Raw genomic sequence first — 72,089 nt, forward strand, 5'->3', positions numbered from 1 at the left:
AGAGATACCTGTAGTGCACCTTTATAGTCACCCAGTTACGTTGTGACGTTTCGTACACCCAAAGCACTCCTACGGTATCCGGGAATTACACGATCTCATGGTCTAAGGAAGAGATACTTGACATTGGAAAAGCTCTAGCAAAACGAACTACACGATCTTGTGCTATGCTTAGGATTGGGTCTTGTCCATCACATCATTCTCCTAATGATGTGATCCCGTTGTCAACGACATCTAATGTCCATAGTCAGGAAACCATGACTATCTGTTGACCAACGAGCTAGTCATCTAGAGGCTCACTAGGGACGTATTGTGGTCTATGTATTCACACGTGTAACACGATTTCCGGATAATACAATTATAGCATGAATAAAAGACAATTATCATGAACAAGGAAATATAATAATAATGCTTTTATTATTGCCTCTAGGGCATATTTCCAACAGTCTCCCACTTGCACTAGAGTCAATAATCTAGTTACATTGTGATGAATCGAACACCCATAGAGTTCTGGTGTTGATCATGTTTTGCTCGCGAGAGAGGTTTAGTCAACGGATCTGCGACATTCATATCCGTATGTACTTTGCAAATATCTATGTCTCCATCTTGAACATTTTCACGGATGGAGTTAAAATGATGCTTGATGTGCCTGGTCTTCTTGTGAAACCTGGGCTCCTTGGCAAGGGCAATAGCTCCAGTGTTGTCACAGAAGAGTTTGGTCGGCCCTGACGCATTGGGTATGACTCCTAGGTCGGTGATGAACCCCTTCACCCAAATAGCTTCATGCGCTGCCTCCGAGGCTGCCATGTACTCCACTTCACATGTAGATCCTGCCACGATGCTCTGCTTGCAGTTGCACCAGCTTACTGCACCACCATTCAACATATACACGTATCCAGTTTGTGACTTAGAGTCATCCAGATCTGTGTCGAAGCTAGCGTCGACGTAACCCTTTACGGTGAGCTCTTCGTCACCTCCATAAACGAGAAACATGTCCTTTGTCCTTTTCAGGTAATTCAGGATATTCTTGACCGCTGTCCAGTGCTCCTTGCCGGGATTACTTTGGTACCTTCCTACCAAACTCACGGCAAGGTTTACATCAGGTCTGGTACACCGCATGGCATACATAATAGATCCTATGGCTGAAGCATAGGGATGACACTAATCTCTTCTTTATCTTTTGCCGTGGTCGGGCATTGAGCCGAGCTCAATCTCACACCTTGCAATACAGGCAAGAACCCCTTCTTGGACTGATCCATTTTGAACTTCTTCAAAATTTTATCAAGGTATGTGCTTTGTGAAAGACCTATGAGGCGTCTCGATCTATCTCTGTAGATCTTGATGCCTAATATATAAGCACCTTCTCCAAGGTCCTTCATTGAAAAACACTTATTCAAGTAGGCCTTAATGCTGTCCAAAAGTTCTGTATCATTTCCCATCAAAAGTATGTCATCTACATATAATATGAGAAATGCTACAGAGCTCCCACTCACTTTCTTGTAAACGCAGGCTTCTCCATAAGTCTGCATAAACCCAAACGCCTTGATCATCTCATCAAAGAGAATGTTCCAACTCAGAGATGCTTGCACCAGCCCATAAATGGATCGCTGGAGCTTGTATACTTTGTTAGCATTCTTAGGATCGACAAAACCCTCCGGCTGCATCATATACAGTTCTTCCTTAAGATGCCCGTTAAGGAATGTCGTTTTGACGTCCATCTGCCATATCTCATAATCATAGTATGCGGCAATTGCTAACATGATTCGGACGGACTTAAGCTTCGCTACGGGACAGAAAGTCTCATCGTAGTCAATCCCTTGAACTTGCCGATAACCCTTAGCGACAAGTCGAGCTTTATAGATGGTGACATTACCATCCGCGTCCGTCTTCTTCTTAAAGATCCATTTGTTTTCTATCGCTCGCCGATCATCGGGCAAGTCAGTCAAAGTCCATACTTTGTTTTCATACATGGATTCTATCTCGGATTTCATGGCTTCTAGCCATTTGTTGGAATCTGGGCCCGCCATTGCTTCTTCATAGTTCGAAGGTTCACCGTTGTCCAACAACATGATTTCTAGGACAGGGTTGCCGTACCACTCTGGTGTGGAACGTGTCCTTGTGGACCTACGAAGTTCAGTAGCAACTTGATCCGAAGTACCTTGATCATTATTATTTTCCTCTTCAGCTGGTGTAGGCATCACAGGAACATTTTCCTGAGCTGCACTACTATCCCGTTCAAGAGGTAGTACTTCGTCGAGTTCTACTTTCCTCCCACTTACTACTTTCGAGAGAAACTCTTTTTCCAGAAAGGATCCATTCTTGGCAACAAAGATCTTGCCCTCGGATCTTAAGTAGAAGGTATACCCAATGGTTTCTTTCGGGTATCCTATGAAGACGCGTTTTTTCGACTTGGGTTCGAGTTTTTCAGGTTGAAGTTTCTTGACATAAGCATCGCATCCCCAAACTTTTAGAAACGACAGCTTAGGTTTCTTCCCAAACCATAATTCATACGGTGTCGTCTCAACGGATTTAGACGGTGCCGTATTTAAAGTGAATGTAGCTGTCTCTAGAGCGTATACCCAAAATGATAGCGGTAAATCGGTAAGAGACATCATAGATCACACCATATCCAATAGAGTGCAATTACGACGTTCGGACACACCGTTACGCTAAGGTGTTCTAGGCGGCGTGAGTTGTGAAACGATTCCACATTTTCTTAAGTGTGTACCAAATTCATGACTTAAATATTCTCCTCCACGATCCGATCGTAAGAATTTTATCTTTCGGTCACGTTGATTCTCTACTTCATTCTGGAATTCCTTGAACTTTTCAAAGGTCTCGGACTTGTGTTTCATCAAGTAGACATACCCATATCTACTTAAGTCATCAGTGAGAGTGAGAACATAACGATATCCTCCGCGAGCCTCAACGCTCATTGGACCGCACACATCGGTATGTATGATTTCCAACAAGTTGGTTGCTCGCTCCATTGTTCCAGAGAACGGAGTCTTTGTCTTTTTTCCCATGAGGCATGGTTCGCATGTGTCAAATGATTAATAATCGAGAGACTCTAAAAGCCCATCAGCATGGAGCTTCTTCATGCGCTTGACACAAATGTGACCAAGGCGGCAGTGCCACAAGTATGTGGGACTATCGTTATCAACTTTACATCTTTTGGTACTCACGCTATGAATATGTGTAACATTACGTTCGAGATTCATTAAGAATACACCATTGACCATCGGGGCATGACCATAAAACATATCTCTCATATAAATAGAACAACCATTATTCTCGGATTTAAATCAGTAGCCATCTCGTATTAAATGAGATCCAGATACAATGTTCATGCTCAAACTTGGCACCAAATAACAATTATTGAGGTTTAAAACTAATCCCGTAGGTAAATGTAGAGGTAGCGTGCCGACGGCGATCACATCGACCTTGGAACCATTCCCGACGCGCATCGTCACCTCGTCCTTCGCCAGTCTTCGCTTATTCCACAGCTCCTGATGTGAGTTACAAATATGAGCAACGGCACCGGTATCAAATACCCAGGAGTTACTACGAGTACTGGTAAGGTACACATCAATTACATGTATATCAAATATACCTTTAGTGTTGCCGGCCTTCTTGTCTGCTAAGTATTTGGGGCAGTTCTGCTTCCAGTGATCCTTCCCCTTGCAATAGAAGCACTCAGTTTCAGGCTTGGGTCCATTCTTTGACTTCTTCCCGGCAACTGGCTTACCGGGCACGACAACATCTTTGCCGTCCTTCTTGAAGTTCTTCTTCCCCTTGCCCTTCTTGAACTTAGTGGTCTTATTGACCATCAACACTTGATCTTCTTTCTTGATTTCAACCTCTGCTGACTTCAGCGTTGAAAATACTTCAGGAATGGTCTTCACCATCCCCTGCATATTGTATTTCATCACAAAGCTCTTGTAGCTCGGTGGGAGTGACTGAAGGATTCTGTCAATGACCGCCTCATCTGGGAGGTTAATGTCCAGCTGGGACAGGCGGTTGTGCAACCCAGACATTTTGAGTATGTGCTCACTGACAGAACTGTTTTCCTCCATCTTACAACTATAGAACTTGTCGGAGACTTCATATCTCTCGACCCGGGCATGAGCTTGGAAAACTAGCTTCAGCTCCTCGAACATCTCATATGCTCCGTGTTGCTCAAAATGCTTTTGGAGGCCCGGTTCTAAGCTATAAAGCATGCCGCACTGAACGAGGGAGTAATCATCAGCACGAGACTGCCAAGCATTCATAATGTCTTGGTTCTCTGGGACGGGAGCGTCACCTAGCGGTCCTTCTAGGACATATTGTTTCCTGGCAGCTATGAGGATGATCCTCAGGTTCCGGACCCAGTCCGTATAGTTGCTGCCATCATCTTTCAGCTTGGTTTTCTCTAAGAACGCGTTGAAGTTCATGTTGACATGAGCGTTGGACATTTGATCTACAAGACATATTTTGCAAAAAGTTTTAGACTAAGTTCATGATAATTAAGTTCATCTAATCAAATTATTTTAATGAACTCCCACTCAGATTAGACATCCCTCTAGTCATCTAAGTGTTACACGATCTGAGTCGACTAAGCCGTGTCCGATCATCACGTGAGACGGACTAGTCATCGTCGGTGAACATCTCCATGTTGATCGTATCTTCCATACGACTCATGTTCGACCTTTCGGTCTCTTGTGTTCCGAGGCCATGTCTGTACATGCTAGGCTCGTCAAGCTAACCCTAAGTGTTCTGCATGTGTAAATCTGTCTTACACCCGTTGTATGTGAACGTAAGGATCTATCACACCCGATCATCACTTGGTGCTTCGAAACGACGAACTTTAGCAACGGTGCACGGTTAGGGGGAACACTTTCTTGAAATTATTATAAGGGATCATCTTATTTACAACCGTCGTTCTAAGTAAACAAGATGCATAAACATAATAAACATCAGATGCAATTATATAATAGTGACATGATATGGCCAATATCATATAGCTCCTTCGATCTCCATCTTCGGGGCTCCATGATCATCTTCGTCACCGGCATGACACCATGATCTCCATCATTGTGTCTTCATGAAGTTGTCACGCCAACGACTACTTCTACTTCTATGGCTAACGCGTTCAGCAATAAAGTAAAGTAATTTACATGGCGTTCTTCACTGAAATGCAGGTCATACAAAAAATGAAGACAACTCCTATGGCTCCTGCCGGTTGTCATACTCATCGACATGCAAGTCGTGATTCCTATTACAAGAACATGATCTCATACATCAAAATATATCATTCATCATTCATCACAACTTCTGGCCATATCACATCACATGACAATTGCTGCAAAAACAAGTTAGACGTCCTCTAATTGTTGTTGCATCTTTTACGTGGCTGCAATTGGGTTCTAGCAAGAACGTTTTCTTACCTACGAATAACCACAATGTGATTTTGTCAACTTCTATTTACCCTTCATAAGGACCCTTTTCATCGAATCTGCTCCAACTAAAGTGGGAGGGACAAACACCCGCCAGCCACCTTATGCAACTAGTGCATGTTAGTCGGTGGAACCAGTCTCACGTAAGAGTACGTGTAAGGTTGGTCCGGGCCGCTTCATCCCACAATACCGCTGAAGCAAGATAAGACTAGTAGCGGCAAGCAAGTTGACAAGATCTACGCCCACAACAAAATTGTGTTCTACTCGTGCAATAGAGAACTACGCATAGACCTAGCTCATGATGCCACTGTTGGAGAACGTTGCAAAAAATTAAACTTTTTCCTACGGTTTCACCAAGATCCATCTATGAGTTCATCTAAGCAACGAGTCAAGGGAGTGAGTTTGCATCTACATACCACTTGTAGATCGCGTGCAGAAGCGTTTGAGGGAACGGTGATGATGGAGTCGTACTCGACGTGATTCAGATCACCGCTGACCAAGTGTCGAACGGACAGCACCTCCGCGTTCAACACACGTACGGAACGGACGAAGTCTCCTCCGTCTTGATCCAGCAAGGAGGAAGGAGAGGTTGAGGAAGACAGCTCCAATGGCAGCACGACGGCGTGGTGTTGGTGGAGAAGCAGTACTCCGGCAGGGCTTCGCCAAGCACGTGACGGAGGAGGAGAGGTGTTGGGGAGGGGAGGGGCTGCGCCTTGGTTGTGTGTTGCAGCCCTCCCCTCACCGATCTATTTATAGGGGAAGGGGCAAGGGGGGCCGGCCCCTCTAGATGGGATCTAGAGGGGGGGGCGGCCAGGGAGGGGGGACTTGCCCCCCAAGCAAAGGGGGCGCCCCCTCTAGGGTTCCCCCCCCAACCCTAGCCGCATGGGCCCAAGGGGGGGAGGCGCGCCCAGCCCTCCAAGGGCTGGTGCCCTGCCCTACGCAGCCCATGTAGCCCACCAAGAGGGGTGGCCCCTCCCGGTGGACCCCCGGAACCCCTCCGGTGGCCCCGGTACAATACCGATATGCCCCGAAACTTTCCGGTGTCCCCATGATAACTTCCCATATACAAATCTTCACCTCCGGACCATTTCGGAACTCCTCGTGACGTCCGGGATCTCATCCTTTGGACTCCGAACAACATTCGCTAATCACATACAAGTCTTCCTAATAACCCTAGCGTCACCGAACCTTAAGTGTGTAGACCCTACGGGTTCGGGAGACATGCAGACATGACCGAGATGGCTCTCCGGTCAATAACCAACAGCGGGATCTGGATACCCATGTTGGCTCCCACATGCTCCTCGATGATGTCATCAGATGAACCACGATGTCGAGGATTCAAGCAACCCCGTATACTATTCCTTTTGTCAATCGGTACGTTACAAGCCCGAGACTCGATCGTCGGTATCCCAATACCTCGTTCGGTCTCGTTACCGGCAAGTCACTTTACTCGTACCGTACTACATGATCCCGTGACCAAACACTTGGTCACTTTGAGCTCAATATGATGATGCATTACGGAGTGGGCCCAGAGATACCTCTCCATCATACAGAGTGACAAATCCCAGTCTCGATCCGTGTCAACCCAACAGACACTTTGGGAGATACCTGTAGTGCACCTTTATAGTCACCCAGTTACGTTGTGACGTTTGGTACACCCAAAGCACTCCTAAGGTAGCCGGAGTTACACGATCTCATGGTCTAAGGAAGAGATACTTGACATTGGAAAAGCTCTAGCAAAACGAACTACACGATCTTGTGCTATCCTTAGGATTGGGTCTTGTCCATCACATCATTCTCCTAATGATGTGATCCCATTGTCAACGACATCTAATGTCCATAGTCAGGAAACCATGACTATCTGTTGACCAACGAGCTAGTCAACTAGAGGCTCACTAGGGACGTATTGTGGTCTATGTATTCACACGTGTAACACGATTTCCGGATAATACAATTATAGGAGAAACAGCCACCTGCCAACCACCTTTATGCAAAACAAGTTGCATGTCAATTGGTTGAACCGGTCCCCCGAACGTGGTCAGTAAGGTTGGTCCGGGCCTCTTCATTCGACAATACTGCCCAATCAAAATAATACATTGGTTATAAGCAGTATGATGATCACTGCCCACAACTCATTTTTTTCTACTCGTGCATATCATCTACGCATAAACCTTGCTCACGATGCCACTGTTGAGGAACGTAGCATGCAATTTCAAAAAAATTCCTACGCTCACGCAATATCTATCCAGGAGATACATAGCAACGAGGGGGGAGAGTGTGTCTACATACCCTCGGAGATCGTAAGTAGAAGCATTTCACAACGCGGTTGATGTAGTCGAACTTTCTTCACGATCCACCGATCGAGTACTGAACGTACGACACCTCCGAGTTCTGCACACGTTCAGCTCGGTGGCGTCCCTCGCCTTCTTCATCCAGCAAGACGTCGAGTTAGTAGATGAGTTTCATCAGTATGCCGGTGTGGTGAAGGTAATGGTGAAGTGATCTCCGAAGGGCTTCGCCTAAGCACTACAAAAAAATGACCGAGGGAGTAAACTGTGGAGGGGGCGCTGCACACGGCTAGTCAATTGTTTGGGTGTTCTAGGTACCCCCGCTCCCACATATATATAGATGGGGGGAGGAGGGAGCATCCAGGAGGGCGCCTCAAGTAGGCCGAATCCTACTTGGGGTTCCTTCCCAATTCGCCCCCCCCGACCATATTTATCAAAGGGGGAAGGAAAGAGGGGGAACGCGGTAGGAAGGGGGAATCCTATTCCCTATCTTTCATTTCCTCCTTCCCCTTTCCTTCTCCACATTGGTCGTCCCATATGGGGGGCGCACCAGATGCTTGTGGCTGGTGCGTTTCCACTCTTGGCCCATAAGGCCCATATCTTTGGCCGGGGCTGCCCAAAACCCCTTCCGGTGATCCGATATGTACCCGGTACCCTCCGGAATACTTCCGATGTGCGAATACCATCATCCTCTATACCAATCTTTACCTCTCAACCATTTTGAGACTCCTTATCATGTCTGTGATCTCATCCGGGACTCTGAACAACATTCGGTCACCAAATCACATAACTCATATAATATTATATCGTCATCGAACGTTAAGCATGTGGACCCTACAGGTTCGAGAACTATGTAGACATGACCGAGACATCTCTCCGGTCAATAACCAATAGCAGAACTTGGATGCTCATATTGGCTCCCACATATTCTACGAAGATCTTTATCGGTCGAACTGTTATGACAACATACGCAATTCCCTTGTGTCCATCGGTATGTTACTTTCCCGAGATTCCATCGTCGGCATCTTCATACATAGTTCAATCTCGTTATGGGAAAGTTTCTTTACTCATTCCTAATTCCTTAGTCGTTTACTTGCAAGCTTTGATGTGTATTACCGAGAGGGCCCAAAGATACCTCTCCGATGCTCGGAGTGAGAAATCCTAATCTCAATCTACGCTAACTCAACAAATACCTTTGGAGATACATGTAGCACATCTTTATAATCACCCAGTTACGTTGTGACGTTTGATAGAACATAAGGCATTCCTCCGATATTCAGGAGTTGCATAATCTCAAAGTCGAAGGAATATGTATTTGACATCAACGAATATCCTAAGCTAACGGATGGGTCTTGAACATCACATGATTCTCCTAATGATGTGATACCGGTATCAAATGACGACACATGTCCATGGTTAGGAAACCTTAACCATATTTGATCAACGAGCTAGTCTGGTAGAGGCTTACTAGGGACACGATGTTTGTTTATGTATTAACACGTGTATTTAAGTTTCCGATCAATACAATTCTAGCATGAATATTAAACCGTTATCATGAATAAGCAAATATTAAATAAAAACTTTATTATTGCCTCTAGGGTATATTTTCTTCAATAACAATGTACTAAATAGATCATACTACTACAAATAAAACTGACGACATATATAATAGGCACAAATGAATCTTACCACTCACCTACATCTCCCACGCCTATAGAGAATTACTCAGACATCATGACAGAGGAAACAATCACAACAGAGATAAAACCCATGAACACAATATCTATACTACTCACAATAAGATGAAATGGATCATTCAAATAGTATTGACTCCAGATGGGATTGAATAGAGTTACAATTATTCTCACAAATTAGAATTCTTCTTGCAATAGTAAGGGGGTTATGATGATGATGGAGATGAAAGGACCAAAACTACGAAAATCTCCGAAGGTTCTCCGAATCCCTTTGTCTCCTGTCGTGGATGTGGTGGCGGCGGCTAGGGTTCTCTTGACCCCATGGTCCCTTCATGAAAGTGTCTTGTACAAACGTGATGTAGCTGTTGGCAGTCCATACGGCGGCCCATACGAGCTCTCGCTGTCGTGTCTAACACCGTCTTTTAGTCTGCTATGTCTGATGACTTGGGTTTCTTTCTAGAAGTTGCTCCAATTGGCTTATTTTGTAGTAATCCTCCTTGGTTTCCTTCCATATATTGTATTTTGTCAAACATTGGAAAATGGATTTTCTTATCTTTCGATGGATTGGCGCTAGAAATATCGGAAGAGTGGTAGATATCCGATGAAAACCAGACAAGAATCTATAGGAAAACATCACGAATTCTTGAGCCATCAGCGCGCCTGCACAGCAGCAGGCTGGATATAGTGCACCTCGTTCTGGCGCCCTGGTTCGGCTCTCAAGCATGGCCAGTGGAGCTGCAGGTTGTGTTCCAGCAAGGTGGCTCCAAATCTAAAGACGGGGTCCGCTCAGGGAAATGTCCCGGCGTAGGTGTGCAATATATCCGCATGAAATTACTGCTCATGGTCGGTGATGACAATGCTTGAGTGTGTAGTTTCCTTGCTTGAGGTGTCATCGAGGAGATTCAGCCCCTCTCCTGTCCTCGAGCTCTACTTTCGGTTGAAAACTAAGATCTGCTTTGTTAGATAGGCAATGGTGGCGCCCTTCGTGTCGTTTCTTTGATGGAAGCATCATTGTAGGAGACTTGGCCTTTCAGCAGGAGCACCTGGTTTGCGGTAAATAGTTGGTCGGATGCTAGTGGTTGTGAGGTGAGGGTGGTGTCTTAGGTTGCGCATTCATCGATGGCCGACGGTGGTGGGCACTTGAAGCACACTTGACATGCTTGCAACGTCTGACGAGTTGTCGGGGAAACCGATCAACTATGGGGTCACTAGGATCCCTTCTATGTTCGGCGAGGGATTAGTTGCACGAAGAGTAGGTCGAGTTGTTAGCACACAGAAGGTTTTTATCCAGGTTCGGGCCACAGAGATGCGTAATACCCTAGTCCTGCTTTATCTGGTTATATGAGTGTTTTTGAGCTTTTGAACTAGCTACAGGATGTGCTTTGTCCAAAAGTATGAATCCTCTCGCTATGTGCCTCGGGCCTCCTTTTATACACAAAGGGGTTGCCATAGTGGCACACAGGACGTGGCAAGCTACAGTGGTACGAGCTTATCCCTCGATCAACGTAGGACAGGCGCATTTAATGTGATGCCTACGTGTCCACTCGCTTTATCAGTGATGGTAATATAGGCCATCCCGTCCTTCCCCGCATCCCCTCGCCTTGCCACGCGTCTGGGCCGACCAGGCATGCAGCGCCACGCTGGCTGACCAGATGCTGTGTTGGCAAAGTGATAGGCTTCTGCAAAGATCTGCATGCCGCCAGGCAGGCGCTTGCTTTGCTGGCGTGCTTACGGTCGCGTTGGAGTGGTGGTGAGGTGGCGGAAACCTGCCAAGCGCGGGCCTAGCTAGAGCCCAACAATCGTCCCCGGCAAGGGTCTTGCCGGGGGTCTTCATTATTTGATCCCACGTGGACCTGTGGGTCGTCGATCTTCGTGAGGATCCACATGCTACCATGCATGTGCTCTTCAAATCTTGGACTTTAATATTGTCGATGGTGTCAGTGCTCTCAAGCCCAAGAGTGGTGGCCTTGCTGGCTGATGACCCACAAGTATAGGGGATCTATCGTAGTCCTTTCGATAAGTAAGAGTGTCGAACCCAACGAGGAGCAGAAGGAAATGGAAAGCGGTTTTCAGTACGGTATTCTCTGCAAGCAATGAAATTGTTGGTAATAGATAGTTTTGTGATAAGATAATTCATAACAGGTAACAAGCAATGAAATTAAATAAGGTGCAGGAAGGTGGCCCAATCCTTTTTGTAGCAAAGGACAAGCCTGGAAAATTTCTTATAATGAGAAAAGCGCTCTCGAGGACACATGGAAATTATCGTCAAGCTAGTTTCATCACGCTCATATGATCCGCGTTCGGTACTTTGATATTCGATATGTGGGTGGACCGGTGCTTGGGTACCGCCCTTACTTGGACAAGCATCCGACTTACGATTAACCCCTATTGCAAGCATCAGCAAGTACAAAAGAACTATTAATGTAAACCCAACCATAGCATCAAACATATGGATCCAAATCTGTCACTCTAGCAACCTTACGAAGCAACGCATAAACTATGGTTTAAGCATCTGTCACTCTAGCAACCCATCATCAACTTATTACTTCTCAATGCCTTCCTCTAGGCCCAAATAATGGTGAAGTGTCATGTAGTCGACGTTCACATAACACCACTAGAGGAGAGACAACAATCATCTCATCAAAATATCGAACGAATACCAAATTCACAAGACTACTAATAGCAAGACATCGTCCATGTCCTCAGGAACAAACGTAACTACTCACAAAGCATATTCATGTTCATAATCAGAGGGGTATTAATATGCATTAAGGATCTGAACATATGATCTTCCTCCAAGTAAACTAATTAGCGTCAACTACAAGGAGTAATCAACACTACTAGCAACCCACAGGTACCAATTTGTGGTTTTGATACAAGATTGGATACAAGAGATAAACTAGGGTATGGAGAGGAGATGGTGCTGGTGAAGATGTTGATGGAGATTGATCAACTCCGGATGAGAGGATCGTTGGTGATGATGATGGTGATGATTTCCCCCTCTCGGCTGGAAGTTTCCCAGGCAGAACAGCTCCGCCGGAGCACTAGGTTGGTTACGCCAAGGTTCCACCTCGTGGCAGCGGAGTTTCGTCCTGTGAGCTTCCTTATGATTTTTTTCAAGGGTAAAAGACCTCATCTAGTAGAAGATGGGCACCGGAGGGCCACTAGGGGGCCTAGGAGACAGGGGGCGCGCCCAGTAGGGGGGGCAACCTCCTGGCCAGGGTGTGGGCCCCCTTAGGTACTTTATTTGCTCATAAATTCTTATTAAATCCAAAAATGACTTTCACGGAGTTATGGGACTTTTTGAGCTGTGCAGAATAGGTTTCCAATATTTACTCCTTTTCCAGCCAGAATCCCAGCTGCCGGCATTCCCCCTCTTCATGGTAAACCTTGTAAAATAAGAGAGAATAGCCATAAGTATTGTGACATAATGTGTAATATCAGCCCATAATGCAATAAATATTGATATAAAAGCATGATGCAAAATGGACGTATCAACTCCCCCAAGCTTAGACCTCGCTTATCCTCAAGCAGAAGCCGAAATCGAAAAATATGTCCACATGTTTGGAGATAGAGGTGTCGATAAAAATAAAATACGGATATGAGGGCATCATGATCATTCTCATAACAGCAACATATATAGATTTTGTCATATGATTTCTTATGCTCAAGTAACAATCTATTCACAATGTCAAGTATGGAACATAAACTTCATTGGGAACATAAACTTCATTAGTCACTGAAGCAAATGCAATTTATCATAATGTCAGAAAGAGTCAAGAATAGAGCTTTTCAGCAAGTCCACATACTCAACTATCATATACTCTTCTACAATTGCTAACAGTCACGCAATACTTATGGTTTTGGAGTTTTAATCGGACACTGAGAAATATAGGGGCTTATAATGTTGCCTCCCAACATTTTACCTCAAGGGTAATGTCAACAATAATAGTTCAGGCTAACGAACATCCAGTTGGATATATGTATCAGGATCTTTCCAACACGAGGTGCTTGCAACGGATAAAATGGAAAAGGGAAAGGTGGAGATCACCTTGACTCTTGCATAAAGTAAAAGACATAAAGTAAAAGATAGGCCCTTCGCAGAGGGAAGCAGAGGTTGTCATGCGCCTTTAGGGTTGGATACACAAAATCTTTATACGAAAGAACGTCACTTTATATTTCCACTTGTATATGGACCTTTATTATGCAGCCTGTCCCTTTTATTGCTTCCATAACAAGACCATATAAAGCTTATTTTCTTCGCAATAATAATTCATGCATATTTAGAGAGCAATTTTATTGCCTGCACCGATGACAACTTACTTGAAGGATCTTACTCAATCCATAGGTGGATATGGTGGACTCTCATGGCAAAACCAAGTTTAAGGATATTTGGAAGCACAATTAGTATCTCTACTTGGTGCTAGGAATTTGTCTAGCATGAGGGGGAAAGGCAAGCTCAACATGTTAGGAAGATCCATGACAATATACTTTAACTCGAATGTGAGAAAACATAAACAATTACGTTGTCTTCCTTGTCCAACATCAACTCTTTAGCATGTCATACTTTAATGAGTGCTCACAATCATAAAATATGTCCAAGATAGTATGTTTATATGTGAAAACCTCTCTTTCCTTACTACTTCCTATTAATTGCAACGCTGACCAAAACTATGTTTGTCAACTCTCAACAACTTTTAAGCCTCATACTTTCTATGTGTGAAGTCATTACTATCCACAAGATCAATATGAACTCTTTTATTCTTTTTATTCTTTCTACTTTTCTCAAGATCATAGTTAGATAGCAAAGCCCTTGACTCAACAATAATCTTTATTAGAGATAACTCATGGACTCGATTATATAGAGTGATCACAAAGCAAAACTCAAAACTAATTCATACCAAAACTTCAATCTACTAGATCACGATATTACTAAAAGGATCGAACTAAGTAAAACGGTAAAGATAGGAGTGTGATGGTGATACGATACCGGGCCACCTCCCCCAAGCTTGGCAGTTGCCAAGGGGAGTGCCCATACCCATGTGATTTCGTCTTCGGAGGTGGTGAAGTACGAGTTGTCGATGATGTAGGCTTGTCGTCCATCTTCCAAGGCATTGGTTCACCATCATAAAAGGATGATCGAGTCTCCGGGATCTTCAAATCTGCAGCCAAACTCATCCTTTTGAATCTATATTCATACTCATAGTTTTGGTTTTGCGGGTCATAGATCTAAGCTTGGAGGTGCTCGATTTTCTCTTGAAGCTTGAAGATAGTCTCCCCAATGATCTTGGCATCCAGCTTATGGTTTTTGGTAAACTCTGTGATCATCATATGGCTGGCGTTGAGTCCACACTCCACCATCCCTTGACACTTGAAAACTTGTTGCTCAATGGCCTCGAGCTTTGTCTCCACGCTTCCGGCACGCCTTGGTCCCTCCACATCGCGGATGTGCAGCACCCCCTCACGCATCTCAATGGCTTGAGGGTGTTGCAGCACCTCCGCGAGATAGGGGTTGATAACTCTCTCGAAAAACTTGTCCTTGGGAGCGCTAGGAGACATCATGGTGCTCTAGATCTGTTAGAAAAATAGCTCAAAACAAAGACAGAAGATTTTTGAATGATACGGTGGTAAAAACTTTCGGGAGATTATATAATGAACTTTTACCGACAAAAATACGTAACGTGCAAGAAAACGGAGTCCGGGAGGCACACGAGGTGTCCACGAGACAGGGGGGCGCGCCCAGTACGGGGGGGGGCCTCCACCCTCATGGAGGCCTCGTGTCCTTCTCAGACTACTTCTTTCTTCCCCAAATTCTTAAATATTCCAAAACAGAGAAAAATTGCCATTAGAACTGTTTTGGAGTCAGTTTACTTACCGTACCACATACCTATTCCTTTTCGGAGTCTGGAACATTCTGGAAAGTGTCCCTTATGTATTCCTCTGAGGTTACGGTTTCAATAATATTAGTTTCAACATTAATAGGGTTACCTGAGATATAATGTTTGATTCTTTGACCGTTCACCACCCTCGGACTTGTGCCTTCGAAGTTGTTGATTTTTGTGGCACTGTAACGATAGATCTCCTCGATAACGTAAGGACCTTCCCATTTAGAGAGAAGTTTTCCTGCAAAAAATCTTAAACGAGAGTTGAATAGCAACACATAATCACCTACGTTAAATTCTCGCTTTTGTATCCTTTTTTCATGCCATCTTTAACATTTTCTTTAAACAGCTTGGCCTTCTCATATGCTTGGGTTCTCCATTCATTAAGTGAGGTAATGTCAAATAACCTCTTCTCACCGGCAAGTTGAAGTCATAATTGAGCTCTTTAATAGCCAACTATGCTTTATGTTCAAGTTCAAGAGGTAAGTGACATGCTTTTCCATAAACCATCTTATATAGAGACATACCCATAATGCATCATCAAGTTTCTTGGACCAATTCTTTCTAGATCTATTAACAGTCTTTTGCGAAATTAATTTGAGCTCTCTATTGCTCAACTCTACCTGACCGCTAGACAGTGGGTGATAAGGAGATGCAATTCTATGATCAACAGCATACTTAGCAAGCATTTTACGGAAAGCACAACGAATAAAATGTGAACCACCATTAGTCATGAGATATCTAGGGACTCCAAACCTTTGAAAAATAACTTCTTTAAGCATCTTAATAGAGGTGTTATGATCAGCACTACTAGTTGGAATAGCTTCTACCCACTTAGTAACATAATCAACAGCAACTAAAATATGTGTATATCCATTAGAGGCAGGAAAAGGTCCCATATAATCAAAGCCCCAAACATGAAATGGTTCAATAACAATAGAATAATTCATAGGCATTTCTTGACGTCTACTAATATTACCAATTCTTTGACATTCATCACAAGACAAGACAAACTTACGGGCATCTTTGAAGAGAGTAGGCCAATAAAAACCGGATTGCAACACCTGATGTGCGGTTCTGTCTCCAGCGTGGTGTCCTCCATATGGTTCAAAGTGACCCTTGCGTAGGATATGTTCCTATTCATGCTCAGGTATAAAACGTCTAATAACACGATCTACTCCTTCTTTATAAAGGTGTGGGTCATCGAAGAAGTAATGCCTTAAATCATAAAAGAACTTTTTCTTTTGCTAGTATGTGAAACTAGGTGGTATAAATTTAGCGAAAATGTAATTAGCATGATCAGCATACCATGGAGCAGTACGAGAAGCATTAATGACCGCTAATTGTTCATCAGGAAAGCTATCATCAATAGGTAGTGGGTCATCAAAAACATTCTCTAGCCTAGACAAGTTGTCTGCACCGGGGTTCTCAGCTCCCTTTCTATCAATAATATGTAAATCAAGTTCTTGAAGCAAGAGTACCCATCTAATAATTCTAGGTTTAGCATTTTTCTTTTCCATAAGATATTTAATAGCAGCATGATTAGTGTGAATAGTGACTTTAGAATCAACAATGTAAGGTCTAAACTTATCACAAGCAAATACAACTGCTAAGAATTCTTTTTCAGTAGTAGCATAATTTCTTTGGGAAGCATCAAGAGTCTTACTAGCATATTGAATAACATTTAATTTCTTAACAACTCTCTGCCCTAGAACAACACCTACAACATAATCACTTGCATCACACATAATTTCAAAGGGTAAATTCCAATCAGGTAGCTGAAAAATAGGTGCAGTGATCAAAGCTTTCTTAAGTACTTCAAATGCTTCTACACAATAATCATCAAATACAAAAGGAATATCTTTTTGCAATAAATTAGTCAGAGGCCTAGAGATTTTAGAAAATTCCTTAATGAACCTCCTATAAAAACCGGCATGACCAAGGAAACTTCTTATAACTTTAATGTCCTTGGGACATGGCATCATTTCAATAGCATCAACTTTAGCTTTATCAACTTCAATACCTCTCTCAGAAATTTTATGCCCCAAGACAATGCCTTCATTAACCATAAAGTGACACTTCTCCCAATTCAGGACGAGGCTAGTGTCTTCACATCACTGCAAAACTCGATCAAGGTTTCTCAAGCAATCATGAAAAGAGGATCCATAGACTGACAAGTCGTCCATGAATACCTCACAAATCTTTTCACAAAAGTCAGAGAATATAGCCATCATGCATCTTTGAAAGGTAGCAGGTGCATTACATAAACCAAAAGGCATACGTCTATAAGCAAAACTACCGAAAGGGCAAGTAAAAGTAGTTTTTGATTGATATTTCGCTGACACAAGTATTTGAGAGAAACCAGAATAACCATCTAGAAAGCAGAAATATGTATCTTTGGATAGTCTTTCTAGCATTTGATTAATAAAAGGTAAATGGTAATGATCTTTCTTAGTAGGTTTATTTAATTTACGGAAATCGATTACCATCCTCTAACCTGTAATAATTCTTTGCGAAATCAATTCATCTTTATCATTAGGAACAATAGTAATACCTCCCTTTTGAGGGACACAATGGATAGGGCTTACCCATTCACTATCAGGAACGGGATAAATTATACCTGCCTCAAGGAGCTTTAGTATCTCATTTCTTACCACTTCTTTCATCTTAGGGTTTAATCGTCGTTGAGGATATCTAACTGGTTTGGCATCTTTCTCCACTTTAATTTTGTGTTGGCATAAAGTGGGACTAATGCCCTTAAGATCATCCAGAGTATATCCAATAGTAGCACGGTACTTCTTCAGAGTTTTCAATAATCTTTCCTCTTCCTGCTCTGAAAGGTTAGCACTAATAATAATAGGATATGTCTTCTTTTCATCAATATAAGCATATTTAAGATTATCGGGTAATATTTTTAACTCAAACACGGGATCACCCTTGGGTGGAGGGGGATCCCCTAGGATTTCAATAGGTAAATTGTGTTTCAAAATAGGAACCTGTTGAAGGAATACTTCTTCTATTCCCCTTCTTTCATTCATAAACATATCATTTTCATGGTCTAGCAAATATTGTTCTAACGGATCAGTAGGAGGCACGACAATAGAAGCAAGACCAATTATTTCATCTTTATTAGTAAATCTTTATCACGGGGTTGTCTACGAAATTTAGCAAAATTAAACTCATGAGTCATATCATCCAAGCCAATTGTAACAACATCCTTTTTGCAATAAATCTTAGCATTAACAGTATTCAAGAAGGGTCTACAAAATATAATGGGACAAAAGTCATCTTGTGGGGAACCCAGAACAAGGAAATCAGCAGGATATTTAACTTTCCCACACAAGACTTCAACATCTCTAACAATCCCAACTGGTGAAATAGTATCTCTATTGGCAAGCTTAATTGTAACATCTATTTCTTCTAACTCAGCAGGTGCAATATCATGCATGACTTCATTATATAAGGAAAAAGGTATTACACTAGCACTAGCACCCATATTACATAAGCCATGATAACAATGATCTCCTATTTTAACAGAAATAATAGGCATGCCTACAACAGGTCTATGTATCTTAGCATCTGGTTTAACAATATTAGCAGTTTCTCCATAGAAATAAATAACATGCTCGTCTATATTATCATCCAAGAGATCTTTAACCATAGCAATACTAGGTTCAACTTTAATTTGCTCAGGAGGTGTATAAGTTCAAGTATTACTCTTACCAACAACAGTTGATGCTTTAGCATGATCCTTCATTCTAACAGGAAAAGGTGGTTTCTCAACATAAGCAGTAGGAACAATAGGATCATTATAAGTGATAGTCTTTTCATCAACTGTAATAGGTGCAACTACTTTCACTTCAAGGGAGGATTATATTTGAACCACTTCTCCTTAGGGAGATCAACGTTAGAAGCAAAAGATTCACACAAAGAAGCTACTATCTTAGAGTCAAGTCCATATTAAGTGCTAAATCCACGAAAAGCATCGGTATCCATAAAAGATTTAACACAATCAAACTTAGGTGTTATACCTGACTCCTTACCATCGTCGGAACCCCAGTCATCAGAGTTGCATTTAATTCTTTCCAATAAGTCCCACTTGAATTCAGTAGTCTTCAGCATATAAGAACCAGCACAGGAAGTATCGAGCATCGTGCGATCATTGAGAGAAAGCCAAATATAAATTTTTTGAATAATCATTTCTCTTGAGAGCTCATGATTTTGGCATGAGTATAATATTGACTTAAGCCTCCCACAAACTTGAGCGATGATTTCTCCTTCACGAGGCCAGAAATTATATATGTAATTACGATCACGGTGAACAAGATGCATAGGATAGAACTTCTGGTGAAATTCCAACTTAAATCGTTTATAGTTCCAAGATTCTGTATCATCACATAGCCTATACCATGTTAATGCATCTCCCTTCAAAGATAAAGGGAAAACCTTCCTCTTAGCAACATCATCGGGAATACCTGCAAGCTTAAATAATCCACAAACTTCATCCACAAAGATAAATTGTAAATCGGGATGCAATGTTCTATCTCCCGCAAAGGGATTAGCTAGCAGTTTCTCTATCATACCCGAAGGAATTTCAAAGTAAACATTTTCAGTAGGTTCAGTAGGTTGAGGAGCAACTCTTTGCTCTACTGGTCGGGGCGATGATACCCCGAACAAGCCCCTCAAAGGATTAGTTTCCATAGTAACAAGTGACAGAAAATTTCATCACACTATATAAATGTTTCCTTACCAAGTTCCACTCACCAAAGGCGCTTCACTCCCCGGCAACAGCACCAGGAAAGAGTCTTGATGACCCACAAGTATAGGGTGTCTATCGTAGTCCTTTCGATAAGTAAGAGTGTCGAACCCAACGAGGAGCAGAAGGAAATGACAAGCAGTTTTCAGTAAGGTATTCTCTGCAAGCACTGAAATTGTAGGTAACAGACAGTTTTGTGATAAGATAATTCGGAACGGGTAACAAGAAAGGAAATTAAATAAGGTGCAGCAAGGTGGCCCAATCCTTTTTGTAGAAAAGGACAAGCCTGGACAATTTCTTATAATGAGAAAAGCGCTCCCGAGGACACATGGGAATTATCGTCAAACTAGTTTCATCATGCTCATATGATTCCCGTTCGGTACTTTGATAATTTGATATGTGGGTGGACCGGTACTTGGGTACTTCCCTTACTTGGGCAAGCATCCCACTTATGATTAACCCCTATTGCAAGCATCCGCAACTACAAAAGAAGTATTAAGGTAAACCTAACCATAGCATGAAACATATGGATCCAAATCAGCCCCTTATGAAGCAATGCATAAACTAGGGCCTAAGCTCCTGTCACTCTAGCAACCCATCATCTACTTATTACTTCCCAATGACTTCATCTAAGCCAAAATAATGAAGTGTCATGTAGTCGATGTTCACATAACACCACTAGAGGAGAGACAACATACATCTCATCAAAATATCGAACGAATACCAAATTCACATGGCCACTAATAGCAGGACTTCACCCATGTCCTCAGGAACAAACGTAACTACTCACAAAGAATATTCATCTTCATAATCAGAGGGGCACTAATATGCATTAAGGATCTGAACATATGATCTTCCACCAAGTAAACCAATTGGCATCAACTAGAAGGAGTACTCAACACTACTAGCAACCCACAGGTACCAATTTGTGGTTTTGATACAAGATTGGATACAAGAGATGAACTAGGGTTTGGAGAGGATATGGTGTTGGTGAAGATGTTGATGGAGATTGATCCCCTCCCGATGAGAGGATCGTTGGTGATGATTTCCCCCTCCCAGAGGGAAGTTTCCCCGGCAGAACAGCTCCGCCGGAGCCCTAGATTGGTTCCGCCAAGGTTCCGCCTTGTGGTGGCGGAGTTTCGTCCCGTGAGCTTCCTTATGATTTTTTCCAGGGTAAAAGACCTCATATATAGATGGGCACCGGAGGGCCAACAGGGGGACCAGGAGACAGGGGGCGCGCCTAGTAGGGGGGGGGGGGTGGCACCCTCCTTGCCAGGGTGTGGGCCCCCTCAGGTACTTTCTTTGCTCATAAATTCTTATTAAATCCAAATATGACTTCCGTGGAGTTACAGGTCTTTTGGAGCTGTGCAGAATAGGTTTCCAATATTTGTTCCTTTTCCAGCCAGAATCCCAGCTGCCGGCATTCCCCCTCTTCATGTTAAACCTTGTAAAATAAGAGAGAATATCCATAAGTATTGTGACATAATGTGTAATATCAGCCTATAATGCAATAAATATTGATATAAAAGTATGATGCAAAATGCACGTATCACTGGCCTCTTCGCAAGTTGCCCTGGCAAGGGGCTTGCCGGGGGGCCACTCAGGTCACCTCTGCAAGGCTTGTTGCCGGGCGTGGCCCTGGTTGCCTCTTGCCGCTTGCTACTCTAGGAAGTTGTCTTGATTTTCTTTGTACCTGTCTTGCCTTCTGCTGTCTTCCTCTGCCTCGCCAAGCCTTGCTGCAGGGGTGGCTGCGACCGTCCGTGCACAACTAAGGGGTAGAGAATTACCCATACTTTTGTACACCGACACGAGCCCCCGGGCCTGGGCCACACATAAGCGCAAGGCGTTTTTTGGTGAGGCCCAAAGCAGTGCGCGGGCGGGTGTGGCTGAGGCGAACCACCACGATTTCTCTGGTAGATGCACTTCCCAACACATCGCATCGAGTGCATGACATGAGGGTCATGCGTGGGATGGCCTTAGCATGCTCACGTCATCTTGCAGTCAATAGCAAAGAGGCGGTCCATGCTTCCCTTATTACAAAGGAAGGATCTGCAGGGGCGCTACTCATTTACTAAGTGGACTCGTGTCGCAGCTTGCATGGCACCGCTCCCCGCGATCACGGGGTGGCAATTGGTTGCCCCACCTGTCCTCACGCCCCCTCCTTCTTCGCCATGTACCCTCCATGCGTTGGGAGGGGCAGGCCGCGGGCGAGGAGAATGTGGGCATTACTGCCGAGGTGGAAAATTAGGCTCTTGTGGATTGGGGGACCGGGTCGGTTCTAATTCCCCACGCTTCAAGAGGCTGCATTGGTTGTGCGGGGTGGTCGCCCCTTGGGCTGGGTAGCCAGGCCCCAGCCTCGCTCCTATAAATGGGGGAGAGGGACGGTGCTTCTCCATACTTGCCCTCCTTTGCCCCTCTTGCTTCCTATCTTCTTCCGACTCTCCATGGTGAAACGGCGCGCTAGCGCCTCGATGGCGGCGACGAAGGCTCCTGCTTGACAATGCGTCCCTCCTTGCTCAGAGCCTCCGACGGTGGAGCTCGCTGTGAGGGGGAGAGGAAGGGGAAGGTGTCGAGGTCGTCACGGTGCTCGGGGAGGAGGCGGATGGGGCGGCGTATCCGTTGTGCTCCCGCTGGCGGCCCCTCCTCCGATGGGCAGCCACATCAGGGACCAACCCTATGAGTTCTTCATCAGGTTGCATAAGCTTGTGTGTAGTCGCCTCCGGCTTTCTACTCTGTTCGCTCGGGTGATGGAGGAGGAGGCCCCACGGACCTTGAGGCTTCACATGAGGGACTGCGGGAACGACAGCATTTGGGCTGACGTCGACTTTCCCCGCCCTCACGTCATGTATCTTTGTCAGGGGCGGAAGACATTCGCACGTGCCCACAGCTTGACGGAGGGGCACATTCTCTATTTTAAGTTAATGGAGAGAGGCCTCCTCTCCATCAAGGTCTTTGGGAACTCCGGAATTCGCCTAGGGTGCTGCGTGGAGAGCTCCACTAACAACGAAAGCTCCTCCTCAAGCAAAAGTGGCGAGGAGTACAACGCTATCGACGATGACGGCAACGGGTGGGAGGACGACGACTCCAATTCCGGCTGACCGCCAGTGGCCACATCATCGTCTGGCCCGCTCCCTCCCCTGGCAACACGCCTTTCTAGGGGCCTCTTCCTGCTGTCCCTGGCGACAGTAGTTGGCGGGCTTCCCCGTCGAGCTCCCTGTCGCCCAATTTGCCATGCACGTCACCTTGTGCAGCCTGCCGTGCCTGGAGTGGAATGGGGCAAGAACGGGGATTACGGGACACTTATCTTTTTCTCAATTCGTAGGCATTTGCCAAATCTTATCTTTCTAGGAAATGTACTCTACTGAGCCCATGCTTATGCTCTATAATATATGTACTTGCATCAGCATATCAATGAAAAAGATGAGCTTCTGCCGGGAACTCATGCATGTGTACGCTCGTGCAGAGGCAAACTGCCTCTTTAATTAAAAATAAATGATTCTCCCCGGCAAACTACCTTGCCGACACTCCTGTGCCTGCTGGAGAATCACATCTGCCGGGTTACAGGCGCAGGGCCCAGCCCCCTGCTAAACTCTTGTTTTGCCCATGGTTATTGCAATTACCCCGATCGAAGCAGCGTTCGAGTCAAGGATGGTGAGGGAGTCCTGGATTAGGGGGTGTCTAGATGGCCGGACTATGACCTTTGGCTGGACTCCCGGACTATGAAGATACAAGATTGAAGACTTCGTCCCGTGTCCGGATAGGACTTTCCTTGGCGTGGAAGGCAAGCTTGGTGATACGATATGTAGATCTCCTCCCATTGTAACCGAGTCTGTGTAACCCTAGCCTTCTTCGGTGTCTATATAAACCGGAGAGGTTTAGTCCGTAGGACGAACAACAATCATACCATAGGCTAGCTTCGAGGGTTTAGCCTCTCTGATCTCGTGGTAGATCAACTCTTGTACTACCCATATCATCAATATTAATCAAGCAGGAGTAGGGTTTTACCTCCATCGAGAGGGCCCGAACCTGGGTAAAAACATTGTGTCCCTTGTCTCCTATTACCATCCGCCTAGACGCACAATTCGGGACCCCCTACCCGAGATCCGCTGGTTTTCACACCGACATTGGTGTTTTCATTGTGGGTTCCTCTGTGTCATCACCTTTAGGCCCAATGGCTTCTCCGATCATCAACAACGATGCAGTCCAGGGTGAGACCTTTCTCCCCGGACAGAACTTCATATTCGGCGGCTTTGCACGGTGGGCCAAGTCGCTTGGCCATCTGGAGTAGATCGAAAGCTACGCCCCTGGCCATCAGGTCAGATTTGGAAGTTTAAACTACATGGCTGCATCCGCGCAGACTTGATCTTCGACGGATTCGAACCACAGCCGAGCGCGCCACACTGTCACGATGGGCATGATCTAGCTCTGCTGCCGGACAGTGCCCAGAGCGCCGCTCAGGTGTCGGCTCCAACCCTTAGCTCGGAGCCGACTGAGCCGGTCAAGGACGTGTGGCTAGATGCCGTCTCGGGGGCTGCAATCTCTACCGCGATCGAGCCGAACACCAATCTTGTCCTTCACGGAGCTCGTGACTCCAAGGTGCCGGACTCCTTGCTGGAATCCGAATATTCCGCACCCCTCCCAATCAAACACAATTGGGCTCCGATCATGGAGTTCACCGGCGCAGACATCTTTCAACACTCGCCCTTTGGCGACACCCTGAATTCACTAAAGTCTTTCTCTTTATCAGGAGAGCCTTGCGGCTGGACTATGGTCAGCAAGGTTGGGATGCGGACGACGAAGAAATTTGAAACCCACCCACCACCCACTTCGTAGCCATTGTCGACGATTTAACCGACATGCTCGACTTCGACTCAGAAGACATCGACGGTATGGATATCGATGAAGGAGACGGCCAAGAATCAGCGCCTATAGGGCACTGGAAAGCCACCTCGTCATATGACATATACATGGTGGACACCCCAAAAGAAGGGAATGGCGATGGAACAACGGAGGATGACCACTCCAAGAAACAGCCTAAGCGCCGGCGTCAGCGGCGCCGCTCTAAATCCCGCAAAGCATAAACGGCGAGTCCGGCACCTGAGACAATAACAACCCGGATAGTGCCGAAGACAACCCCCTCCGGCAGGATTCAGCGTAGGAGGATGGAGAAGCCAGCCCTCATGAGAGAGCGGCAGACAGAGAGGTCGAGGACGACAATTATATGCCTCCCTCTGAAGACGAGGCAAGCCTCGACGATGACGAATTTGTTGTGCCTGAGGATCTCGTCGAACAAGAGCGTTTCAAACGCAGGCTTATGGCCACGGCAAGCAGCCTCAAGAAAAAACAGCAGCAGCTTAGAGCTAACCAAGATTTGCTAGCCGACAGATGGACTGAAGTCCTAGCGGCCGAAGAGTACAAACTCGAACGCCCCTCCAAGAGCTACCCAAAGCGCAGGCTGCTACCCCAACTGGAGGAGGAAGCAACTAAACCTACATCACCAGCGTATGATGCGGCCGATCGGCCACCCCGTGGCTGCGACAGAGAGGCCTTTCGGCCCTCAACTCAAGCCGCACCCTGGCGCCGCTCAAAAAGTACCAAGGCACGGGGAAATGCGCCAGACCTGCGAGAAATATTGGAGGACAAGGCAAGGCAAACAAGATCGATCTACGGATCACGTGGGTGCCCCACGACACATGACAGATACGGCCAGGCTGAACACGACAGGCAAGGCTCATATGAGCTATGACGTGATATAGCCCAGTACAGAGGCGCCGCACACCCACTATGCTTCATAGATGAAGTAATGGATCATCAAATCCCCGAAGGGTTTAAACCCGTAAACATCCAATCGTATGATGGCTCAACAGATCCTGCGGTATGGATCGAGGGTTATCTCCTTCATATCCACATGTCCCGCGGCGATGATCTACACGCTATCAAATACCTCCCGCTCAATCTTAAAGGACCAACTCGGCATTGGCTTAACAACTTGCCAGCAGAGTCAATTGGTTGTCGGGAGGACCTGGAATCCGCATTCCTTGACAACTTCCAGGGCACTTATGTGTGACCACCAGACACCGATGACCTAAGCCACATAACTCAGCAGCCATAGGAATTGGCCAGACAATTGTGGACACGGTTCCTAACCAAGAAAAATCAAATAGTCGACTGTCCGGATGCAGAGGCCCTTGCAGCCTTCAAACATAACATCTGTGATGAATGGCTTGCCCGGCACCTTAGACAGGAAAAGCCGAAATCCATGGCAGCCCTCACGACACTCATGACCCACTTTTGCGCTGGAGAAGACAACTGGCTAGCTTGTAGCAATAACATGGCCAAGAGCTCTGGTAATTCGGATACCAAGGACAACAATGGCACGTCGCGTCGCAACAAGCACAAGCGCCCCATTAACGGCGACAACACTGAGGATACGGCAGTTAATGCCCGATTCAGAGGCTCTAAACCCGGTCAGCGGAAAAATCCATTCAAAAGAAATACTCCGGGCCCATCCAGTTTAGACCGGATACTCGATCGCTCGTGCCAAATACACGGCACCCCCGACAACCAGCCAATCACACCAACAGGGATTGTTGGGTGTTCAAGCAGTCAGGCAAGTTAAGTGCCGAAAACAGAGACAAGGGGCTGCATAGCGATGACGAGGAGGAGCCCCGGCCGCCGAACAACAGAGGACAGAAGGGCTTTCCCCCACAAGTGCGGACGGTGAACATGATATACGCAACCCACATCCCCAAAAGGGAACGGAAGCATGCGCTCAGGGACGTATATGCGTTGGAGCCAGTCGCCCCAAAGTTCAACCCATGGTCCTCCTGCCCGATCACTCTTGATCGAAGGGACCACCCCACTAGCGTTCGTCACGGCGAATTCGCCGCATTGGTCCTAGACCCAATCATTGATGGATTTCACCTCACTAGAGTCCTCATGGACGGTGGCAGCAGCCTAAACCTGCTTTATCAGGATATAGTGCAGAAAATGGGCATAGATCCCTCAAGGATTAAACCCACAAAGACAACCTTTAAAGGCGTCATACCAGGTGTAGAAGCCAGTTGTATAGGCTCAGTTACACTCGAAGTGGTCTTCGGATCACTGGATAATTTCCGAAGCGAGGAGTTAATCTTCGATATAGTCCCGTTCCGTAGTGGCTATCACGCCCTGCTCGGGCGAACCGCATTTGCAAAGTTCAATGCTGTAACGCACTACGCATACCTCAAGCTCAAGATGCCAGGCCCTCGAGGAGTCATTACGGTCAATGGAAACACCGAACGCTCTCTCCGAACAGAGGAGCACACGGCGGCCCTCGCTGCGGAAGTACAAAGTAGCCTCTCAAGGCAATTCTCTAGTCTGGCTGTTAAACGTCTGGACACCGTCAAGCGTGCCCGGAGTAACCCACAACAAGAGCGTCTGGCATGTTCCGAGCAAGCATAGCAGTGCGGCCCCAACCCCAGCCCTCACGAGATTGCGAAACCAGTACCACACGTACATAATTACGCTTTGGAAATACCATGGGCATAAGGGGAGGGGCACAACCAGGGCATGCCAAGAATGCGGCTCAACCACACTAGGGGCCCCCGATTTTATCATTTCTTTTTTCTTACTCTTAGGACTCCACTCTTCGGAAGGCCTGTCCGGCAGTACACTCGCCGAACACACGATGCAACAGCCAGGGAGATAGCAAGCCACGTCGAAAGTCCAGGTGGTCTCTATAACGAGCTAAATACCTGTCTTACTTAACCTCTCGCAGCTTGCCCCTGGAGGGGGACATGTTAAGAAATCCCATCTCTTGCTTATCGCACTATTTGTATCGTTCTGCTTTCATAGCAGTCCTTTAATACACAATACATAGCTCTTGTCTATTATTGCATTCATTTTTCATGTAAATATGTTCAATTATGACATTATGCAACCGTACACTTTGGTACGCCCAATACACCAGGGGCTTAAGTACCCTAGAATATGGTGTGAGAAGACCGAACACTCTCATGAGTGCGGCACCCCGAACTTATAGCATTATATGCATCGGCTCCGAATCATGTCTTGGTTTAATAGTTGGGTTTGCCCGGCTCCCATGTTTTGGTACCTTACGTTCCGCTATGTCGGCTAAGGTAGCGCTGGGAGAACTACTGCGATTGTGCCCCAGTTGAGCTGGGTTAACACCTTAGTAGAGAAAGCTAAAACTGACCTTCATGATAGGGCGAGAGACCGGTCGCTGTTCGAGAGGTTTTTCGAGTCCTTAAAGACTTATAGCGCTTAGAGCGAGGAGCTGGCTTTGTCCGGCCTAGGCGTGGATAGCGCCCCGAACTCAATCTTCCGAATACTAAGGGCTTCGCCGAAATTTAAAATTATAGAATTCTATGGCTAAGTGAGAGTGATAAAGCATTATAAGTCTGATTGCCTTGTTCGTTGTGCTGAGCGCCTCCCTCGATGGACCCAAGAATGGGAACAAGAGCGCTCAGGTTTATCCAGAACACCCCAGCACTCGTGGCATGGGGGTAGAAGCCGACGACTTGCATCTCTCAGATTTAATAAACGGCCACACAGAAGGTAATATTTTAAATTCATAAAGCATTGCTTAGTGCATATGAACCAGTTTTCAGTGCACAGGATAAACACGAGCGAGTTTAATAAAAAATTACATCCCTGGTACATTTATTCGCCGCAAGACGGGAACCCTTCAGGACACCCTCATAATACATCTCGGGCCTGCGATGCTCCTTCCCCTTCGGTGGCCCTTCTGTCACCAGCTTCTCAGCATCCAGCTTGCCCCAGTGCACTTTAGCACGGGCAAAAGCCCTACGGGCGCCTTCGATGCATATGGAGTGCTTGATGATTTCAAGCCGCAGACAGGCATCCACCAGCCGCCTCACCAGCCCGAAGTAGCTCTCAGGCAGGACCTCCCCAGGCCACAGCCGGCCTATAAGGCCCTTCATAGACTGTTCGGCCACCTTATGGAGCTCAACCAGCTGCTTCAGCTGGTCGCTCAAGGGCACCGGGCGTCCGGCCTCAGTACACTGGGACCAGAACACCTTCTCCGTCGATCTCCCTTCTGCGGCTCGGTAGAAAGCGGCGGCGGCGGACACACTGCGGGGCGGATCTGTGAATGATCCCGGAGAGCTCCGGATTCGGGTAAGTAACACGTAATTCACTTTCACATGCTTGCTTTGCATAAAGAATTCCTTACCAGCCACTATCTTTTTCATCGCCTCAATCTCCTGGTGGGCTTTTTCGGTTTAGGCCTTGGCAGACTTGGCTCTTTCAAGTGCCGAGGCAAGCTTGGACTCTCGCGTCTTTCACTCAAGCTCTAAACTCTCGTGTTTCTTCATGAGAGCATCGAGCTCTTGCTGCATCTCCGCCACCCGCGCCTCTTGTTTCTCTCGGTCGGTGCACTCCATGGCCGCATTGTCTCTGGCCTTGGACAACGCTTCCTTCAGGGTCGCCACCTCGGTTGTGGCCCCTGTAACATTCACGTTGGTCCTGTCATTATTTGCAACTAGGTATTTTCATATATACATACATAAGGTACAACTTACCTTCCCTGTCCTCGAGCTGCTTCTTGGAACGGCCGAGCTCATTCTCGGACCGTTCGAGGCTCTGCTTTAATGCATCGACCTCCGCAGTCAGTGCGGCAGAGGTCAGCAGCGCAGCCTGCATTCCCATTTTCACATATTCATGTTAGACTCCTGCGTATACCTTTTAAGATCCTCAGTCCGGCTTTTCTTTCCGAACACCAAACTGAGCATCAGGGGCTACTGTCTATGCGGTAACATTTTTATATGTTTTAAATACATACCTCGAAACCTCTTAGAAGGCTGGTATAGGCTTCTGTCAGTCCGCTCTTGGTAGACTGAAGCTTCTGGATCGCCGCACTCATAATAGTGCGGTGCTTCTCGTCGATGGAGGCGCCGTTAAGTACCTCCAGCAAATTGTCCGGCGCCTCCGGTTGGACGGAGGCCGCCAGTGTCATAGGCTTGCCCTTCTTGTGAGCGGGCCGCCTACCGGACTCCAGAATCACTGAAGGTTCCGAAGCCGTGTCTGGCCCAGGGCCGGACTTAGATCCCTCTGGGGCTTCATCCCCTTTGGGACTGGATTCCGGGAGGTCGCCTTGTGGCGCCTCCAGGACCACCTCCTCCTGGTTTAGCCCCTTTTGGGACTCCACCTCGGCATCGTCCGTAGGGCGAGGGGAGGTAGCAGTCGGGAGTGAAGCACTATTCACATCCGACGAATCCAAGGAACCGCTCGACGAATCGTCGAGCTGAGCCTTGGGCGGACTTCATGATTAAATTCGGCGTCAGAAGGTACTATACAATAAAGGAACGCCATGAGTTATTCTGGTATCTGGATACTTAAAATTTTGCCAGGGGCTTGGTCCTGGATGTCCACTCCTCTCCTCCGTCTTCGGTGTCGGTGGCGTAGTCCCGGAGAAGGGTCTTCCCCTTGTTGGACCCTCCGGCCTCCCTAGTTGGGCTGGCCTTCCTTTTCTTTCCTCCCCCTGTTGGAGGGGTGAGGATTCTTCTTCCTGCTCCTCGTCCTCGGAGGCGGAGTGCGCTTTGGGGTAGTCGGGCGATGAATCCGACACCACCAGGCGCCGGGAACTCTTTCGAGTCCCCGTGGCCTTCTTCTTGGCCTTCTTCTCCGGCACCACGTGAGGTGCCGGAACCAGCAGCTTTGCCAAGCGGGCGTCTGCTGGGCCTTCGGGGAAAGGGGCCGGACAGTCGATCTGTCCGGCTTTCTTCTGCCAGTCCTGTCAAACTATGAAAAACAAGTACCCTGTAATGAGTAAACTAAGCTTACCGCGCTGGCTTGGCGCTTCGCGCAGAATCCGCGATCCTCGATAATGGGAGGGTGAACCTCGGAGCTCTTGGAAAGCACCTTCCAGGCATCTTCGTGCGTTGTGTCGAAGAGCCTGGACAAAGTTTGGTGCTGGGCCGGGTCGAATTCCCACAAATTAAAAGCGCGTCGTTGACACGGGAGGATCCGGCGGAAGAGCATGACCTGGAGTACGGTGACAAGTTTAACCTTCTTGTCGATCAGGTTTTGACGCAGGTTTGGAGTCCGGTCACCTATGCCGAATTACCCCACGATAGGCCCGCCTATTTCCATGAGGTGAGCCGTGTGGGGATACCAGATCAAAATTCGGGGGCCGCTGCCCATTCAGGGTCACACGGCTCGGTGATGTAGAACCACCCCGATTGCCACCCTTTGATGGTTTCCACGAAGGCGCCCTTGAGCCATGTGACGTTGTCCATCTTGCCCACCATGGCGCCTCCGAACTCCACTTGTCGGCCACCCACGACCTTCGGCTTGACATTGAAGGTCTTCAGCCATAAGCCGAAGTGGGGCTGGATGCGGAGGAAGACCTCACACACGACGAAAAACGCCGAGATGTTGAGGATGAAGTTTGGGGCCAGATCGTGGAAATCCAGGCCATATTAGAACATGAGCCCTCGGACAAATGGGTGAAGAGGAAAGCCCAGTCCGTGGAGGAAATGGGGGAGAAACACGACCCTCTCATGGGGCCTGGGGGTGGGGATGAGCTGCCCCTTATCTGGGAGCCGGTGCGCAATGTCGTAAGACAGGTATCCAGCCTTCCTCAACTTTTTGATGTGCCTCTCCGTTACGGAGGAGGCCATCCACCTGTCTCCCGCTCCGGACATGATTGGACAAGGTTGAGGTGGGAAGTGCGGACTTGGGCGCTGGAGCTCGAGTGCGCAGGAATAGATAAGTGAAGGAGGAGGAAGGCGTAGATGGAAAGAGTGGATTCTTATCCCCTTATATGGGCGGCCGAAACTATGTGCCCCCTCCAGCCTAGTAGAACTCGCTTATCTCCCAAGCGCCACGATTAATGGCGCGATTGGGTTACCCACGCCCGTATTGATGAGAATCCTGGAATGAGGGGACATGATCTCTGGTTTGACAAGACGTGCCAAGGAAACCGCCTCGCTAAATACGCTGATGTGGGACAGTAAAACGATTCGAATAAAGGCTTGGCTGTGGCATGATGTCACGCTACAGAATACGTCAGCAGATTAGATTTGTGCGAATATTATTCTCTCTATGGTGGTATGTGGAAACTATTTCGCAGAGCCGGACACTATCCTTGTGTTCAACATCTTCTATGAAGTATTCGGAGGAGGAACTCGCCTTGCAATGCTGAAGACAATTTGCGTGCCGGACTCGTCGTCATTGAAGCCTGGTTCAGGGGCTACTGAGGGAGTCCTGGATTAGGGGGTGTCCGGATGGCCGGACTATGACCTTTGGCAGGACTCCGGACTACGAAGATACAAGATTGAAGACTTTGTCCCGTGTCCGGATAGGACTTTCCTTGGCGTGTAAGGCAAGCTTGGAGATACGATATGTAGATCTCCTCCCATTGTAACCGACTCTGTGTAACCCTAGCTTTCTCCGGTGTCTATATAAACCGGAGAGGTTTAGTCCGTAGGACGAACAACAATCATACAATAGGCTAGCTTCTAGGATTTAGCCTCACTGATCTCGTGGTAGATCAACTCTTGTACTACCCATATCATCAATATTAATCAAGCACGAGTAGGGTTTTACCTCCATCGAGAGGGCCCGAACCTGGGTAAAAACATCGTGTCCCTTGTCTCCTATTACCATCCGCCTAGACGCACAGTTCAGGACCCCCTACCCGAGATCCGCCGGTTTTGATACCAACAGATGGGAGCACCCAAGTCTAGATAGAGTGGCAAGGTTTTATAATGCGCAAGTCACAAATTACGAACATGAATGGGAAGGGGAGGAACTTTATCTGATTAGGTTGTTGATGGAGACGCCACGCCAAGCACACTTCTCAATCTCTTGCCGGGGTGTTGCCACTACGGCCGGAGGGAATAGATGACATGGACATGGAATCTTCGTGATTTCCCAACACCTGTTAGAATCTAAGGTAGCACAATATGCTAGACAAGTACGCATGCATACATATATAAACATGGAAACTAGCAGGAAACCGTACAAGTTAAAAACTATCTCGTTGCGTGCACGGCACCTGGCTCTCTACATAGGGTTACATGCCTTGCCGGCAAGGCTAGTACAAAAAGGGGGTTGCCGGAGCTCTGGGCAACCGCGCCCTATGGGTAAAACTAGCAAAGATGTTCGATGCTCCAGGGGTTGATCACTGGAAAGCCATCTTCAGTCTCCAGGCGGACTATGTCGAGCCTGGTGACTCGTATTACCCGATAGGGGCCTTCCCAATTTGGCATCAACTTGTTTGAATTCTCGGCTGATTGAATGCGCCCAAGAACAAGGTTTCCTTCCTCAAGGCTTCGAGCGTGATCCTTGCGGCTATGATAGCGGTGCAATGCTTGTGGTAGCGAGCGGCTCGCATAGAAGCTTGCTACGTCTTGAGCTTGCGTTGGTTTTTCTTGAACAGGAAAGGGTGATGCAGCATAGTAGCGTAAGTATTTCCCTCAGTTTTTGAGAACCAAGGTATCAATCTAGTAGGAGGCTCCTCACAAGTCCCACGCACCTAAACAAACAAACAAAGAACTCGCAACCGACGCGATAAAGGGGTTGTCAATCCCTTCACGGCCACTTGCGAAAGTGAGATCTGATAGAGATAATATGATAAGATAAATATATTTTTGGTATTTTATGATATAGATTGGAAAAGTAAAGATGCAAATAAAAGTAGATTGAAAGCTTATATGATAAAAGATAGACCCGGGGGCCATAGGTTTCACTAGAGGCTTCTCTCAAGATAGCATAAGTATTACAGTGGGTGAACAAATTACTGTCGAGCAATTGATAGAAAAGCAAATAATTATGAGATTATCTAGGCATGCTCATGTATATAGCCATCACGTCCGTGACAAGCAGACCGACTCCTGCCTGCATCTACCACTATTACTCCACACATCGACCGCTATCCAGCATGCATCTAGAGTATTTAGTTCATAAGAACAGAGTAACGCTTTAAGAAAGATGACATGATGTAGAGGGATAAACTCATGCAATATGATATAAGCCCCATCTTTTTATTCTCGATGGCAACAATAAAATACGTGCCATGCTGCACCTGCTGTCACTTGGAAAGGACACCGCAAGATAGAACCCAAAGCTAAGCACTTCTCCCATGGCAAGAAAGATCAATCTAGTAGGACAAACCAAACCGATAATACGAAGAGACTTGCAAAGATAACTCAATCATACATAAAATAATTCAGAGGAGATTCAAATATTTCTCATAGATAAACTTGATCATAAACCCACAATTCATCGGATCTCGACAAACACACTGCAAAAAGAGTTACATCGAATAGATATCCAAAAAGAGGAAGGAGAACATGGTACTGAGATTCAAAGAGAGAGAAGAAGCCCTCTAGCTAATAACTATGGACCCGAAGGTCTGTGGTAAACTACTCACAACTCATCGGAGAGGCCTTGGAGTTCATGTAGAGGCCCTCCATGGTAGATTCCCCATCCGGCAGAGCGCCGGCGATGGCTCCAGGATGGGATCTCGCGGATACAGAAGGTTACGATGGCGGAAATAGTTTTTTGGTGGCTTCCCTGATGGTTTTGGGGTACATGGGTATATGTAGGAGGAAGAAGTACGTCGGTGGACGCCCGAGGGGCCCATGAGATAGGGGGGTGCCCAGTAGGGGAGGGCGCGCCCTCCACCCTTGTGGCTTCATCGATTGCTTCTTGACTTGCACTCCAAGTCCTCTGGATCACGTTTGTTCCAAAAATCACGCTCCCAAAGGTTTCATTCCGTTTGGACTCCGTTTGATATTCCTTTTCTTCGAAACACTGAAATAGGCAAAAAAAAAACAGCAATACGGGTTGGGCCTCCAGTTAGTAGGTTAGTCCCAAAAATGATATAAAAGAGTAAAGTAAAGCCCATAAACATCCAAAACAGGTAATATAATAGCATGGAACAATCAAAGATTATAGATACGTTGGAGACGTATCACAGCTCGAAGATGGTCTTCCTCAAGGGGCATTGCATCATCTTGGCGCAACTGCTCTTGCTAAAGCTCATCATAAGCGAGCACTCAAGGTGACCCGTATATGAGTTCAGTGGGGAGAACTGCTTCTGCCCCATAAACCAGGGCAAAGGGTGTCTGGCCAGTCTCTCGATTTGGTGTCGTTCTGATTGACCAAAGAACCATTGGCAACTCATCAATCTAGCGCCTTCCACACTTGTGCAGCTTGTCTAAAGTCCTTGTTCTGAGGCCTCACATTGGATGGAGTTATTTCGAGATCGTATGGTGCATGACGAAAAAAACTATCAAAGTATGCTTTCTGCTCATACTCTAATTTTGAGCCCTTCATTTTGAACTCTTCTATCATGGTATTTAGTTCAATTTGCATCTTCATTTGGTCAAGTCAATTGCAAGAGTTGAATTAGCTACTCCACCTAGGATTCCACTGTGCTTTAGTTGTAAATTTGTATTTAATGAATTACTCAATGTAACATTTCTTATGTTAGAGAAATTTTTTTTAATCAAAATATACAATCTTATAATTTTCTTTGATTGGAGGCTTTGAGCCTAGGATAATTTTTGAGGCCTCACAACACTTCAGCATTTGCTCTTTCTGCTTGGCCGTTGCTCCTTGGATGAGCAACAGAAGCAAAACATACCTTGCTGCCAAGGTCCTGGATATACTGCATGAAGGTGCGGCTCGTGAACTGTGTGTCGTTGTTTGTGATGACTCTATTTGGCACACCCAAACAGCAAACGAGTCCCTTAAAGAACTTGACAGCTAATTGTGCTGTCACCTTCCTCACTGGCTCCACTTCTGGCCACTTTGTGAACTTGTCAATTGCGATGTACAAGTATTCAAAGCCCCCGACAGTGTGGGGAAAGGGGCCCAGTATGTTGATCCCCCAGACTGAAAATGGCCAAGAGAGAGGGATTGTCTGAAGGGCTTGAGCTGGTTGCATCCTGGAGGGCAGTGGGCCATAAGAAACCTTGCTGGAATGCTTTAACGACAAGGGCTCTTGACCCTATGTGGGAGCCACATATGCCTCCGTGTATCTCTGCTAACAACTCCAATCCGTCCTCCCAAGGAATACACTTCAATTTCATGATGTTTGGCCTTCTTCTGTAAAGATCATCATCCACAAACTGGTACATGCTAGACCGGCGGGCTACTTTCTCTGCTTCCTCCTGCTCCTTGGGGAGCTCCCCTATTTGGAGGAAACGAACTATATGTTGTGCCCATGCCGGAGCCTGGGGCTCGACGGCAAGGACCAAAGGCATGTTTTCTGCTGTGGGGGCAGTTACCTCGACGGCAAGGGCCTGGGCCCTTGCCGGGGCTGCTTCTCTTCACCCTCGTGGACGCCTCATGTCCTTCTCGGACTACTTCTTATTTTACTATTTTCTTAAATATGCCAAAATGGTGAAAATTTGTTGTTAGAATTTTTTTGGAGTCGGTTTACTTACCGCACCACGTACCTATTCCTTTTTGGAGTCTGGAACATTCTGGAAAGTGTCCTTATGTATTCCTCCGGGGTTACGGTTTCAATAACGTTAGTTTCAACATTTATTGGATTACCTGAGATACAATGTTTGACTTTTTGACCGTTCACCACCTTCCGATTTGTGCCTTCGAAGTTGTTGATTTTTATGGAACCGGAACGATAAACTTCCTCGATAACGTAAGGGCCTTCCCATTTATAGAGAAGTTTTCCTGCAAAAAATCTTAAACGAGAGTTGAAAAGCAACACATAGTCACCTACATTGAACTCACGCTTTTGTATCCTTTTTTCATGCCATCTTTTAACCTTGTCCATAAATGGTTTGGCATTTTCATAAGCTAGGGTTCTCCATTCATCAAGTGAGCTAATGTCAAATAACCTCTTCTCATCGGCAAGTTTGAAATCATAATTGAGCTCTTTAATAGCCCAATATGCCTTATGTTCTAGTTCAAGAGGTAAATGACATGCTTTTCCGTAAACCATTTTATATGGAGACATACCCATAGGATTTTTATATGCAGTTATGTAAGCCCATAATGCATCATCAAATTTCTTGGACCGTTTTTTTCTAGATCTATTAACAGTCTTGTGTAAATTTAATTTAAGCTCTCTGTTACTCAGCTCTACTTGGCCACTAGACTGTGGGTGATAAGGAGATGCAATTCTATGATTAACATCATACTTAGCAAGCATTTTACGGAAAGCACCATGAATAAAATGTGAACCGCCATCAGTCATTTAGTATCTAGGGACTCCAAACCTCAGAAAAATAACTTCTTTAAGCATCTTAATAGAGGTGTTATGATCAACACTACTAGTTGGAATAGCTTCTACCCACTTAGTAACGTAATCAACAGCAACTAAAATATGTGTGTACCCATTAGAGGCAGGAAAAGGTCCCATATAATTAAAGCCCTAAACATCAAATGGCTCAATAACAAGAGAATAGTTCATAGGCATTTCTTGACGTCTACTAATATTACTAATAATTTGACATTCATCACAAGACAAGACAAACTTACGGTCATCTTTGAAGAGAGTAGGCCAATAAAAACCAGATTGCAATACCTTATGTGCAAGTCTATCTCCAGCGTAGTGTCCTCCATATGCCTCGGAGTGACACTTGCGTTGGATCATACTCTGATGTTGAGCCCTTCATTTTGAACTCTTCTATCATGGTATTCAGTTCAATTTGCATCTTCATTTGGTCAAGTCAATTGCAAGAGTTGAATTAGCTACTCCACATAGGATTCCACTATGCTTTAGTTGTAAATTTGTATTTAATGAATTACTCAATGTAACATTTCTTATGTTAGAGAAGATTTTTTAATCAAAATATACAATCTTATAATTTTCTCTGATTGGAGGCTTCGAGCCTAGGATAATTTTTGAGGCCTCACAACACTTCAGCATTTGCTATTTCTGCTTGGCCGTTGCTCCTTGGATGAGCAACAGAAGCAAAACATACCTTGCTGCCAAGGTCCTGGATATACTGCATGAAGGTGCTGTTGGAAATATGCCCTAGAGGCAATAATAAATTGATTATTATTATATTTCCTTGTTCATGATAATCGTTTATTATCCATGCTAGAATTGTATTGATAGGAAACTCAGATACATGTGTGGATACATAGACAACACCATGTCCCTAGTAAGCCTCTAGTTGACTAGCTCGTTAATCAATACATGGTTACGGTTTCCTGACCATGGACATTGGATGTCGTTGATAACGGGATCACATCATTAGGAGAATGATGTGATGGACAAGACCCAATCCTAAGCCTAGCACAAGATCATGTAGTTCGTATGCTAAAGCTTTTCTAATGTCAAGTATCATTTCCTTAGACCATGAGATTGTGCAACTCCCGGATACCGTAGGAGTGCTTTGGGTGTGCCAAACGTCACAATGTAACTGGGTGGCTATAAAGGTACACTACGGGTATCTCTGAAAGTGTCTGTTGGGTTGGCACAAATCGAGATTGGGATTTTGTCACTCCGTGTAAACGGAGAGGTATCTCTGGGCCCACTTGGTAGGACATCATCATAATGTGCACAATGTGACCAAGGGGTTGATCACAGGATGATGTGTTACGGAACGAGTAAAGAGACTTGCCGGTAACGAGATTGAACAAGGTATCGGTATACCGACGATCGAATCTCGGGCAAGTACCATACCGCTAGACAAAGGGAATTGTATACGGGATTGATTGAGTCCTTGACATCGTGGTTCATCCGATGAGATCATCGTGGAACATGTGGGAGCCAACATGGGTATCCAGATCCCGCTGTTGGTTATTGACCGGAGAACATCTCGGTCATGTCTGCATGTCTCCCGAACCCGTAGGGTCTACACACTTAAGGTTCGATGACGCTAGGGTTATAAAGGAAGCTTGTATGTGGTTACCGAATGTTGTTTGGAGTCCAGGATGAGATCCCGGACGTCACGAGGACTTCCGGAATGGTCCGGAGGTAAAGATTTATATATAGGAAGTCCTGTTTCGGCCATCGGGACAAGTTTCGGGGTCATCGGTATTGTACCGGGACCACCGGAAGGGTCCCGGGGGCCCACCGGGTGGGGCCACCTGCCCCGGGGGGCCACATGGGCTGTAGGGGGTGCGCCTTGGCCTACATGGGCCAAGGGCACCAGCCCCTAGAGGCCCATGCGCCAAGATATAGGAAAAAGGGGAGAGTCCTAAAGGGGGAAGGCACCTCCGAGGTGCCTTGGGGAGGATGGACTCCTCCCCCCCTCTTAGCCGCACCCCTTTCTTGGAGGAAGGGGCAAGGCTGCGCCTCCCCCCTCTCCCCTGCCCCTATATATAGTGGAGGGGAGGGATGGCATCCATACCTGAGCCCTTGGCGCCTCCCTCCCTCCCGTGACACCTCCTCCTCTCCCGTAGGTGCTTGGCGAAGCCCTGCAGGATTGCCACGCTCCTCCATCACCACCACGCCATTGTGCTGCTGCTGGATGGAGTCTTCCTCAACCTCTCCCTCTCTCCTTGCTGGATCAAGGCGTGGGAGACATCGTCGAGCTGTACGTGTGTTGAACGCGGAGGTGCCGTCCGTTCGGCACTAGGATCATCGGTGATCTGAATCACGACGAGTACGACTCCATCAACCCCGTTCACTTGAACGCTTCCGCTTAGCGATCTACAAGGGTATGTAGATGCACTCTCCTTTCTACTCGTTGCTGGTTTCTCCATAGATAGATCTTGGTGACGCGTAGGAAAATTTTGAATTTCTGCTACGTTCCCCAACAGTGGCATCATGAGCTAGGTCTATTGCGTAGATTCTTTGCACGAGCAGAACACAAAGTAGTTGTGGGCGTCGATATTGTTCAATATGCTTGCCGTTACTAGTCTTATCTTGATTCGGCGGCATCGTGGGATGAAGCGGCCCGGACCAACCTTACACGTATGCTTACGTGAGACCGGTTCCACTGACAAACATGCACTAGTTGCATAAGGTGGCTGGCGGGTGTCTGTCTCTCCCACTTTAGTCGGATCGGATTCGATGAAAAGGGTCCTTATGAAGGGTAAATAGCAATTGGCATATCACGTTGTGGTTCATGCGTAGGTAAGAAACGTTCTTGCTAGAAACCCATAGCAGCCACGTAAAACATGCAAACAACAATTAGAGGACGTCTAACTTGTTTTTGCAGGGTATGCTATGTGATGTGATATGGCCAAAAGGATGTGATGAATGATATATGTGATGTATGAGATTGATCATGTTCTTGTAATAGGAATCACGACTTGCATGTCGATGAGTATGACAACCGGCAGGAGCCATAGGAGTTGTCTTTATTTATTTGTGACCTGCGTGTCAACTTAAACGTCATGTAATTACTTTACTTTATTGCTAACCGTTAGCCATAGTAGTAGAAGTAATAGTTGGCAAGGCAACTTCATGAAGACACGATGATGGAGATCATGATGATGGAGATCATGGTGTCATGCCGGTGACGATGATGATCATGGAGCCCCGAAGATGGAGATCAAAAGGAGCAAAGTGATGATGGCCATATCATGTCACTATTTGATTGCATGTGATGTTTATCATGTTTATACATCTTATTTTCTTAGAACGACGGTAGTAAATAAGATGATCCCTTACAACAATTTCAAGAAGTGTTCTCCCCTAACTGTGCACCGTTGCGACAGCTCGTGTTTCGAAGCACCACGTGATTATCGGGTGTTAGATTCTAGCGTTCACATACAACGGGTGTAAGACAGATTCACACACGCAAAACACTTAGGGTTAACTTTACAAGCCTAGCATGTACAGACATGGCCTCGGAACACGGAGACCGAAAGGTCGAACATGAGTCGTATAGAAGATACGATCAACATGAAGGTGTTCACCGATGATGACTAGTCCGTCTCACGTGATGATCGGACACGGCCTAGTTTGACTCGGATCATGTAATCACTTAGATGACTAGAGGGATGTCTATCTGAGTGGGAGTTCATAAGATGAACTTAATTATCCTGAACATAGTCAAAAGGTTTTTGCAAATTATGTCGTAGCTCACGCTATAGTTCTACTGTTTAGATATGTTCCTAGAGAAAAATTAGTTGAAAGTTGATAGTAGCAATTATGCGGACTAGGTCCGTAAACAGAGGATTGTCCTCATTGCTTCATAGAAGGCTTATGTCCTTAATGCACCGCTCAGTGTGCTGAACCTCGAACGTTGTCTGTGGTTGTTGCGAACATCTGACATACACGTTTTGATAACTACGTGATAGTTCAGTTAAACGGTTTAGAGTTGAGGCACCAAAGACGTTTTTGAAACATCGCGGAACATATGAGATGTTTTGAGGGCTGAAATTGGGATTTCAGGCTCGTGCCCATGTCAAGAGGTATAAGACCTCCGATGACTTTCTTAACCTGCAAACTAAGGAGAAAAGCTCAATTGTTGAGCTTGTGCTCAGATTGTCTGAGTACAACAATCATTTGAATCGAGTGGGAGTTGATCTTCCAGATAAGACAGTGATGGTTCTCCAAAGTCATTGCCACCAAGCTGTTAGAGCTTCGTGATGAACTATAACATATCAGGGCTAGACATGATGATCCTTGAGGTATTCGTGATGTATGACACCACGAAAGTAGAAATCAAGAAGGAGCATCAATTGTTGATGGTTGGTGAAACCACTAGTTTCAAGAAGGGCAAGGGCAAGAAGGGATACTTCATGAAACGGCAAATCAGCTGCTGCTCTAGTGAAGAAACCCAAGGTAAAACCCAAACCCGAGACTAAGTGCTTCTGTAATAAGGGGAACAACCACTAGAGCAGAATTACCCTAGATACTTGGTAGATAAGAAGGCTGGCAAGGTCGATAGAAGTATATTAGATATACATTGTGTTAATGTGTACTTTGCTAGTACTCCTAGTAGCACCAGGGTATTAGATACCGGTTCGGTTGCTAAGTGTTAGTAACTCGAAACAAAAGGCTACGGAATAAACGGAGACTAGCTAAAGGTGAGCTGACGATATGTGTTGGAAGTTTTTCCAAGCTTGATATGATCAAGCATCGCACGCTCCCTCTACCAAAGAGATTGGTGTTAAACCTAAATAATTGTTATTTGGTGTTTGCGTTGAGCATAGACATGATTGGATTACGTCTATCGCAATACGGTTATTCATTTAAGGAGAATAATGGTTACTCTGTTTATTTGAATAATACCTTCAATGGTCTTACACCTAAAATGAATGGTTTATTAAATCTCGATCGTAGTGATACACATGTTCATGCCAAAAGATAGTCATGATAGTACCACCTACTTGTGGCACTGCCACGTAAGTCATATCGGTATAAAATGCATGAAGAAGCTCCATATTGATGGATCTTTGGGCTCACTCGTTTTTGAAAAGTTTGAGACATGCGAACCATGTCTATTGGTGTATATGCATGAAGAAACTCCATGCAAATGAACCGTTTGACTCACTTGATTTTGAATCACTTGGGACATGCAAATCATACCACATGGGCAAGATGACTGAAAAGCCTCGTTTTCAGTAAGATGGAACAAGATAGCAACTTGTTGGAAGTAACACATTTTGATGTGTGCAGTCCAATGAGTGCTGAGGCATGCAGTGAATATCGTTATGTTCTTACTTCACAGATGATTCGAGTAGATGTTGAGTATATTTACTTGATGAATCACGAGTCTGAATTATTGGAAGGTTCAAGTAATTTCAGTGTGAAGTTGAAACATCGTTGTGACAAGAGGATAAAAGATCTATGATATGATCATAGAGATGAATATCTGAATCACGAGTTTGGCACAGAATTAAGATATTGTGGAAATTGTTTCACAACTGATACAGCCTGGAACACCATAGTGTGATGGTGTGTCCAAACGTCATAGTTGCACCCTATTGGATATGGTGCATACCATGATGTCTCTTATCAAATTAACACTATCGATCATGGGTTAGGCATTAGAGACAACCACATTCACTTTAAATAGGGCACCAAATAATTTCATTGAGACGACACCGTATGAACTATGGTTTGGAGAAACCTAAGTTGCCGTTTCTTGAAAGTTTGGGGCTGCGACGCTTATGTGAAAAGGTTTCAGGTTGATAAGCTCAAACCCAAAGCAGATAAAATGCATCTTCATAGGACACCCAAAAACAGTTGGGTATACCTCATAATTCAGATACGAAAGCAATAGGGATTGTTTCTTGAATCGGGTCCTTTTTCGAGGAAAGGTTTCTCTCGAAAAGTTGAGTGGGAGGATGGTGGAGACTTGATGAGGTTATTGAACCGTCACTTCAACAAGTGTGTAGCAGGGCACAGGAAGTTGTTCCTGTGGCACGTACACCAACTAAAGTGGAAGCTTATGATAGTGATCATGAAACTTCGGATCGAGTCACTACCAAACCTCGTGGGATGACAAGGATGCGTACTACTTCAGAGTGGTACGTAATCCTGTCTTGGAAGTCATCTTGCTAGACAACAATGAACCTACGAGCTATGGAGAAGCGATGGTGGGCCCGGATTCCGATAAATGGCTCAAGGCCATAAAACCCGAGAGAGGATCCATGTATGAAAACAAAGTGTAGACTTTGGAAGAGCTACTTGATGGTCGTAAGGCTGTTAGGTACATATGGATTTTGAAAGGAAGACAGACAATGATGGTAAGTGTCACCATTAAAGCTCGACTTGTCGTTAAGATGTTTTTCGACAAGTTCAAGGAGTTGACTACGATGAGACTTTCTCACTCGTAGCGATGCTAAGAGTCTGTTGGAATTATATTAGCAATTACTGCATTATTTAGGAAATCTTGCAGATAGGATGTCAAAACATTGTTTCCTCGACGATTCTTGAGGAAAGGTTGTATGTGATACAACCGGAAGGTTTTGTCTATCCTGAAATATGCTAATAAGTATGCAAAGCTCCAGCAATCCTTCTGAGGTCTGGAGTGAGCATCTCGGAGTTGGAATGTATGCTTTGATGATGATCAAAGATTTTGGGTGTATACAAAGTTTATGAGAAACTTGTATTTCCAAAGAAGTGAGTGGGAGCACTATAGAATTTCTGATGAGTATATGTTGTTGACATATTAATGATCAGAAATGACGTAGAATTTCTGGAAAGCATATAGGGTTATTTGGAAAGTGTTTTCAATGGAAAACCTGGATTAAGCTACTTGAACATTGAGCATCAAGATCTATAAGGATAGATCAAAACGCTTAATAGTACTTTCAAATGAGCACATGCCTTGACGTGATCTTGAAGGTGTTCAAGATGGATCAGTCAAAGAAGGAGTTCTTGCCTGAGTTGTAAGGTATGAAGTTAAGACTTAAAGCTCGACCATGGCAGAATAGAGAGAAAGGAACAAAGGTCGTCCCCTATGCTTAAGACATAGGCTCTACAGTATGCTATGCTGTGTACCGCACCTGAAGTGTGCTTTACCATGAGTCAGTCAAGGGGTACAAGAGTGATCCAAGAATGGATCACAGGACAGCGGTCAAAGTTATCCTTGGTAACTAGTGGACTAAGGAATTTTCTCAATTATGGAGGTGGTAAAAGAGTTCGTCGTAAAGGGTTACGTCGATGCAAGCATAACACCTATCCGGATAGCTCTGAGTAGAGATACCGGATACGTATAATGGAGCAACAATTTAGAATAGCTCCAAGTAGAACAGTTATTTGGAATAGCTCCAAATAGAACGTGGTAGCTGCATCTAGGAGATGACATAGAGATTTGTAAAGCACACACGGATCTGAAAGGTTCAGACCCGTTGACTATAACCTCTCTCACAAGCATAACATGATCAAACCCAGAACTCATCGAGTGTTAATCACATGGTAAATGTGAACTAGATTATTGACTCTAGTAAACTCTTTGGGTGTTAGTCACATGGGGATGTGACCTTGAGTGTTAATCACATATCGATGTGAACTAGATTATTGACTCTAGTGCAAGTGGGAGACTGTTGGAAATATGCCCTAGAGGCAATAACAAATTGATTATTATTATATTTCCTTGTTCATGATAATCGTTTTATTATCCATGCTAGAATTGTATTGATAGGAAACTCAGATACATGTGTGGATACATAGACAACACCATGTCCCTAGTAAGCCTCTAGTTGACTAGCTCGTTAATCAATAGATGGTTACGGTTTCCTGACCATGGACATTGGATGTCGTTGATAACGGGATCACATCATTAGGAGAATGATGTGATGGACAAGACCCAATCCTAAGCCTAGCACAAGATCATGTAGTTCGTATGCTAAAGCTTTTCTAATGTCAAGTATCATTTCCTTAGACCATGAGATTGTGCAACTCCCGGATACCGTAGGAGTGCTTTGGGTGTGCCAAACGTCACAACGTAACTGGGTGGCTATAAAGGTACACTACGGGTATCTCTGAAAGTGTCTGTTGGGTTGGCACGAATCGAGATTGGGATTTTGTCACTCCGTGTAAACGGAGAGGTATCTCTGGGCCCACTCGGTAGGACATCATCATAATGTGCACAATGTGACCAAGGGGTTGATCACGGGATGATGTGTTACGGAACGAGTAAAGAGACTTGCCGGTAACGAGATTGAACAAGGTATCGGTATACCGACGTGATCTTGACGTGAGCACATGCCTTGACGTGATCTTGAAGGTGTTCAAGATGGATCAGTCAAAGAAGGAGTTCTTGCCTGAGTTGTAAGGTATGAAGTTAAGACTTAAAGCTCGACCATGGCAGAATAGAGAGAAAGGAACGAAGGTCGTCCCCTATGCTTAAGACATAGGCTCTACAGTATGCTATGCTGTGTACCGCACCTGAAGTGTGCTTTACCATGAGTCAGTCAAGGGGTACAAGAGTGATCCAAGAATGGATCACAGGACAGCGGTCAAAGTTATCCTTAGTAACTAGTGGACTAAGGAATTTTCTCAATTATGGAGGTGGTAAAAGAGTTCGTCGTAAAGGGTTACGTCGATGCAAGCTTAACACCTATCCGGATAGCTCTGAGTAGAGATACCGGATACGTATAATGGAGCAACAATTTAGAATAGCTCCAAGTAGAACAGTTATTTGGAATAGCTCCAAATAGAACGTGGTAGCTGCATCTAGGAGATGACATAGAGATTTGTAAAGCACACACAGATCTGAAAGGTTCAGACCCGTTGACTATAACCTCTCTCACAAGCATAACATGATCAAACCTAGAACTCATCGAGTGTTAATCACATGGTAAATGTGAACTAGATTGTTGACTCTAGTAAACTCTTTGGGTGTTAGTCACATGGGGATGTGACCTTGAGTGTTAATCACATATCGATGTGAACTAGATTATTGACTCTAGTGCAAGTGGGAGACTGTTGGAAATATGCCCTAGAGGCAATAATAAATTGATTATTATTATATTTCCTTGTTCATGATAATTGTTTATTATCCATGCTAGAATTGTATTGATAGGAAACTCAGATACATGTGTGGATACATAGACAACACCATGTCCCTAGTAAGCCTCTAGTTGACTAGCTCGTTGATCAATAGATGGTTATGGTTTCCTGACCATGGACATTGGATGTCGTTGATAACGAGATCACATCATTAGGAGAATGATGTGATGGACAAGACCCAATCCTAAGCCTAGCACAAGATCATGTAGTTCGTATGCTAAAGCTTTTCTAATGTCAAGTATCATTTCCTTAGACCATGAGATTGTGCAACTCCCGGATACCGTAGGAGTGCTTTGGGTGTGCCAAACGTCACAACGTAACTGGGTGGCTATAAAGGTACACTACGGGTATCTCTGAAAGTGTCTGTTGGGTTGGCACGAATCGAGATTGGGATTTTGTCACTCCGTGTAAACGGAGAGGTATCTCTGGGCCCACTCGGTAGGACATCATCATAATGTGCACAATGTGACCAAGGGGTTGATCACGGGATGATGTGTTACGGAACGAGTAAAGAGACTTGCCGGTAACGAGATTGAACAAGGTATCGGTATACCGACGATCGAATCTCGGGCAAGTACAATACCGCTAGACAAAGGGAATTGTATACGGGATTGATGAGTCCTTGACATCGTGGTTCATCCGATGAGATCATCGTGGAACATGTGGGAGCCAACATGGGTATCCAGATCCCGCTGTTGGTTATTGACCGGAGAACATCTCGGTCATGACTACATGTCTCCCGAACCCGTAGGGTCTACACACTTAAGGTTCGATGACGCTAGGGTTATAAAGGAAGTTTGTATGTGGTTACCGAATGTTGTTCGGAGTCCCGGATGAGATCCCGGACGTCACGAGGAGTTCCGGAATGGTCCGGAGGTAAAGATTTATATATAGGAAGTCCTGTTTCGGCCATCGGGACAAGTTTCGGGGTCATCGGTATTGTACCGGGACCACCGGAAGGGTCCCGGGGGCCCACCGGGTGGGGCCACCTGCCCCGGGGGGCCACATGGGCTGTAGGGGGTGCGCCTTGGCCTACATGGGCCAAGGGCACCAGCCCCTAGAGGCCCATGCGCCAAGATATGGGAAAAAGGGGAGAGTCCTAAAGGGGGAAGGCACCTTCGAGGTGCCTTGGGGAGGATGGACTCCTCCCCCCTCCTTAGCCGCACCCCTTCCTTGGAGGAGGGGGCAAGGCTGCGCCTCCCCCCTCTCCCCTGCCCCTATATATAGTGGAGGGGAGGGAGGGCATCCATACCTGAGCCCTTGGCGCCTCCCTCCCTCCCGTGACACCTCCTCCTCTCCCGTAGGTGCTTGGCGAAGCCCTGCAGGATTGCCACGCTCCTCCATCACCACCACGCCGTTGTGCTGCTGCTGGATGGAGTCTTCCTCAACCTCTCCCTCTCTCCTTGCTGGATCAAGGCGTGGGAGACATCGTCGAGCTGTACGTGTGTTGAACGCGGAGGTGCCGTCCGTTCGGCACTAGGATCATCGGTGATCTGAATCACGACGAGTACGACTCCATCAACCCCGTTCACTTGAACGCTTCCGCTTAGCGATCTACAAGGGTATGTAGATGCACTCTCCTTTCTACTCGTTGCTGGTTTCTCCATAGATAGATCTTGGTGACGCGTAGGAAAATTTTGAATTTCTGCTACGTTCCCCAACAGGTGCGGCTCGTGAACTGTGTGTCGTTGTTTGTGATGACTCTGTTTGGCACACCCAAACAGCAAACGAGTCCCTTAAAGAACTTGACGGCTAATTGTGCTGTCACCTTCCTCACTGGCTCCACTTCTGGCCACTTTGTGAACTTGTCAATTGCGATGTACAAGTATTCAAAGCCCCCGACAGTGTGGGGAAAGGGGCCCAGTATGTTGATCCCCCAGACTGAAAATGGCCAAGAGAGAGGGATTGTCTGAAGGGCTTGAGCTGGTTGCATCCTGGAGGGCAGTGGGCCATAAGAAACCTTGCTGGAATGCTTTAACGACAAGGGCTCTTGACCCTATATGGGAGCCACATATGCCTCCGTGTATCTCTGCTAACAACTCCAATCCGTCCTCCCAAGGAATACACTTCAATTTCACGCTGTTTGGCCTTCTTCTATAAAGAGCATCATCCACAAACTGGTACATGCTAGACCGGCGGGCTACTTTCTCTGCTTCCTCCTGCTCCTTGGGGAGCTCCCCTATTTGGAGGAAATGAACTGTATGTTGTGCCCATGCCGGAGCCTGGGGCTCGACGGCAAGGACCAGAGGCATGTTTTCTGCTGTGGGGGCAGTTACCTCGACGGCAAGGGCCTGGGCCCTTGCCGGGGGCTGCTTCTCTTCACCCTCGTGGACGCCTTGTGTCCTTCCCGGACTACTTATTATTTTCCTATTTTCTTAAATATTCCAAAATGGTGAAAAATTGTTGTTATAATTGTTTTGGAGTCGGTTTACTTACCGCACCACATACCTATTCCTTTTTGGAGTCTGGAACATTCTGGAAAGTGTCCCTTATGTATTCCTCCGGGGTTACGGTTTCAATAACGTTAGTTTCAACATTTATTGGATTACCTCAGATACAATGTTTGATTTTTTGACCGTTCACCACCTTCGGATTTGTGCCTTCGAAGTTGTTGATAAACTTCCTCGATAACGTAAGGGCCTTCCCATTTAGAGAGAAGTTTTCCTGCAAAAAATCTTAAACGAGAGTTGAAAAGCAACACATAGTCACCTACATTGAACTCACGCTTTTGTATCCTTTTTTCATGCCATCTTTTAACCTTTTCCATAAATGGTTTGGCATTTTCATAAGCTAGGGTTCTCCATTCATCAAGTGAGCTAATGTGAAATAACCTCTTCTCATCGGCAAGTTTGAAATCATAATTGAGCTCTTTAATAGCCCAATATGCCTTATGTTCTAGTTCAAGAGGTAAATGACATGCTTTTCCGTAAACCATTTTATATGGAGACATACCCATAGGATTTTTATATGCAGTTCTGTAAGCCCATAATGCATCATCAAATTTCTTGGACTGTTTTTTCTAGATCTATTAACAGTCTTGTGTAAATTTAATTTAAGCTCTCTGTTATTTAGCTCTACTTGGCCACTAGACTGTGGATGATAAGGAGATGCAATTCTATGATTAACATCATACTTAGCAAGCATTTTACGGAAAGCACCATGAATAAAATGTGAACCGCTATTAGTCATTTAGTATCTAGGGACTCCAAACCTCAGAAAAATAACTTCTTTAAGCATCTTAATAGAGGTGTTATGATCAACACTACTAGTTGGAATAGCTTCTACCCACTTAGTAACGTAATCAACAGCAACTAAAATATGTGTATACCCATTAGAGGCAGGAAAAGGTCCCATATAATCAAAGTCCTAAACATCAAAAGGCTCAATAACAAGAGAATAGTTCATCGACATTTCTTGATGTCTACTAATATTACCAATTATTTGACATTCATCACAAGACAATACAAACTTACGGTCATCTTTGAAGAGAGTAGGCCAATAAAAACCAGATTGCAATACCTTATGTGCAGTTCTATCTCCAGCGTAGTGTCCTCCATATGCCTCGGAGTGACACTTGCGTAGGATCTATTCTTGTTCATGCTCAGGTACACAACATCTAATAACACCATCTACTCCTTCTTTGTAAAGGTGTGGGTCATCCCAGAAGAAATCTTATATTTACTAATTGGAGGCATCTTTCATGACGTCTCATTGATCCACGTCATTAAAATTAATTAAACCGTTAGATTATAAAATTTTCGGGCGGGATAAAAGGTAAACTTGCATAACGCAAATGATGCCATCCTAGAGAAAAACGCATCTAACTTGTTAAAGTCCAATGTTAGTAAGAAAAAAACAAGAAAAGCCTCACGTACAAATAAAAGGGAAACCTCACGTTAGAAAAACCCGTCATATAGAAAAACACATCTAACACCTTAAAGTCCAACGTTAGTGAAAAAAAAGGAAAGGCTCATGTACAAAATAAAAGGGAAGCCTTGCGTTAAAAAAAACAGTCCTACACCTAAGCAGGGGCCGCGCCCTAGGGGGGGCAGCGCCCGCCACCCTCGTGGACAAGGTGTGGGCCCCCTAACACTGATTCTTTCGCCAATATTTATTATTAATTCCAAAAATAACTTTCGTGGAGTTTTAGGACTTTTAGAACTGTGGATAATAGGTCTCTAATATTTGCTCCGTTTCCAGCCTAGGATCCGAGCTGCCGGCATTCTCCCTCTTCATGTAAACCTTATAAAATAAGAGAGAATAGACATAAGTATTGTGATATATCATCTAATAACAGCCCATAATGCAATAAATATCAATATGAAAGCATGATGCAAAATGGACGTATCACCTTCCGGGTCCAGCTCTTACCCTAAGTACCTTGCCGCTGTTGTCACCTCCTCCTCAACCTCCCTCTGCGCCACTAGCGCAGCACTGACCACTTGATTTGTCGCTGCCAGGTATAGCAGCAACGGCTCTTGTGGTTTCGACGCGACCAGTGCTGCCTCTACTCGCATTGATCTTGTTGGGTTTTGCTTCGATCCCGCATTGAGACACAAAGAATCCAAGAAGCTTGCCAGACGGGACGCCGAACACACACTTCTCTGGGTTGAGCTTGAGGTTGATCCTGCGCAAGTTTGTGAAGGTTTCTTCAAAAGTCATGCACGAGCGTAGCCTTCTCTTTGATTTTGACCACTATGTCATCCATGTAAGCTTCCATATTTCTATGGTGCTGGGGCTCAAAACCAATTTGGACCGCTCTAGCGAATGTTGAACAAATTCTTTTTAACCCGAAAGGCATCTGTACAACATAGTACGTACGACATGGGGCGATGAACGCGGTTTTCACTTCATCTTCCTTTGTCATGAAGATCTGATGATACCCTGAGTAAGCATCAAGGAACGACAGCAGGTCGCACCCAACAGTGGAGTCCACTATATGATCGATACGTGGTAATCGAAAAGGATCCTTTGGGCAGGTTTTATTGATATTAGTCTAGTCGATACATAGCCTCCACTTCCCATTTTCCTTATGTACTACGACCGGATTGGCCAACCACGTCGGGTGGAGAACTCCCATGACCAAACCTGCGGCCTCCAACTTCCTGATCTCCTAGATGATAAACTCTTGTCGCTCCAAAGTTTGCTTTTGGACCTTCTGTTTGACGGGCCGTGCATGAGGGCAGGCAGCAAGATGGTGCTCAATCACCTCCCTAGGAACATTGGGGATGTCGGATGCTTGCCATGCAAACACGTCGACATTTGCCTGCATGAAGGCGACGAGCTCACTTTCCTATTTGCTGTCAAGGGTGGAGCTTATGACAAAAGCTCGGCCTTTGCCATCCTCCTTGACAGACACCTTCTTGGTCTGCGATGGTGCCGCCTTGGACTTTTTTCTCTTGCCGGTAGAGCTCTCTGGGACATCTCCAGCGGAAACACAACACTCCAAGGAGGCACATTTGCCGGAGAGGGTACGGGAGCACTTGCCGTAGCCAGGAGTCTTGTCGGCGGCCGATGCCTTACTGGTCCTCTTCCCAGTGGCAGGAGCGGGTGCCTTGGCGGCAGATGCTACAACTGCTTCTCGGTATAGCTGATCGGCGCAGATGAGCGCGTCCTTCCTATCACCTTGTTGTAGGCGTAGTGTGACGCCGCCATGAACTTGGGCAACGTGGGGCGGCCAAGGATCCCGTTGTATGGCAAAGGGATCTCAGCGACATCAAAAACGATCCTCTCCGTCCTGTAGTTGAGGTTGCCACCAATTGTAACTGGTAGCCTGACCTTTCCCTTGGGCTGACTCCTCCACGGATTGATCCCTTGTAATGTGCCCGTCCCCTCGAGATCTTCATCGGGGGTCTGCAGCCTCATGACCATGTTGGGCAAGATCAAGTTAAGTCCGGCCCCACCGTCAAGTAACAACTTCGTCACCTTGAGGTTGCGTATTGTTGGGGATACCAACAACGAAAAACTCCTGACCGCAGTGATCCTCGTCGTTGAAAATGATAGGCGTGTAAGACCACCTCAACAGATTCTGGGCATCGACCATTGGTTCCATTGCATTAATCTCATGCTCCCATTGTTTCAGTTGGCAGTGGGAAGAATGCAGTGAAGCACCTTCGTCGACATAGATGACTTCTGTCGCCTTCTGTAACTCATGCTCGGTGGATTCGTCGTCATCATCACGATCGTTATCCTCCTATTCTTATCGCGGCCTCGGGCATGCCTTTCTTGTTGCTTTTCCTTGTTTTTGCGTCCTCCTTGGCCTCCACGCTTCTTGCCGGACCCTTCAGCACCTCCTTGGCCCTTCTCCTTATCTCGTCTCTCATACTCAGCCGTTTGCTTCTCCATCAGCAACTCCACTTGGCGGCAGTTCTGGAGGTCATGGCCCTTGGTATGATGAATCTTGCAGTACTGCTTGCCAGAGCCTTCTGACTGGCCGGCATCCGCCAAGGCCCGGCAGGCGTCGCACCTGGCAATCTCCTTGCCGGGGTCGTCGACCTTGGCCTTCTTGGTGGTGTCGGGGTCGCCAAATTCCTCAATGGCAAGCACGGTCTTGCCCTTGCGCTTCCTGTTACGCCGCCGACTTTTCTTCACTAGGGCGACGATGTCTTCGTCTTCTGAGTCACTTCCCACGTCGGTGTCTTTGCCGGGGTACTTCCTTCCTTCCTCTGCTCGGGCGTACTTGTCAGCCAGAACGTACAGCTCGGCAACATCTGCGACCTTGTTCATGGCCAATTCTTCACTCAACTTCCGATTGCGCACGTTCTGGTGGAACACGCTGATGATAGTGGTGGGATGAACATCGAGGATGTTGTACTGCACATGACTAAACCTTTGTATGTACTTGCAAAGATTCGCCGTCTCTCTGAGGGATCACGTGCAAGTCACTTGCCTGCCCAGGAGATACGTGGCCGCCTGTGAAAGCACCAACACACTCGTGGCACAGGTCAGACCGAGAGGCAATGGAATCTATCGGCAGATGCATCAACCATGACCTGACGTTGGGCTTAAGTGCAAACAGGAAATAGTTGGCAAGTATCTTGTCGTCTTGTGCCCCGGCAGCTTGCATTGCAATAGTGTAAACGCTCAAGAACTCAGACGGGTGAGTCTTGCCGTCGTACTTCTCCGCGACCTCTGGTTTGAATGTACGGGTGCAGGTCCACTGGAATTCCCGCAGCTTGCGGGTGAAGGCTGGACAAGTGATTTCATATGGCAAGTCACCAGCATTCCCGGCGCAGGCCTGTATTCAGCGGGCCCAGCATGCATATCGGACTGGTGACGTTCTTCCCCTCGCCGTCCTCCTTGAGGCGCTCTTGCAGAACTTGGCGCTAGTCACGGCGCGTCTGTGGGTCTGATGACGTCGTCGACACGTTGTCCCAGGCGTCACCCCGACGAGCCGACCATGGCGGAGGGGAGTGTACCGTGATTGCGGCGCCCTCGACCCTCCCACTGTCTACACGCGTCGGCTCGTCATTTCGGTGCCGTGAGGGACTTGTCCCCGGTGGCCATCTCTGTTGTCATGGCCAATGAGGCGTTGGATAGCAGCCCTCCACTCTTCTTGCTTCTACAAGGCAGGCGGAAAGTCCAGGAGTAGCTGCGCTCGCGACAGCACTTCCACTCACGTGGGTTGCAGCGACAGGCGCGAGGAATGGGAGGAACTGGACTTCTAACACCGTTAGAAGGAGTCCCACATTGATTCCGCGACCGCGCGCTTTTTTCGCCTGCATCATGGCGTGCATGTCGGCCCTGCGTATCTTGAGAGTGACGCTGAGGGCTCTTGCCGTGGCGACGCCCGGGGTCCTCAACATCGTGGCGCGGTTCGTCGTGCACGAGCTAAGGATACCGCGGCACACGCGTTGGCGAGGTCGATCTTCTGCCCTTAGAGGTCCCCGCACCACCTGCAGGTGGCTCAGCTCCACCCTTGGGCGCGGCGGCGCGCCGACCTCCGTCGATGCTGCGGAGGGCACCGGTGGCCTGGCTTCTGGTATTCGGATGATGCGGATGATCTCGATCTCCTCCATCGCTGGCGCTCGCCCCGTCGCTTGCTCGCGCAGGTGCGGGCAGAGCGGCCCCGCACAGGTCGACCGCCGTGGCCGTCTTCTTCTTTGGAGCCATAGCGATAAAGGTGCTATTGTACTAACTATAGACCAGATTCTCACAACTAATCAGCCCCCTACCTAGCACGCCAAAAGATGTCGTAGAAATCAATCACCTATGGGGTCAGTAGGATCCCTTCTATGTTCGGCGGGGGATTAGTTGCACGAAGCAGGTCAAGTTGTTAGCACACAGAAGGTTTTTATCCAGGTTCGGGCCGCAGAGATGCGTAATACCCTAATCCTGTTTTATCTGGTTATATGAATGTTCTTGAGCTTTTGAACTAGCTACAACATGTGCTTTGTCCAAAAGGCCGAATCCTCTCTCTGTGCGCCTCGGGCCTCCTTTTATACACAAAGGGGTTGCCACAGTGGCACATAGGAGGTGGCAAGCTACAGTGGTACGAGCTTATCGCTCAATCAGCGTTGGACATGTGCATTTTATGCGACGCCTACATGTCCTCTCGCTTTATCAGGCATGGCAACAGAGGCCATCCTGTCCTTCGCCGCTTCCCATCGCCTTAGCACGCGTCTGGGCCGACGAGGCATGCAGCGCCACGCTGGCAAACTAGCTGTTGTGTTGGCAAAGTGATAGACTTCCACAAAGATCTGCATGCCGCCACGCAGGCGTCTGCTTTGCTAGCGTGCTTATCGCCGCGTTGGAGTGGTGGTGAGGTGGCGGAAACCTACCGAGCGCGGGCCTGGCTGCCGCCCAGCGATCGTCCCCGGCAAGGCTTGCCGGGGGCCTTGGAGTCGGCCCCGGCAAGGGTCTTGCCGGGCGTCTTCATTATTTGATCCCACGTGGACCTATGGGTTGTCGATCTTCGTGAGGAGCCCCATGCTACCATGCATGTGCTCTTCAAATCTTGGTCTTTAATATTGTCGATGGTGCCAGAGCTCTCAAGCCCAAGAGTGGTGGCCTTGCTGGCCTCTGCGCAAGCTGCCCCGGCAAGGGGCTTGCCGGGGGGGCTGCACAGGTCGCCTCAGCAAGGTTGGTTGCCGGGCATGGCCCTACTCGCCTCTTGCTACTTGCTACTCTGGGCAGCTGTCTTGATATATTTTTTGTACCTGTCTTGCCTTCTGTTGTCTTCCTCTGCCTCGCCAAGCCTTGTTGCAGGGATGGCTACGACCATCCGTGCACAAGTAAGGGGAACAGAAGTACCCATACTTTTATACGCCAACACTAGTAATGTTGGCCGTCATCTCGTGATCGGAGAGGCACATGTTCGCTCCTCTCTCGTCGGACATGTCGTCTCTTTCTGGTGGCAATGATGTCTTCAAACATGCCTGTAGGTGCGTGATGTACGATGACACTGCTTTTGTCTATGATGAGCTTTTCTGTTCGTGTTGTGTCGGCCTATTGGTGTTCTTGTATGTCCGGTTATGCTTCAGTCCTAGCTTTGCTAGGTGTTGTTTGCTTTTTGTAAAGATTTTAACTTAATTTTCCTCAACTAACCAAGTATCGGTTTCTTTACCTATTTCTGTTAATGAATAGGAGCAGCTCCTGCTATCTTTCAAAAACGCGCAGACCCACCCCCTACCCACAACCGACGCCGGCACACACCTTTCCAACGTGAGCCCACGTGCCCCCCACCTTGACTAGCTTGTATAGGTGGGCTTCCGGACAGATCTACCTTGGAGGCATATGGTTGAATTAACTTGATTCCAAGATGCCATCTATCTAACAGATATATAAAGACGGATGGGTAGGTAATTTGTCTTTTTTCGAAACCAGCTCTCGTGAAGATGTTCGAATAAAGGAGCACATGCAAGACCCACTTGCACCGAGTCGTAATTCAAGTGCGAGTTAGGTGGGCTACGAACCGGGATTAAAGCTGAGCCTCTAGTACCAGTTCATGGTACGAATCCGAACTAAAAGGGCTCGTGGGCCCCAGTCTGACAACAGTCTGCCACCACCCCTTTAGTTCTGATTCGTCTCACGAACTGGTACTAGAGGTCCAACACGAATCGAACTAATGATTCGCACCCTTTATTCGTTGGAGCAGGCATTAATGGTCACATTAGTACCGGTTCGTTTTTAAACCGGAACTAATGGGATTTTGTCCAAGACGACTGACTGATGCTCTTTGGCCAAGTTGAAGCGAAGTTTAAGTCGTCGGGCCGTGTGCACGGTGGTTGATATACGATGACGCTGTTTTTCTCTACGATGAGCTTTTCTGTTCGTGTTCAGTCGTCCTTTTGGCGTCCCTGTATGTCCTGGTGTGCTCCAGTCCAAGCTTTGCTAGATGTGGTGCGCTCTTTTAGCTCCATTTTTTCAATTAACCAAGTGTCGGTTTCCCTCTGTCCCTGAATAATAGCAGCTCTCCTGCTGCTATCTTACAAAACACGGCGAACTACCCCAACACCACAACCGACGCCCGCACACCTCCCCCCCACACCCCCAACACGTCGACTAGCTTGTGTAGGTGGGCTGGCAGCTACATCTAGCTTGGACGCATATGTCATCTACCTATTGGATATATAAAAACGGGTTTATAATTTTTTTCAAAACCAGCTGTCGTGAAGATGTTACGAATAAAAGAGCACATGCAAGACCCAATTGCACCGAGTCGTAATTCAAGTGCGGGTTGGGTGGGCTACCAGACAGAACTTCAGAAAACATCGTTTGCCGGCCAAAATCTGACATTCAGCTGTAATTTACTTCAGTTGCACGCCTGTGCCATCCCTTGAACTTTACAGCCTTTTAAGAAAACACATCTTTACATGATACTTTGGGAATTCTTAAATAAAAAGGTGCGTTTTTATTTTTATAAGAGAAGCGGAGGGAGTATGTCTCTCGTTTGTCCTCTAGGATGGAGAAACCAAGACTCGGGTGAATTACTAAGGAGAACGTTATTCCTTCCAATCATGTGTAATATGTTACAGGGAGTAAATCACTGAATTCGTATACAGATAATTTGGGGCGTCATTTTTGAAGGTGCACATGTGATTGAGGGAGAATAGATTCTTTGGTGGAGAGGTGCTTCATCTCACTCATTGATGGCGGTGGATCTCGGCGGCACGGCGCTGTGGTGACTCGGTGTCCGATGCGTGGAGATGGACTCGCGCAGGAGGGTGACGCAGTCTGGCGTCGTGGTGGCGTCGACGGGCAACTAGACCGGGCAAGGTAGATGCAGCAGTACAGTTCTGAAGATGGATTGGTGGCAGGTGGTTGTGGCGGCCTTATACCCGGCGGTTGTCCTGTTTGAGGGGTGCGCTGGACCGGTGGCTGCCCCATACCCGACAAGCGTCTTGGATGGGACCTCAGGTCTTAGATAGTAGGTTTGGCTGCGAGGTCTGTTTGGTATTAGGCCCAGACTATCAGCATCCGTTCATCAATTGGATAGGAGTAGCGACAGATGTTGGCTAGACGGTGGCTTTTGTCTTACTGTTGTATTACTTTGTAAGGTTTTGTGTGAACAATTAATAAAATGACTACATGCATCGTCCATATGCAGAGGCTCGGGATTTTCGTCCATTTCTAAAAAAAAAGATAAGGTTTCAATACATTTCACATTACATATAATACATATTTGACTTGTTAAATTGTGGATCTAGTCAGAAGCTCATTCATGTTCTATCCACCTGACTGGAGGGCACAAACAAATCGTGGTATAATGTGTATATACATGTTTTCTAATATTGTGGTTTTCCACAATGCAGATTAAAAGTTCTTTGTATTTTCTTTTTTTAGAAAACTCCGACCTATTCATCTTTAATCATGGTAGTGCATTGAACGACATAAATAATAAAATTTACATCCAGGTCGGTAGACCACATCGCTACGATTACAAGCATTGAAGCGCTCCGAAGGCGCGCCGATGTCATCGTTCCTCCCTCGCCGGAGCCGGACAAACTTCTTGTAGTAGACAACTAAGAAAAAGCCGTGCTAAGGCCCCTTTGGACCAGCACATCAAAACAGCAATCGCCGACATCAAAGAGAAGCGTAGATCAAGGGGATCTAACTTGAAGACACACAAATATAGACGAGTAGAAACCGGATCCGAGTAGATTCACCAAAGAAAACCACCGACCGAATCATGCAAGAACCACCGGAGAAACACCTCAACCCCAATCCGACGATGCTAGACGCGCTACCAGGACAAGGGCCAGGTGAGAAGAAGCTTATTTCATCTTCAGGGAGCATATTTGGCGTCCTCTCGTGATCGGAGAGCCAAATGTTCGCTCCTTTCGTCGGACATGTTGTCTCTCTCTGGTGTTGATGATGTCATCAAGCATGCCTGTGATAGCCTCATTATTGCAGAATCGGGTTTTAGTCCTAGTTCGTAAGGACCTTTAGTCCTGGTTCTGCAACCGGCATTAAAGGTTGGGACTAAAAGTCCCCCCTCCCGCTTTAGTCCCGGTTCAACACGGTCCGGGACCAAAGGCCCACCACGTGGCATGAGCCGACGCCGGGGGCTGGGTGACTTTTAGTCCCGGTTGCTAACACCAACCGGGACTAAAAGAATTAGGGGTTTATGAATTATGGTTTATTTTTTCATTTAATTTTGTGTTTTCCATTTAATTCTTTTTTATTTCAAACGTATTTTACGCTACTACATATTGTACATATTATATATAAAGAGAGAGAGAGAGAGAGAGAGAGAGAGAGAGAGAGATTCTCGTAGAACCAATCATATATATATATCATCGAATTTCTCGTACGACCATTCACATACACACACAGACGCATGTAGGCTTTACATCTTGTAATGGTATTCTCCTTTTAGGATTGATACGTCTCCGTCGTATCTACTTTTTCTAACGCTTTTCTTCTTGTTTTGGTCTCTAATTTGCATGCTTTGAATGAACCTAACCCGGACTGACGCTATTTTTAGTATAACTACCATGGTTTTGTTTTTTGTGCAGAAATAGAAGTTCCCAGATTGGAACGAAACTTTGCGAGGAACTTTTATATAATAAAAGAGAATTTCTGGGGCCAAGAACCACCGGAGGGGGGCACCTGGGTGGGCACAACCCACTAGGCGCCCCCCAGGTGCGCCCAGGTGGGTTGTCCGCACCTGGTGGCCCCGCAGACTCCAACCCTTATACTATAAAGTCATATTTTCAGAGAAAAAATTAGGGAGACACAATTATCGAGTTTCACAAGATGGAGCTGTCGCCACCTCCTGTTCTTCATCGGGAGGCCAGATCTGGAGTCCATTTCGGGCTCCGAAGAGGGGGATCTTCGATCTTCGTCATCACCAACCCTTCTCCATAGCCAATTTTATGATGCTCCCCACCCACAGTGAGTAATTCCTTCGTAGGCTCGCTGGTCGGTGAGGAGTTGGATGAGATTCATCATGTAGTCGAGTTAGTTTTGCAAGGGCTTGATCCCTATTATCCATTATGTTCTGAGATTGATGTTTCTATGACATTGCCATGCTTAATGCTTGTCACTTTGGGTTCGGGTGCAATGATTTCAGACATGAACCGTTTATGTTATCACCATTATATCTATGTTCTAGATACAATCTTGCAAGTTATAATCACCTATTACGTGTTATGATCCGGCAAACCTGGAGTGACATATGTCGGGATACTTCCCGGTGATGACCGTAGTTTGAGGAGTTCATGTATTAACCGTGTCTTAATGCTTTGTTCCGGTTCTTTATTAAAAGGAGGCCTTAATATCCCCTAGTTTCCAATAGTACCCCACTGCCACGGGAGGGTAGGACAAAATATGTCATGCAAGTTCTTTCTATAAGGACGTATGACTATTCACTTAATGTATGCCTACATTATATTTATGAACTGGAGCTAGTGTCGTATCGCCCTAGGTTACGACTGTTATATGATAAATATCATCCAATGAGTTCATCGATTCAATGCCTATGCATTTATCTCATATTGTTCTTGCTAAGTTACTACTGATATTGTTACTATTGCACTTGCTAATAAATCATTGCTATCATTGTCACCGTTACTATTGTTGTTGCTACTACTATCAAACCTATCATACTACTTTGCTACTGATCACTTTGTTGTAGATAATTAATCTCTAGGTATGTCGAATCTATAAATATGGGTTGAATACTCTGCCCACGAAAACTATTGTGATCACCTATACTTGTGGGTTATCAAGACCTTTTTCTGGCGCCGTTGCCGGGGAGCATAGCTATATTTGTTGAGTCACTTGAGATTATTGTCAAGTTATCACTATGAAGAATCTGAAGGATGCTAAGACTAAGATTTTTTCCTCTAAGATGAGGGGAGGTAAGGAACTGCCATCCAGCTCCACTTTAGATTCACCTTCTATTGTAAGTAGACCTGCAAGACCACCACATGTTATCAATTTTGATATGTCGCAAGTTATTGATGATGCTACTTCTTCTATGAATACTACTCTTGATGATGCTTGTACCTTGCTTTATGATAATTGATAATCCCCAAGTGCAAGGAATCATCTTAGCAATTTCCAAAGGTGGAAGTGATAAGTACGGAGTGTCGAACCCACAAGCAGCTAAAGGTAAGATCAATATTTCCTCAAGTCCTATATACCACTTATACGACTCTATGTACACCGAACGTTTGCTTCCAACTAGAAACGAGAAATAAAATTGTGTTGTGGGTATGAAGAGGATAACTTTGCATGATATCGGAGAGCTAAAATATAGAAGTAGGTGCTGTTATCATAAAGTTAGAATATATTACTAAATATTATAAATAGCGAGTCAGGAATAATGATGAGTTGATGTGCGGAATTGTCCTAGGCAATTGTTAACAAGATCGGTAGTTGTCATTGCAATATCATATGAGGTAGAGGCATAAGCTTACATACTTTCTCTTCTTGGATCATTTGCACTTATGATTGGAACTCTAGCAAGCATTTGCAACTACTGAAGATCATTAAGGAAAAACCCAACCATAGCATTAACATATCAAGTCCCCTTTATCCCATACGCAACAACCCCCTTGCTCGGGTTTATGTTTCTGTTACTCAACCAACCCACTATAAGCGAATCATGAACGTATTGCAACACCCTACAACGGGAATCCTTCACGTGTGTGCGGCATGGAAGGCACAATAGGACAACACCAAAATAAAACATACAACTCGTACCAATCTAGATCATCAATCATCACAAAGACAAAGTAAATCTACTCAAAATATCATAGGATGGCAACACATCATTGGATCATAATATGTGGCATAAAGAACCATGTTCAAGCATGTGATTACAGCGGGGTGCAGGAGTGCGGAACGCGTAAAAGAGACGAGGATGGTGATGATGATGGTGATGTTGATGAAGACGATCACCGCGGCGATGATTCCTAGGGATGGCAATGGGTAGGGTATGGGCGGGTACGAACTTTTTGTGCCCAAACCCATACCCAAATCTTTTTTCTATACCCACCCATTTCAATATCCATGGGTACAAATTGGTACCCATGCCCATACCCATCGGGTACCCAATGGGTATCCGATGGGTACAATATATAACATTGACATAATAAAGGTAAGACAAGAAAATGGCCTAAAACCAAAGTTAGGTACTCGGCCATCACAATCTGGTCTGCACTTACATCAAAATTTCACAATGACGATTGACACACAAATGTCTTAATCTCCATTGAGAAAAAAAATCAAGTTTGTAGACTTGCAATGCTAATTACTATAGGTTTACCCAGATATTATAGGGTTTAATTTTTTATTAATATTTCTGGGTATCCATTGGGTTACCCCTGGGTGTAATTACATACCCATACCCTACCCATGCATTTTGCGGCTATGGATACCCATTACCCATGGGTATGAACTGGTAGAAAGTCTCAACCATGCCCAATGTTTTCGGGTAGGGTACCCGCGGGTACCCATACGCATGGGCAAAAATGCGATCCCTAATGATTCCCCTCCTGATGGCACTCTGGCGCCACCGAGAGAGAGGAGGAGAGGTTCTCCCCATTATGCTTCCTCCTCCATGGCCTCCCCCTTGGATGGGGAGAGGTTCTCCCTTTGGTCCTTGGCCTTCGTGGTAACGATGACCCCTCTAAGATCCTCCCCCATGGCCTCCGGTGATGCTGGCCCCCTCTGGCAGGGTGCTAGAGGGGCCTAGATTGATTTCTCGTGGCTATAGAGACTTGCGGCGGCGGAACTTCTGATCTCTCTTTTGTTCTGGGGTTTTCTGGATTTATAGGAGGGGTTGGCATTGGTTTCACGTCAGGGGGCCCGTAGGGAGTCGACGAGGTAAGAGCACCCTCCTTGGGGGTAGGCCGCGCCCCACCCTCTTGGTGGCCTCGGGACTCCCCTCCGGTAGCTTTTCGTTCCAGTATTTTTTTATATTTTCGAGAAATGTTTTCCGTTTATTTTCAGCGCATTCCGAGAACTTCTATTTATGCACAAAAACACCACCACAGTAGTTTTAATGAAAATAGCATCAGTCCGGGTTAGTTCCAATCAAATAATTTAAAAATATTATAAACATGGCATGAATACTTCATAAATTATAGATACGTTGGAGACGTATCAGCATCCCCAAGCTTAATTCCTGGTCGTCCTCGAGTAGGTAAATGATGAAAGAAATAATTTATGAAGTGTGAATGCTAGTAAGTGCACATGTTTGATCAATGATAATTTCAATCACCTTTACAAGCATCATTATATATCATGTAGTAGCTCAACTCATAGAACTTCTCATGGTCAAGTAACAAGCTATTCACATGTTAAAATATAGATCATAAACTTTCTTGAAAACTAACAAACTATGTTCTCAGTCATCAAACAATTGCAATTCATCTTATTTTCAGGAAGGGTCTATGTAAGAGCTTTGATTAAGCAAACTTCACATACTCAACTATCATTTAATATTTCACAAGTGCTAACACTGATGTGACATTTATGGGTTCTAAGTTTTAATCAGACACAGAGAAAGATAGGGGTTTATAGTTTTGCCTCCCAACCGTTTAGCTCAAGGGTAATGTCAACAATAATACTTTATGAAACCCTACATCCACGTGGATATATATGTCCGGATCGCTCCAACACAAAGTGCTTGCCAAAGGAAAAAAATGTAAAAAGGGAAGGTGATGATCACAATGACTCTTGTATAAGGGTAGAAGATAAAAGTAAAACATAGGCCCTTCGCTGAGGGAAGCAGAGGTTGTCATGCACTTTTATGGTACGATGCACAAAATCTTAATGCAAAAGAACATCACTTTATATTGCCGCTTGTGATAAAGACCTTTATTATGAAGTCTGTCGCTTTTGTTTCTTCCCTATCACAAGTTCGTATAAAGCTTATTTCCTTGCACTAATAGATCATACATATTTAAGGAGCATTTTTTATTGCTTGCACCAATGACAACTTACTTGAAGGATCTTACTCAATCCATAGGTAGGTATGGTGGACTCTCATGGCAAAACTGGGTTTAAGGGGTGTTTGGAATCAAAAGTAGTATCTCTACTTGGTGCAAAGAATTTGGCTAGCATGAGAGGGAAAGGCAACCTCAACATGTTGGGTGATCCTAGACAATATAACGTCTATTCGGATATAGGAAAACGTAACCCATTTAGTTGTCTTCCTTGAAAAACATCAACTTTTTAGCATGTCATATTTAATGAGTGCTCACAGTTACAAAAGATGTCCAAGATAGTATATTTATATGTGAAATCTCTCTCCCTTCAACATTCTTTCATGAATTTTTCAAGTGACCAATACTGCGTTTGCTAACCTTCAGTAAATTTACCACCTATACTTATTATGTGTGAAGTCATTGCTCCCCATGGTATAAGCGTATGAAACACATGCATAAATTCAGATTTATGATATTCAATTCATTCAACCATTTACACATATGATATAAGGGAATCACGAGAGTAAATGACAAACTAATTCAAAAAGATATAAGTGAAGAACACTGAGTAGTCAAATTTTTAACTAGCCATGGGACGACTCTCTCTCATTCAAGGTTTCAAATCCAATGATTTATTATTAAAGATTTCAGATCCATAGGTTTATTCAAGCAGGTAAATTGGAAATATTCTCCAACCAAAACACATATCATATGACAAATAGAAATATAGCTCCGAGTAAGGTATACCGATGGTTTTGAAGACGAAAGAGGGGATGCCTTCTGGGGCATCCCCAAGCTTAGGCGCTTGAGTATTCCTTAAATATTACCTTCGGGTGCCTTGGGCATCCCCAAGCTTAGGGTCTTTTCACTCCTTATTCTCCCCATATCAATATCTCACCCAAAACTTGAAAACTTCATTCACACAAAACTTAACGGAACTTCGTGAGATGGGTTAGTATGATAAAGAGTAAATCATTCACTTTGGTACTGTCAAAGACAAGATTCATAATTGTTCTCACACAATGCCTACTGTAACGTATCATTTCTACAATTTGTATTAAGAAATATAAGCCATAGAAACTAGAAAACAAGCAAACTATGCATTGAAAACAGAATCTGCCAGAAACAGAACAATCTATAATTATCTGAATAGTAACCATACTTCTGTGAATTATCAAAACTAATTTACTGGGCACAATAGTTTCTGATTTTCAGCAGGATCAACACAACTATAACTGTAAGCTATCCTAAAGGTTTAACTTGGCACTTTATTGAAACAAAAGCTATTAAAAATGATTACTATAGTATCTTAATCTTGTGAAGACAAAAAATAGTAAGTATAAATATTTGGTTGTCTCCAAACAAGCGCTTTTCTTTAATGCCTTTTAGCTAGGCATGATGATTTCAATGATGCTCATATGAAAGATAAGAATGAAAACATAACGAGAGCATCATGAAGCATATGAATAGCACATTCAAGTATAACCCACTTCCTATGCCTAGGGATTTTGTGAGCAAACAACTTATGGGAACAAGAATCAACTAGCATAGGAAGGCAAAACAAGTATAACTTCAAAACTTTAAGCGCATAGATAGGAAACTTGATATTATTGAAACTCCTACAAGCATATAATCCTCCCTCATAATAATTTTCAGTAGCATCATGAATGAATTCAACAATATAACCATCACATAAAGCATTCTTTTCATGATCTACAAGCATTGAAATTTTACTACTCTCCACATGAATAAAATTCTTCTTATTAGGAATAGTGAGAGTAAACTTCAACAAAATAACTATCATGTGAGGCATACTCCAATTGAAAATTAAAAGATGATGACAAGTTTCATGGTTAACATATTCCTTTATAGCATACATGTCATCACAATAATCATCACAGATAGCAACTTGGTCTCATAATCAATTGGAACCTCTTCCGAAATAGTGGAATCATTACTAGCTAAAGTTAAGACCTCTCCAAATCCACTTTCATAAATATCATAATAAGATCCAACACCCTCCAAAATAGTGGGATCATTACTTCCTAAAGTTGACACTCTTCCGAACCTAGTTTTGATGATAACCTTATTCATACTCCAAAAGATATAAGTGAAGTTCATTGAGCATTCTACAAGTAATATAGATTAACCAATATCCAGGCTCAAAATATATAAGTGAAGCACATGAATCATTCTATAAAACCATACTCAAAAGATTTTAGTGAAACACAAAAAGAATTCTATAAAGCCACACTTAAAAGATATAAGTGAAGCACAAGAAGCATTCTATAAATAAATGAAGGGCTATCTCATATTAGCATGGTTCTTAAAGAAAAAGAAAAACACAAAGGACACAAATCATGTGAACAAAACAAAAACCGAGGTATACAGATAATTGTTGAAGAAGAAAGATGGGATGCCAACTGGGGCATCCCCAAGCTTAGATGCTTGATTATCCTTGAAATATTTACTTAGGGTGCCTTGGGCATCCCCAAGTTTGAACTCTTGCCTCTCTTTATTCTCCTCACATCGGTAACTCCTCGTCTACGAACACTTCATCAACACAAGACTTAACAAAAACTTTGTGAGATCCTTTAGTATAATAAAGCAAATCACTACCTTTAGGTACTGTTGTAAACTCATTCCAATTTCATATTAGCATTGTATCTACTGTATTCCAACTTCACCATGGTTCATACCTGTGACAGCCTGATTTTTGCCCATCTCTTCTTTGCCTGATTCTCAGTTGATTTGAATTTCAAATTTGGAGTTTTGAATCTTTTCATATGGACTTAAACACTTGGGTACCCATTGGCTTTCACCCAAGTGCCCCATTTCCCTCTCTAACCAGCATTCCCTCTCTGGTTCAACTCAAAATAATATTTTGAATATTTTTCTTTAATGAAAAATATTCATTTCCCTATCTTAAACCCTAGCTAGCCCAATGTGCTCCAAAGCAACCCCAATTTTTATAGCCCATAAAATATGAGAAAAATCCCAATTATTCTTTGAGCCCTAGGGCACCTTTCTGAGAAAAACATATTTCATCACTTTTTGGAATATTTTGGCTATAGAAAATATTTTCTGTTCTAGACAGGAATGGTAGTTTCTACAACAAATACCATTTTACTTGCTCTTCCGTGGCTGATTTTTCTTGTGCTTCATCACCTTAGTAGATGATTGCTAACCTCCAAAGCCCAGCCCCAAACTCCCAATAGATTGATCATAGTAAGCTCTCAAAGTTACTGTCCAGAAACTTCCCTGGCGTGTGAAATCATTTCTACTGCACCTGAGACCAAATCCAAGATTGGTAACCTTCAAAACTACCACGAACAACAAGCCAGATATGAAATTTGGACTTAGGTCGGCCTGAGGGCAAAGTTCACGTGGTGAACACATTCGTCCAGGCGTGCTGGCATGCAGCCGACGCGCTCTGAGTGCCGCTGAGCGCTCTGTTGCACGCATGCTCGCTTCCCTGCCTGCCTGAGTGTGCCAAACCGCGCCACAATCTTCGTCCAAGCTTTCTTAACTCCCCCCTGACGCTCGCTGCCGCCGGAGATCGCTGCAGCGATCATGGGCATGGTCCGGCAAACAAAACAGTGTGCAGTGCACTTTGCTCGTCGCCTTTCTCACGCCCATATGCTCGTCCTCGTTCTCCCATAGTCCCCCCGTGAGCTGCGTCTTCTTCTCCCCCTCTCACTGACGCTGTTCGTCACCGGGCGCCATGTCCAGGTGTCCACCGCCGGAGCCCGAACCCCCCTCGACGCTCGGCTATAAATAGCACCCTTCCAGCCTCCTCGAGCAACATCCACCACTCCCACACACTCCACGATCATGTAGATAGCCGTAGCCCGACCGGGCAGGCCGCGGGCCGCCGTCCCCGATCGCGAGCTCACCGGCGATCCACTCGGGTCGTCTTCGAAGCTCTAGGTCCTCCCAGGCTAGGGAAACCCTTCCAGGGCCTCCGCCGCTCGTCGGTGGTGCCATTCCGCCTGGTTGGAGCCCCTGGAGTTGCCTCCGTTCGCCGTCGTCTTTGTCTCGAGTGACCTCCACTCTCTGCCTCCGTAGAGAGGCTGATTCCGACGCTGTCCGACCACCCCTAGCTACTCTACGGGTACGGGCAGGTGCGCCTCCATCTCCTTCTCGATTCCCCCCTCTCATTTTGGCCAAGGAGCCCTCATCGCTGACGTGCGTTCTGGCGAAGCCGCGCCGTCCCCTGTTTCCCTCTCTCACCCCCCGTCACCAGACTAGCGGGCCCACTAGTCAGCCAATCAGTATGCGCGCGAAGCGGTACAAGTGGTTGCGCCCTGAGGCTTTACGCCTTCGATGTCACCCCCCTAGTCTGTCTTATTTAAATTCAAATTCGTTTTATCCAGAGAGCTTCAAACATCCACACCTTTTTAGCCATAAGTCCAAATGAATTGATTATTTTTTGAAATGTGTTCTTTGTTCAGAAATCTACCAGCTCACCAAAGATGGGATTTTACCCTGCTGTATAGATTTTCTGGTGAATTTCAGAAGGTTTCTTCATATTTTCTTCTTGTGTTTAAATTTATTTTCAGAGGGTGAGTGTCGGTGTCAAAACCGGCGGATCTTGGGTAGGGGGTCCCGAACTGTGCGTCTAGGCGGATGGTAATAGGAGACAAGGGACACGATGTTTTACCCAGGTTCGGGCCCTCTTGATGGAGGTAAAACCCTACGTCCTGCTTGATTGATATTGATGATGTGGGTATTACAAGTGTAGATCTACCACGAGATCAAGGAGGCAAAACCCTAGAAGCTAGCCTACGGTATGATTGTTGTTCGTCCTACGGACTAAAGCCATCCGGTTTATATAGACACCGGAGAGGGCTAGGGTTACGTAGAGTCGGTTACAATGGTAGGAGATCTACATATTCGTATCGCCAAGCTTGCCTTCCAGGCCAAGGAAAGTCCCATCCGGACACGGGACAAAGTCTTCAATCTTGTATCTTCATAGTCTTGGAGTCCGGCCGATGATGATAGTTCGGCTATCCGGACACCCCCCAGTGCAGGACTCCCTCAGTAGCCCCCGAACCAGGCTTCAATGACATTGAGTCCAGCGTATGTTGTCTTCGGCGTTTGCAAGGCGGGTTCTCCTCCAGGTTCCATGTGTTAGCCGAATAGTGTCCGGCTTCTTCATAAAGGTCGAGCTCCTTGGCTGCCACGTCCAATAATGGCCTTCTTCCACGTGTTGCATGAATGCGAAAAGCCAGGGTATTTTTACATTTTACCCCCCTAGCTGCGCGAATAAGCCGCCTATAAGAGAGGCGTGGATCCAGATCCGAATCACATCATCCTCCTTCCGCAAGTATTCATCGAAGCGCATCTGACAAGAATCAATTCCAGCATGGATAGTTGACGTGGCTCCTCTTCTCGCGCTCCCAGTCCTCAGCCAGGAGATTGGAGGAGATGCTCAGTCCCGCATAGCGAGTTAGTGACGCTCCAAGCAGAGGGATACCTTCCCCCAGCCTTTATGGTTTCGGTTCAAGCCGGACTGGCCACCTACAAGGGTGGGAAGCAGGCGGAGAGCGTCCCCAATCCCTCCAAAGGAGAGCGGGTATGCTTCGTCCCCTACTTAATAAGGGGACTCGGATTTCCCATACATCCGTTTCTCTGGGGGCTTCTGGAGTTCTACGGACTCCAACTTCACCACCTCACACCTGCCTCCATTTTACACATCGCTGGCTTTGTAGCTATTTGCGAGTTGTTCTTGGGCATCGAGCCCCATTTTGCACTGTGGAAGAGACTGTTTTGCCTCGTACCCCATTCTCATGAGGGGTCGATATATCAAGTGGGCGGAGCCGAAATATGGCGCATCGCCGGGACCAGATATCTATCCGGAACCCCGAAGAAGGCGTACGAAGACTGGCCTTCGGAGTGGTTCTATATGGAACGCTCCTCTGAAGAAACGCCTGAGTTGGCACCCGCGGAGCCCTCAACGGGAAGATGATAGGAGCGTCCACTATCTGATGGGCCGGATACGGTTACTGGCCCATTCCGGATTAACCATGATTGGAGTCATGGCCACATGCATTAGGCGAGGGGTGCAGCCGCTCCAATATAGGGGCCACCCCATGTGGGATTTCAACGGGGAGAACGACGCCACCCGTCATGGCCGCGAGGGGCCGGGACAGGCCGCCGATCTGGTGAAGATCCTGTCCGTCTTGTACAAGGGGGAGAAGGAGGACTTCCTCCGTACGAATCCATTGAATGGATTCTCTATGAATAACCCTCAGAGCTGGGTAAGCGGACGTTTATATATCTGATCCGTGCCTTCAAAGATGAGTGTCTTACTTTATGATTTTGACGCAGGAACTGCGCCGGGATGTGGAGGGCATAGAAAGCCCGACTTCGCAACCCGAGGATCCAGGAAGATCCCTCGATTCGGCCTCCGGAGAGGATCTGGACATAACGGTGGAACTGATTGATGGGGTGTTCCACCAGCTCAGCATAGACAATGCTCTAGTTTCCATTACGGCTGACTACCCCGGTTTATCCCCGGCTTCCCAGGTGAGTACGACCAAAGTCCTGACACCGTTACCTGTTTAATGCTTATTTCTGACCAGCGTGTACCAACGGTGCTTTGCAGGAGGGGCCTTTATGGCAGGAAGCCGAGCTCGCGGCGACCGAGCAACCAAGGTTAGTGCGGCCCAGAAGGTAGAAGAGGAGTGCGGCGTGAATCGAAGCGTCGCTGCAAAGGTATGGCGCACCATTGTCTTTTAAGGGAAAGACTCCTGGGAGGTATATTAATGCTCATGATTCTTCCAGGAGAAAGAGCACTCGCCGGACTGAGTCCGGAGAGGTTGCTAACCAAGCCTCCGCCAGCCAGGCTCCAACGCCTGGTCCGGAGAGGCAGGCGAGCGCGAGGCGCAAGCCGAATGCTCCTCCAACGGAGGATGCCGACAGGTTGTCCGCCACCAGATCTGAGGTGGAGAGCGCCATGAATCACAGGCGCCGTCGGACAATTCTTCGTGACACGTGTTTCTCCTCGGAGGCGTTGAATGGCTTTAATGTGGGAGACGCGCACCTCCGTGCTGCTCAAGATGGTTTAACCAGAGCCACGGAGTAGTATGTAAAAGACATGCGGGTGAGGAATTAAAGTAGTTATATATGCCAGTAGCCCCCGAGACTTAAAATAGTTAAACTAACTGATTTAAGGATCATTTGTTTATGCAGGATCTTACCGAGAAGAATACCCACCTGTCTCAGGAGCTTCAAGAATGCAAGGCCCAACTTGAGGCCGCACTAGCTGCTGCTGGAGGAGCCACAGAGACCCCCTCTGGTAATTCATATTTCGAAAAGATAAATATTTTATGAAGTGCGGCGTGTGTATAGCCTGACAATAATATTGCAGAGGGTGTCGGACTAGATCCGGACAAGCAACATCGGCTGTGCTAGCTGAAGGCCGGCGAGAAGGTGCTTATGAGGGTCCAGCGGGAGAGGAACAAACTCCAAGATGCCAACACCCAGCTGGGCGAAGAACTAAAAGATGTTCGTGTCAAGCTATCTAACTCCGTAAAGGAGAATCGGCGGCTTCGTCGCGGCATTTATAGTAAGTGCTTGAGCAAACTCTTTTGAAAAGAAGAGTTCGGCGAGGAAGTCGATTAACAGAAATGTGTCTGTAGGTGTGCTCACGGGTCGTCCGACGGAGGAGATGCCTAGTTCCATGGGAGACCCTCTTCCCGAGCTACTGCAACTACACGAACGTGTTCGGCAGGCGATGAGCGGCGTCGTTCAGGCCTTATGGCCTTCCGTCTCCCTACCTGAGGGTCTTGGAGGGCTTGCTGAGAAGCTTCAGGGAGTACGGCGGCGTCTCCGTCTGTGGAAGATATCGGCCTGCCGTCAAGGCGCCAGGGAGGCCTGGGCCATGGTGAAGACGCGGTACCCGAATGCAGATCCAAACCACATGGCCGAGGTCGGACCTATGGGACCCGATGGGAAGGAGATCCGTGTGAGCTTGATGAACGGCCAAGTAGAGTTGGCCGCGAAATATTCCCAACAGGACTGTAATTAGACAGCTTGTTAGATGGGATTGAAGAGGAGTACAATCAGTCGGTTTGACGATGTAATTTTAAAATGACATGTAAAATGCCTTCTAGCCGGATTGTAGATCGTTTGTCTTTGCGGACCTTTTCGCTTCAACCTCAGGACCCGACAGTCCGGAGTGTGTCCGAATACCCTGACGGTTATAAAAAAAGGAAAACCGGGGCATGCATGGAGACAAGGCATAGGGGTCATAAGTGCTTTATCAGACAAGTGCC

Source organism: Triticum aestivum, chromosome 2B (genome assembly GCF_018294505.1).
Source record: "Triticum aestivum cultivar Chinese Spring chromosome 2B, IWGSC CS RefSeq v2.1, whole genome shotgun sequence".
Lineage (NCBI taxonomy): Eukaryota > Viridiplantae > Streptophyta > Magnoliopsida > Poales > Poaceae > Triticum > Triticum aestivum.